General features: G+C 39.2%; 4 protein-coding genes and 1 long non-coding RNA gene across 8 annotated transcripts; 2 read left to right on the top strand and 3 right to left on the bottom strand.

The window, feature by feature from the left end:
• Positions 1 to 1,826: 1,826 nt before the first annotated feature.
• Positions 1,827 to 14,256, bottom strand: LOC121856196 (galactose-3-O-sulfotransferase 4-like; the record flags this gene model as incomplete). The annotated part of the gene is made up of 7 exons (XM_042351541.1): positions 1,827 to 3,950; positions 4,251 to 4,363; positions 4,641 to 4,883; positions 5,781 to 5,918; positions 11,146 to 11,295; positions 11,826 to 11,924; positions 14,065 to 14,256. Coding segments are annotated over 7 exons (1,134 nt in total), but the record flags the coding sequence as incomplete, so codon positions are not given.
• Positions 14,257 to 14,938: 682 nt separating this feature from the next.
• Positions 14,939 to 19,147, bottom strand: LOC121856169. The gene is made up of 3 exons (XR_006086911.1): positions 18,740 to 19,147; positions 16,853 to 17,041; positions 14,939 to 14,983 (listed from the first exon to the last, which is right to left on the bottom strand). It is a non-coding gene; the product is annotated as an uncharacterized LOC121856169 (long non-coding RNA).
• A 4,624-nt stretch (positions 19,148 to 23,771) lies between these two features.
• Positions 23,772 to 31,430, top strand: LOC121856168 (nuclear protein localization protein 4 homolog). The gene is made up of 10 exons (XM_042351499.1): positions 23,772 to 23,873; positions 24,622 to 24,856; positions 25,192 to 25,396; positions 25,993 to 26,131; positions 26,339 to 26,701; positions 26,931 to 27,173; positions 27,573 to 27,716; positions 28,444 to 28,589; positions 28,913 to 29,051; positions 29,250 to 31,430. Exons 1-10 carry the CDS (start codon positions 23,871 to 23,873, stop codon positions 29,517 to 29,519), a joined length of 1,887 nt encoding a protein of 628 aa, XP_042207433.1. The 5' UTR covers positions 23,772 to 23,870; the 3' UTR covers positions 29,520 to 31,430.
• A 4,237-nt stretch (positions 31,431 to 35,667) lies between these two features.
• Positions 35,668 to 44,261, bottom strand: LOC121856166 (myosin heavy chain, clone 203-like). 2 transcript variants are annotated; one of them, XM_042351493.1, is made up of 10 exons: positions 44,126 to 44,261; positions 43,091 to 43,234; positions 42,219 to 42,287; positions 41,607 to 41,699; positions 41,003 to 41,110; positions 40,291 to 40,479; positions 39,318 to 39,473; positions 38,751 to 38,900; positions 37,508 to 38,596; positions 35,668 to 37,012 (listed from the first exon to the last, which is right to left on the bottom strand). In XM_042351493.1, the coding sequence occupies exons 2-10, from the start codon at positions 43,232 to 43,234 to the stop codon at positions 36,275 to 36,277; spliced, it is 2,736 nt and encodes a 911-aa protein (XP_042207427.1). In that variant the 5' UTR covers positions 44,126 to 44,261; the 3' UTR covers positions 35,668 to 36,274. The 2 variants fall into 2 exon arrangements, with proteins under 2 accessions (XP_042207427.1, XP_042207428.1); XM_042351494.1 differs by having other exon boundaries at positions 44,135 to 44,261.
• A 1,764-nt stretch (positions 44,262 to 46,025) lies between these two features.
• Positions 46,026 to 51,652, top strand: LOC121856167 (U6 snRNA-associated Sm-like protein LSm3). 3 transcript variants are annotated; one of them, XM_042351498.1, is made up of 4 exons: positions 46,026 to 46,171; positions 49,056 to 49,103; positions 50,420 to 50,624; positions 50,978 to 51,652. In XM_042351498.1, the coding sequence occupies exons 3-4, from the start codon at positions 50,430 to 50,432 to the stop codon at positions 51,095 to 51,097; spliced, it is 315 nt and encodes a 104-aa protein (XP_042207432.1). In that variant the 5' UTR covers positions 46,026 to 46,171; positions 49,056 to 49,103; positions 50,420 to 50,429; the 3' UTR covers positions 51,098 to 51,652. The 3 variants fall into 3 exon arrangements, with proteins under 3 accessions (XP_042207432.1, XP_042207430.1, XP_042207431.1); XM_042351496.1 differs by lacking the exon at positions 49,056 to 49,103 and having other exon boundaries at positions 46,029 to 46,171; XM_042351497.1 differs by lacking the exon at positions 46,026 to 46,171 and having other exon boundaries at positions 48,532 to 49,103.
• Positions 51,653 to 52,876: the final 1,224 nt, after the last annotated feature.

Raw genomic sequence — 52,876 nt, 5'->3', positions numbered from 1 at the left:
ATTAAGTAATTGGATGGGGAAATACATTAACGAGAGACTGGGGGTTGGGATAGAGGCTACGAGTTTGGACAGAGACAAGGGTGTTAGAATAGCAGTGGTCCCAAAAACTGTTTATAACTATGTTTCTTCCATGTCTTCTACGATAATGTTTATCACAATAACAAAATATTCGTTAACTGGAGCACATATTAGTCAGTACATTAATATAGCCAGGTACTGTGTTAATTATACCTATCTATCTTACGTAAGCAGTATCAATCAGGACTACTCTCCATATATTTACATCGACATTCTTTCCCAGTAGAGGCAATAAATCTACATAATGAAGCTAAAATATTACCGAGTGGATTTAATTAAAGTCCGATTTGTTTACCATGTGGAGTACCTACAGTTCCTACACCTCCATGACACAGCCCTTGACCTGTACAGCCCCACCAACCGGGAGTTAATAAGTTAGATAAAACATAATAGCCACGTATAAATGGCCCAAATAACTTTATAATCATATTTTATCCATCTATTCTACGACTGTCGTTTGCCTGTAGATTTTAGTAAATAATATAAGACAAAACAGAGTTCCTACCTGAGTAAATCAGATGAAAAATAAGCTTGAAGCACTGATAACAAGACAACACTTCCGCCTCTTATTTGAGTTACTTTTCCCGCTGCACCTGCTGGAGGTAACCAACATATAACATATATTTAAAAACTGATTTAACACAAAATGCGAGAAATTATATAAAATACATGAAATTATGATGTAATTAAATTAGATTAAACTACTAAATACTAATTCATGCTGCACTGGAAGTTATAATATTGAAGAAAAACTTTTGCTAAACGCGATACACTTTATATCTTTCTTATGAACCGCATTTCGTCTAAATTTTACTGAAATTTTGTCACATATTTAGCAACAGTTAAAAATTATCCATTCTTCTGAGGCTTAATTGTCATGGTGTTATATATTCTTCAACGAGCCGATCAGTGGTGAAGAGGATAAAAGTAGAAGGAAGAATGGTTTCACCGCCATGAATGAGTTGCTATAGTTACCCTTCTTTCTTTTCGGGAAAATTTTCTTTGAATTTGTAGATTTTTAGGGTAAACTTATTCATAAATGATATTTTCTGATGTTATATATTTTGACAAGAATTATCCTCATCATACTTACACAATGATTATTATCTTATCACAGAGTACACACAAGGCCCAAACAAAGTAGTTAACATGTAGCTTTTACTGTTTCTTGAAAAATTACTAATTCTCCGCAAAAAAATCTACCGTCTAGGGAATATGGTTATCATTTTATATTTGAGACAAGTATGTGCTAGCTTCAGAGGTGTATAGGTGGAGGAAGGGTTGGGCCATTCCCCTCCCTCCTTTCCAAAAACTTATATGTCACTGACTAACTTAGCTGGTGGGTTGTTAAATAATACCCCTCCCCAAGATGTTCAAACAACTCACTCATTCTTAGGCTATCCTTAGTTGTACTGTACTGTATTAACTCACAGTTCATGATTGTCTGTATGTTTACACTATACATGATGAGCCAATGCAAACTTGTATGATGATTTTACTATAATAAATATTTATCTACTTGTTCACCATAACCACTGTAAGCCCGTCTGACCAGAAATCAGACTTGAGATCTTTTGTCTACAAAGTGAAAGTACTTGTCTTTACACTAAATACATCAATATTTATTCAGGATAATTGTCACACCAGTCCACATTAACTGAAGCTGCACGGTATAGACACAGAAATAAACAAGCTATACAGCACATAATGTGATGAACAGTACAACAGAGGACAAAGTAAATATATTGCACAGAACAAACACACATTTTATTTATGACATGTAAACCATACCCGGCCAGACACAATATCACAGACAATAAAATTTATCACAACATTGATCACACAGCCAATCAACAGTGAGATACACTCCCCATATACAGTAAGTATATACTGTACCGGTAGTTTAAAAAATTGATTTCCATCTTTCCTATTTGTGAAAATAAACAAAATCTACATCAACACTACACTACAGTATAACAATAATCAACAATTCTAAACATATGAAATAAATTCTATATCTACTACAGTACTAAACTAATAGATTCTACATACATAAGCTTTTCTTTCTTATAAAATACATCATGACCTGTTCTTGAGTCATGTAGGTGTTGGCTTCTCACCCATTTCTCCGAGTTAGTCAGGTTTGGTGTTCATATAGCTGGATGATGCAACTCAAAATGCTTAGGTAGTGCTCAAACCTAACCTAACCAAACCACGAGGATGAGGTTCATTGTTAAAGGGCCTTACACTTAAGGGAACTCCTAACACATCCCCTAAAAGACCATGGATTCTTAACCCCTTCACAATGGGGACGCCACTTTTAATGTTTCATTAGGTTAACGTCAGATGATTTTATTCAGCTCAGCGGGGAGCCTGTCTGGGTATAACATAACACATTTCATTACAACAGATACACAGGAACAAATTTGACACTGGTTCTCATCATCTTGGTGTTGTACAGTACGAGAGAAAGTTAGAAGTATCCTCATTGTGGGTCGTAACATCTGCCGTTGTTTATAGTATGGGCTAACCCGCCTATGTAACCCCCCTCCGCCTCGTTTAAGAAAACCAAATGATACACAGTTCGCTAAAAGATGTCACAAACCTACACAAGTAGTTGTTGTAGCAGCTGTAGATGTTACAAAATATAACCTTAGGAAAGGATAACATGTACATACAGTGTCTTTGAAAATCCATCTTTGCATTGTAGTTTAGGTGAGGTAGTTAATGCATTCTCACAACAGCAGTAAGGGAAAATTACCTTACAAATCACTGAGAATTGGTATACAGTAGTGCAGTCTTCTCTTTTCTCTGACCAATCCTAGCTTTTATAAGATCTTAGTGAGCTCTCAACTACAGGAAGTGAGATCAATATTACAGCAAACAAAAGCTAAAATGTTAGTTAAGATGAAGAAAATCTAAGACAAGACTGATGACAACAAAATAACAAAAATATGAACAGAAATTATACCAATCCTGATGGTTAGTTAGAAAAAACTATGACATACAGATAGTAAAGGTGAATATCAACACACACACACACACACACACACACACACACACACACAAACCATAGGATTTCGTCAATATATTCCCACTACTGTACTGTCTACTATTCCCATATCTCTTTTCTTTTAGTTGATCACCTTCAGACTCAAGCATTTGTCAGGAGATAAAGTTAGTAAACTCTGCCCCTCTTGGTATAGTGATGTCCCCGTCAGCCATAGTAATTGGTGCAGAGCTCTTCCAGGGATGAAAGATTTCCCGGTAACAAGATGACTCTCATACCCAGAAGAATTCCACATCCCCGAGATTTTCCGAGTCTTGGGAAGATATTCTTGGAGTTTTATGGAAACGCGTAATATTTCATCTTTGGAATTTGCTCCCAGACACGGAACAAAAATTGGAGTTTCTGAAATTTTCTCGGGATTTTCCAGAACGACACATTACTTCACCCTCGGAATTTGCTACTAGACCTGGAAAAAAATATTTGGGGAGTTTCTGGAAATCTTAAATTTAAATTCCGGGTATTGGAGAATTCCTGCTCACGTGGATTCTGGCTAACGAGATATTACTTTACTTAACTACACTTGGACATTTACAATACAATACTAGAGAGATTGGTCTCACCCTTGCCTACCAGTCATTTCCACTTCATATTTCGTTTTTTCTTTTACTTTTCCCCTAATGCAGCTGTCTCCACTGTAGCTATTGTACTGGGCCCTGACACGCCACTCTCTTTCGCTGCGTTTTCTTTATACACCAACATTTTCTTCAATGCATTTATTCGATTGGTAAGGCTGGCTGGGTTCTCGAAGAGTTGTGGTCCAAGGGGAAGTGCATCAAGGCCAAGACTGTCCGGTAAACCAAATCTGCCGGTAATGTTGATATGCTGTGAACACGTTAAAAAAATTTTCCCACCTATGTATCTATTAGTCTATTTAGAATTTCATCTGTGTAATGTACTTGTGATTCAATCTATTTCTCGACCTATCCATCTCTATCTGATTCTTTATAATGTATATCTCGCAGCTCAATATCAACAAATGGATGGAAGAAAGTGTATCATACCAAGAAATACACAACTATAACAAAGAGGATCCAACACTTATTACAGTTGGATCACTAAAACAAGCCAAATATTTAAACAGGTGCAGGAAGACTATACTCACCTACGGGACACCTCACTTCTCTGCAGACCACGAAGGAAATTTATAAAGGAAAGTTCTGACCTTGAAAATTGCTGACATTTGCTGCTGCCTGCACTTGGTTTGTATCCATCCACCTGTGAACCAAATACCTTACTGTATTAGTTCCCTTTTTACCACAACTCCTGGGGGTCTGACTTCATATTAATGGATATCAATAATCCTGACCTCATCTCCCCAGTTCTGACTTCATCTTCCCAGCTCTGACTTCATCTCCCTGGCTCTTTATCTAGCTTCATGATAGTTGAACTAATAGCCCAGTGCTATAAGCACATCATCACCATACAATACCATGGCTAGATGATGTCATTGGTATAAACATATGGTTGCATAAGAATAATCACCATAACTCACCATGCTGGACCAGGGTTTATTAGCTCCCGTCATCAGATTAGACGACACCTTCGTAAACTCACACGTGTCCATCAGCTGCTTAGTTAGTGCCCTTAGCCTGGTTATCTCACGGGCCATGCGCTTCCTCCCAAAGTCCTCCACTAACTCGTCCAGTCTCTTGACAAAGGTCCTATAGAGCAGGTAATCCGGGGCGAGCTTATCACGGAGTACCTTCTGTGACTCTTCACTCATGGCCTTCTTGAACTGTTGACGACAAGTAAATTTTTAAGACCTCATGTAATAGTGTAATGGTGTTCAGACTTAATGGTAAAAAGGTGTACAATATTGGTACATTCCATTTGCACACTTGGAAATAACACCAGGTACATCACCAGAGATTTAATGCACCTTGATTTGGATTTTTTTTCATCCATGATGGGATCTGTAAAACTAAGTTGAAAATTTTGGTGTGAGTGAACACAGTACAGTACTGCACAGTAATACATAAGATTAGACCCCTTTAAAGTACAGTATGATAAGACAGATACTGTATATGGTAATCACCTAACTGAATATGATATATTTTGTGAGTTGCATTCAATATTCAATAGAGTGTACACTCGCTACAGAAAGTATCTGCAAGGTTGAGTCTGATATGTCAAAATGAACACTGCGACTCCCCAGGTCTCGGTGGGATTGTCAAAATCCTTCATCCGTTGTGTTATATTGTCTAGCTTAATATTTTGCAGATCTTGTACTGTACTTTTTGTAGCAAGCGCATTTTTGCCTTTAAAAGTACTTGTCTTCCCCAGTTGTTTTGGCATTCATGTATAAATCACAAATCTATGTAAAACAGGGAACAAGAAGGTGAAAATGTCCAACTACATAAGTATAAGTAAATTGTTATCTTCAACTTATAAAAATAATTTGTAATACTATATAAGTGTACGCTATATGAGAGGTTGAGGAGCAAGGTACCAAATAAAAGTTTTTTCTCTCTACTAGGACAAAGAACAGCTCATTGTCTGTCTGTCTCTCTCTCTCTTTACTAAGACAAATGAATAGCTCTCTCTCTCTATCTCTTCTAAGCTAAAAGAATAGCTCTATCTCTGTCTCTCTTTGTAGGATACAGAACAAGAACAAGAGCTGCAGGAGCCTAACCTTGGAGGATCTAGCATTGAGTTTGAGAACAATGACATCCCTCAGGTCCCAGCAGAGAAGGTGACTGAGAAGGACCTGGGACTCCTCCATCCTTTCCGCCACCATCACCAGGTCAAACTTCTCCTCCGCCTCCCTCACCTGTAATACACCTTATACCTGTTACCCATGACACAATTATTATCCATTAGTCCTCTTATGCTCGATATATATATAAAAGTTATCCTCCATACCTAATAAATATTACTCATGACTCGTATAAATGCTACCAAGATCGTGTAAACATAAAGAAATAAACAATATTAATAGAAGTTACTGGTAATGTTCATGATGCTTTATAGATCTGATCACATGCAAGGACTGGACTAAGCACATTACTCAATATATTTTCTTATGGGTAAATGATGTAATGTACTCTAAGACGTAGTGGCACATCGGCCGTCACTACACACTGCACTCTTCCAGTCATTATCAGGTCAATCCTCTTTCCCTAGTGGCCACCTGTAGCAATTATTAAATTAAGGTGATGTTAGCACCTTTCACCAGCAGCTAGCACCTTTTTTTTACTTTTATCCTCTTCGCCACTGATCCGCTTGTTAGCCGCTTGGGCGATCGGTCACGACTCTTTTCCTTTATATTCTTCACCAAAAGATCGGCTCGCTAGCCGCCCGGGCGATCAGTCACGTCTCTGTCACGCACTGTTGGCAAATACTGGGCATGCACCGGCTCCTGAATGTACCTGAACCCGCTCCAGTGTTGGTCAAGTCTTCTCTTGAAAGAGCTCACACTCGGTGCCGTCACAACACTCTCTGGTAGATTGTTCCAAGAGTTTACAACCCTCACTCCGAAAAAGTTTGCCCTCACGGTTTTCTGGACTTGCGGCTTCTTCAATCTTGAGCTGTGACCCCTTGTGGGGCGAGCGTCCGCCAGCTCCAAGTAAGGACACTCAACTGAGTAGTGCCCCTGAGATGCTTATAAACCTCAACTAGGTCCCCCCTTGCCCGTCTGTAGTATAAGCTAGGCAAGTTCAGGCGCTCCAATCTCTCAGGGTAGCTGAGATGCCGAAGTGCAGGCACCAGTTTGGTGGCCCTCCTTTGAACATTTTCAACCAACTGACAGTCCCTAGCATATCTCAGGGACCAGATGGGGTGACAGTACTCCAGATGGGGAAGCACTTCACTCCTGAAGATCGTCACGAGGGACGGACCGTCTAGATATCTGAACGACCTTCTTATAAGACCCAATAATTTATTTGCCTGATTTACCTTCTTCTCACAATGGCCCGAGAACTTCAGCTCATTGTCAACATACACACCTAGGTCCTTCTCACACACAGTCTCAACTAGTACATTTTCTTCATCCCGTTGGGACATATGGTACGCCTCCTTACCGTTGGTACGCCCCAGGTGCATCCTCTTACACTTCGTGACATTGAATCTCAGCAGCCATTCCTTCGACCATTCCTGGAGCCCACAGAGGTCCTTCTGCAGCTCTTCACAGTCCGCTTGGTTCTTAATTTCCCGAAATAACTTGCCATCATCGGCAAACATTTGTATGGAGGAGTGTACAACGTCAGGCATATCATTTATGAAACAAACAAACAACAGCGGGCCCAATACACTACCCTGCGGTACCCCACTTGTTACAGGTACAGATGACGATTTCGTGCCATTAATCACCACACATTGCTTGCGGTCATGTAGAAAGTCTTCTATCCACGCTAGGACATTTCCCCGAATTCCGTACCCTTCCAGTTTGATTTTCAGCCTTTCGTGGGGTACACTGTCGAAAGCCTTGGCAAAATCTAGGTAAATATTGTCGATATTACCACCACGTTCTAGAATATGGGTCCAAATATCCAATACCTTGAGCAATTGTGTCAAGCAAGAGCGCCCCGGCATAAAACCGTGTTGGCAATCTTTTACAAGGTTGTTTCGTAGTAGATGTTCCATCGCTGCATCTCTGATAATACTCTCAAGTACTTTACATATTATGCTGGTCAGGCTCACCGGTCTATAGTTGTTCGTGGAGTGCCTATCGCCCTTCTTGAAGATAGGACTCACATAAGCCACTTTCCATTCACTGGGGACCATTTGTTCATCCAGGCATTTACAAAACAGAATCTTCAGGGGCTCTGCAAGCTCGTTGCACAGCTCCCTTAGCACTCTAGGATGCACCATGTCAGGTCCAGGACTCTTATGGACCTTTAGCCTGGACAGTTTATTTCTAATACCCTCTTCTGTGAACACAATGTGGGTCAGTGCTGTGTCGAACCGTCTGTCCTCAAAACAGGAAGGTGCTCCTACTCGCGTTTTCAATTTCGACTTTGCATAGCGGTAAAACGCCTTTGGGTTTGACTTGACCTCGCGTGCAACCAGCCTTTGGAACTCCTTTTCAGCCCTCCTACACTCTATCTTTGCTTGGTTTCTGGCTCTTGCATACATCCTCCTGTCTTGCTCATCGTTTGACCCAACCCACGTCTTGAATTTCTGGGTTTTCTTCTTAATTTTGTCGACCACCGCATGGTTCATGTGTAGGGATCCCCTCGTATTCCTAGAAGCACTGGGTTTGGTCTTGGGTATATATTTATCGATCAAATGGGTCATTTTACTAGTTATGATATTCAGCGTAGTGTCTGCGTTCTTGTACCTTAATAAGTCAGGCCAGTTGATACCTCTCATCTCTTCCCTCATCCCATTGTAATTTCCCTTGTAATATTTGCACCTTGGCCTGGCCTTATCTTGAACTAGGTAACAGTTAAATCTGAATGACAACACTGTATGGTGACTGGTGCCAACTGGGGCAAGGTGTTCCAGTTTGGCCACCATACCCTCCTCGTTTGTTATGATGAGGTCAAGTGGCTTGGGTGTTTGCTCCCCTCTGTAATGTGTCGGGTCTCTCACATGTTGGAACAGAAAAGTATCTCTCAGAGTTTCTACAAAAAGAGTAGCAGGATTATTCAAGTCATTCGGGGTTGACTCGTTTCTCCAGTCGATGTCGCCATAGTTAAAGTCCCCCATGATAAGGAGGTGGCTGGGGTTGAGCATCGCCGCATTGTTTATTAAGGTTCTTAAGTTCCTTTGATTTAGTGGGCCACAGTTCGGGGATCTGTAGATACACCCGACGATAAGTAAGTCCCCTCCCTTTAATTTAATTTTACACCACTTGGACTCTTCAAAGACATCCTCTCCCTGTACCCTCGCCTGGCTGGCTCTCAGGTCTTGCCTAGCGTAGATAACCACACCCCTCCTGCAGGATTCTTGAGTTAGGTTCGTAAATGAGTCATATCCAGCAATACTGAACTCACATTCCTCTGGGTCGATTCTCCTGTTCTTGTACAACAGTTCTACAACTCCTACAATATCTGGTTGGTGTACTCTTAGTAGTGTTTCAAACTCCTCCCTCTTATCCAGGAACGTGTCGGTATTAGTGTACATGACATTCAAGCCAGAATTTGTTCTCGGTAACGTCTCTGCTCTTAGTAATAAACCCGCTCCACCCACATTCTCAGAAGCTGCAGCATTTGCTAAGTACACTGTATTTTGCAGGGTGTGGTTAAAAATTTCGTTGTTTACACGGCGCTCGTTTCCTCCTGTCCGGTAGGCTGAGCTGGTGCCGCCTCCCGGGTGGGGGGTTGAGTGGGTGGAGGGTGCACTGCTGCCCCCTGGCCCTGTGTCGGCACACTTGTTTCCACTACCCTCCCCCTGAGTATAACCCATGTGCACCTGTCCCCGTTCCTTCTCGACTCCTCCCTCCTCTGCTTCAAGTCCAGCAGGAGCTTCTTGTGCTGTTCCCTCTGCATTACCGTGCGGTCTGGGTGAATAAATACATCTCGAAATGCCTCGCTCCTTGCTAAGTTTTTTGCCTGCCGGATAACTTGCCATTTTTCCTCCTCACTCCCTAATGTGATCCTGAGGGGGCGAGGCTTAGCCCCCTGCTTTTGTCCCAGTCTCCTCACATCCTGAGGGGTTGCTGGAATCTTCAGAACCTCTGTGCAAATATTTTGAAACAGCACCTTGTCGTGTGTTTCCTTACTCACCGTTCCCTCTGCCTGGCTCTCTGGGACTCCAAAAACTATTACATTGTTCCTGCGCTGGAGCCGTTCCTGGTGTTCCTCCTCTCCCCTAACAGTAGGTCCGTTAATTTTCATTTCTTCGACACACTTTTTCAGAGTCCCAATCTGCTGTAGAACCTGTACTGATTCTGCATTACTCTCCGCCCCCCCCACCCGTGGCCCTCCTAATACGTCCGCATAGCTCCTCTTAGCAACCACCCCCATTCTATTAGCTACTTCCTCAGTCTTAGCAAGGATCTCTTTCTCAACTTGCTCCAGTTTGTCAACCAGCAGGGCTCCTGCTTCATCTATTTTCGTCCCTAGAGAACTCGTTCCCTTATGGATTGCAATCGCTTCATTCACCTTGACTATGCAGCCAGGGCAATACCAGCAACAGCCATCAAGCTTTACGGCAGTTAGTAACTTCCTAGACGTTGCATTAGTTAGGCCTGCATCCTCCATATCCGACGTCTCCCTGCAGTAATCACATACCAAACTCATGGTTGTTGTTGTTGTGGGGGGGGGGGTGTAGACTGTGTATAGATCTACACCTATTTCAAAGAAAATAAAGAGAGAAAAAAGTACTTAGCTACTCTCTGTTGCCTATGGAGTTGTCGTCTGCGACTGCGTACCCTGTATCTCCCTGTGAATGGTGTATTGTAGGCACAGTTTCAGTCCTTGAGCAAGCACACAATCAACATAAAATAAAATTTAAAGTCTCTGTGGCACCTATGACACGACTTGGTTTCAGCTGGCACGGTGCCTTTCCAGCTTGCTTGCTAGTTAGCGCTCACTTTAAGTTATTTACAACTTCAGCGGTCACTGATGACACTATGAACTATCACTGTGTATACACTTTCACCTCACTAAGACGATCTTGACGAACTTATGTAATCACTGTCCAATTTCTGCCGCTCTACATCGAAGGCCCGGATGCCGAACACGCTTTGTTACAGAGACGCAACACGACCCGCCCGCCCTAAACGAATTAGCACCTGGATCAATGGGATATACTAACAACTTCCCATTCAGAGCCTGACATAGAAATAATAGCTCACAACTTCCCATTCGTAGCCTGATATACAACTAACTCACAACTTCCAATACAGAGCCTGACATAGAAACAATAACTCACAACTTCCAATACAGAGCCTGACATAGAAACAATAGCTCACAACTTCCCATTCGTAGCCTGATATACTAACAACTCACAACTTCCCATTCATAGCCTGATATACTCACAGGGGAACAAAATACAATACAAATAGCTCACAATCACACTGTCTCTAACATCCCATCTCTCACAGAACATACCAGCTGACTGACATGAGTGAGATTATATATTTGCTTCTGGTCTGGAATGCCAAAGTCCCACACCATCTGGTTATAACCAATGTATCCCAGGTGTCTGGGAGCATCAATGGATACATTCAGGGCGAACTCCTCTACCGTCATGTGGTATGCCTGAGGAAACACAGTACAGTCAAGGAACATCATAAGATTGTTTTTAATATTTAGGTAAAAATCCTAAAAGGGATTTAAAGGGTTTAGGAATCAAGGTATCTGTCTTTATCCCACAAATCATTAAATAAACAAGTCAAACAACATTGTATCTCAGTAAACAAATAAATACATACATGTTTACAGATTAAATTAGGGTTTATTTGTAATTTTTTATATTTTATCAGATTTATGAAAATGTTCCCTTCTGGCATAACTTGAATCAGTTCATATGGTTCACAGTGTAAGCCATACTATTGGATTCTATCGGTCTATTAAACTCATGATTCTTATTAAAATTATGAATAGAATACAGTACCAACTTGAAGAGTAGAGGTCAAGGGGTACTGAGGAAAAGCAGGAGGGAATGAGTGTTAGTGAGAAATGACAATTCCATAATAGAAGGAAAGAAAAAATAAAACTAATAGAGTAAGAAAAGATAGAAATTAGCATGATGATGGTGGATAGACGGAGTAAGAAGAGACAACACTAACCTTGTCCATCTTGACGTAAGTATAGAGGGACTCGAACAGCTCTATAGGATCCCTGACTATACTGACGAAGGCCGTGTCGAGGGGCATCACCTTCTTCACCTGCGAAGTAAGACACACTCAGGATATGTGTTAAGCTACGTTGTAATGACCACAGTCGGACATGTTAGTTAACGTAAAATCAGACGATTCATATTAAACTCAATAGCTCACAAAACATGTAGCTATGCCTTCTTTATTGAGTCTCCCCTCTGAGGCGTCCGTTTTCTCATCACTTCAAGACACCTGAGTCGTCCGTTTTCAAATTTTCTCTGACTTCCTGAAACCAACCTCTCTATAAAGTAAATCTGAAGGTGAGAGAGAACACCATTGTTTTAAGTCAACTTAGATATGTCTGATTACAGTTAAAGCACTAGTTGAGACTGAATGCAAGAAGGACCTAGGTGTGTATGTTGACAATGAGCTGAAGTTCTCAGGCCATTGCGAGAAGAAGGTAAACCAGGCAAATAAACTATTGGGTCTTATAAGAAGGTCGTTCAGATATCTAGACGGTCTGTCCCTTGTAACGAACTTCAAGAGTGAAGTGCTTCCCCATCTGGAGTACTGTCACCCCGTCTGGTCCCCGAGATATGCTAGGGACTGTCAGTTGGTTGAAAATGTTCAAAGGAGGGCCACCAGACTGGTGCCTGCATCGGCACCTCAGCTACCCTGAGAGATTGGAGCGCCTGAACTTGCCTAGCTTATATTACAGTCGGGCAAGGGGTGACCTAGTTGAGGTATAAGCATCCCAGAGGGCACTACTCAGTCGAAGTGTCCTTACTTGAGCTGGCGGACGCCGCCCACAAGGGGTCACAGCTCAAGATTGAAGAAGCCGCAAGTCCAGAAAACTGTGAGGGCAAACATTTTCGGAGTGAGGGTTGTAAATTCTTGGAACAATCTACCAGAGAGTGTTGTGACAGCACCGGTGCGAGCTCTTAAGACAAGACTCGACCAACACTGGAGCGGGTTCAGGTACATTCAGGAGCCGGTGCATGCCCAGTATTTGCCAACAGAGCGTGCAGAGACGTGACCGATCGCCCGGGCGGCTAGCGAGCCGATCTTTTGGTGAAGAGGATAAATGAAAAGGAAAAGTAATCAGAGACGTGACCGATCGCCCAAGAGGATAACGAGCCGATCAGTGGCGTAGAGGATAAAAAGTGTAAGTAATTGCGGATCTATTTTATCAATAGTACAGTAAGACCTGAGGGTCCAATCTTGTCTGAGTGAACTTAATAGTTGTTTAATGATGTAATAAGTAATTGAAGTTGTTTAATGATGTAATAAGTAATTGAAGTTGTTTAATGATATAATAAGTAACTGAAGCCCTATTTTATGAATGATAAAGTGGGACCTGAGTGGTCCAGTCAGGGGTGAGTGTACTTGATTAACATCTTGCTCACTCCTTGTGTTAATAAATGTTGAACTGGTAGACTACGAGTATCACCACTCTATCCTTTCACACATTGGTTCTCAGAAAATAACTAACTCACGTGCCTAGAAGCTCGCTACCTAACAGTTAACTAAGATATGTTATAGTCTAATAAAAGTCTGGGTGGTGGCAGGCTACCGTTGTAAGTATAATAAGTGTGGTAATAACAAAGACATGGTTACCCAGGTTAATCAATGGTTTAGAATATAACTAGAACAGAATATATTGAAGAGGATATAATATATATGAAAGAAAATGAAAAGGAAGAACATGGCTTAGAAAATATAAGCAGAGAAATATAAGTTACTTATATAAGAATATAAGCAAGAATATATAAGAATAAGTATATATATCAAGTATTGAAGAATAAAAGGACTACGTCTGAAATAATAACAAGTAAAGGAAAACGTCCCATTACAAATGATGGCAGCTTAGGTGGGATATAAAATGAAAAGAAACTCTCCCATTACAACGTCACACTAAACGACAACCTGAGATAAACTTATAAGCCCTGGGCAGTAAACGTATCTTGAGTATTATATAATAAGACCAACACGCAGACCAGAGCCCACAGTACAAATGACTGAGTTTGATCGGGGTGTCCAAGAAACATTAAAAAACAAAAGAGAATAGATAAAGCACTGAGTCGTATGGTCTATATTTATATCCACATTATAAACTTGAGAGAATCATTGAGTCAAAACGTAAGTGAATAAGTTGCTGAATTATCATAAATCCAGTTTGACTTTGATATGTATTATCATGGATACTCACCTGTTGATGATCCCACTTCATATGAACAGCCATGATATTAACACCGAGTTTGTTCCAGGGAGAAGCCTTGAGCATGTCAGCATTGAAGGGCCGCAACCCTCCTCCGAAATAGTTGCCAACGAGGGGCAGAGCGAAGTGCAGGTTGTGTTTCAGTCCATACCGAAAGAAGATGTTCTGTAGAAGGATGTAGCAACAGATGTAGTTAGGTTAGCTTAGGTTGGGTTAGGTTAGGGTTGGATTAGGTTGGGTTAGGTTATCTTTGTCAGGATCAAGGTGTTGTTTACTAGAGAAGGAATTAATGCCTTTTTTGTTTCAATGTGTAAGAATTAGGGGACAATATTATATTTATTTTTCGTTATTTGGTGTGTGTGTGTGTGTACCAAAGTCTCTCTCTCTCTCTCTCTCTCCTCCCCCCCTCACCCCCCCCCCTCTCTCTCCCTCCCTCCCCTCCCCCTCTCACACCCTCTCCCTCCCTCCCTCTCTCCACCCCCCTCTCTCACTCCCTCCCTCTCTCTCTCACTCCCTCTCTCTCCACCCCTCCTCCCCACCCCTCTCTCCCCACCCACCCTCTCCTCACCCCTCCCTCCTCTCCACCCACCCCCTCTCACTCACTCTCTCTCATTCCCTCCCTCTCCTACCCCTCTCTCTCTCTCACCCCTCCCCCCCACTCACACTCCCCTCTTTCTCTCTCACCTCCTCTCATCACTCCTCTCTCTCCTCCCTCCCTCCCACCCCCCTCTCTCTCTACCCCCTCTCACCTCACCTCTTCACTCCCTCTTATCTCCCTCACCTACCCCCACCCCATCACGCCTGTTTCACCCAGTATGATGAAGCACACTTTGTGGCTCTTCAGGAAGGCAACGTTGTGTTGGACTACAGTTCGGTCACTTCACTTCTTATCCAACATGGTGTTGGTAACCTGTAGACAGTAATAGATAGATAATAGATATAGATAGATAATAGAGATAGGTAGACAAATAATAGATAGATAGATAATAGAGATGTGGCTGTGACTTTGAGGAAGAGCCACAATAAGAGGCTGTGACTTTGAGGCACAATAAGGGAGTAGTGATTGTCAGAGTAAGCGCCACAATAAGGAGTAGTGACTGTCAGAGGAAAAGAGCCACAAGGGGGTAGTGACTGTCAGAGAAAAGACACAATAAGGGGAGGCTGTGACTTTAGGCACATGGGGAGGCTGTGACTTTGAGGCACAAAAGGGGGGTAGTGACTGTCGAGGAAAAGAGCCACAATAAGGGGAGGCTGTGACTTTGAGGCACAATAAGGAGGCTGTGACTGTCAGAGGAACATAAGAACATAAGAACATAAGATGGGATACTGCAGGAGGCCGACTGGCCCATGCAGGGCAGATCCTTTCACACCCACCCCAGCACTTCCATGCGCCTATCCAACTCGTCTTGAAGTCCCTAGCGTCCCCGATCCTACTATAGCACTGCAGCCTCCATTCCACATATCCACAACTCTATTACCAAACCAGTGCTTGCCTATATCCTTTCTGAATCGGAATTTATCTAATTTAAAGCCATTTGTTCTAGTTATTTCGTTATTACTGAGCTTCAGAACATCTTCCATTTTACCCTTGTTAATCCCACTTACCCACTTGTACACCTCTATCATATCTCCCTAACTCACGCCTCTCTAATGAATGCAAGCCTAAGCTTTTCAGTCTTTCTTCATATGGAAGGTTTCTAATATTATGGATCATTTTTGTCATTCTTCTTTGTACTCTCTCCAAAAGAATCTATGTCCATTCTATAATAAGGACACCAGAATTGAACCGCATAATCCATGTGTCCTCACTAATGCTAGGTAAAGTTTCAAGATAACGTCAGCAGTTCTGTTACTCACAGACCCAGATATGAACCCAAGAATCCTGTTTGCCTGCGAACGCTAATACATTGTTTTCTAGGTTTCAAGTCGTTGCTAACAAATACACCTAGATCTTTTTCACAATCTGAGTTTTCTATTTCCGTGTTACCTAGTTTATACTTAACGTTTGTATTCGTCTTCTTCTCTTTAGTACCTGCATTTATCAGTATTAAAATTCATTTGCCAGTCTACTGACCACTCATGTAAGGTATCTAGATCTCTTTGAAGGTGTTCAAAGTCACTGTCTGAATTTATCACTCTCCCATTTGTATCATCTGCAAATTTACTAATCCTACTAGTTATGCCTAAATCAAGATCATTAATGAATATAACAAACAGAGAGGGCCTAATACAGATCCCTGGGGAACTCCGCTTTGACCGCACCCCAGTCTGACTTTAATCCATTTATGCTGACTCTTTGTTTCCTACCAGTTAACCATGACCTAATCCATTTTAATACTGATCCACCTATTCCATGTGCTTCTACCTTCCTTATCAATCTCTCATGAGGGACTCTATCGAATGCTTTACTGAAATCTAAATAAATTATATCATCTGACATCATTATCTACCGCTTCATATACTTCTGAGAAAAAGCTAAGCAAATTTGTGAGACAAGAACGTCCCTGGGTGAACCCGTGCTGAAAAGACTGAATTAAGTTGAATGTTTCAAGGTGGCTTCTGATTTTTGTAGCAATAATTGACTCTAGCAACTTGCCTATGATTGACGTGAGACTAATGGGACGGTAATTTGATGCCACAATAATGAGGAGGCTGTGACTTTGAGGCACAATAAGGGGGGTAGTGACTGTCAGAGGAAGAGCCACAAAAAGGGGGTAGTGACTGTCAGAGTAAGCGTCACAATAAGGGGGTAGTGACTGTCAGAGGAAGAGCCACATACCTCCTGCTGGTATCAAGATGAAACTTCAGGTGGAGGGTAACGACCAGCATCACAGGCAGGAGCACAACTAATAATATTCGGTGACGGAAGAGCCGGGCGCCTAGCACAGTAACCATATTCAGTAATCTCAGCATCTAGTCAACACTTCTTCAAGGATTCTGGCGTTAATTCTTGGGTGTGTGTGTGTGTCTGGGGATGAGAGAAAACTTGGGGTAAATTAGTCTAACCCATAAAATAATTAAAAACGGTGGATCCCCGACCGAATTTGGTTATCACAGTACAGTACCTTTGTCGCTGGGTAGCCGACCCCACGAATTCTCCAGTGTATGCCTCGTGGTCTAGGTCAACCAGCGCCGCCCACGGAGTGGGGGTCAACTACTAAGCCACGCCTACCCCCCGCTATTTAAGACCTGACCTCGTGATCTCTCTTTCTACCTACACCAACCAGCCAGCAACACCTCCTCCTCCTCCGCCTGCCTGGTGGTCCTCGCTCCCGCCGGCGAGCATGGCGACCCACAGGCTGGTCCTCCTCTGAGCACCCTCACCAACCAGCTCTCTCTACATCACGCTTGTAACCATGCTGCCTTCCCAGCACCAAGCTGCATTGTACATCCAATACAACATGTATATAGAGAGCACATTGTGAGTTTCCTTTCTCCAACCCATCCTGAGTGTGAACCAAACATCCCATACCCCACACCTTCAAACTAAACACCCGAGAACAAGACAGCAAAATCTTATCATATCCTTACGCACCAAAATATAAATAATTATAATATATGATACACGAACAGTTGAACATTTGCTGTTATATCACCAAAACTTTCTATCGGGGGATGAAAAACTGTATAAACTACTGCATCACTATCAAATATGCATAAACTTTGGCCAGCACTCGAGCTCCGTGGCGTGAAGATTATGTTGTCCGCCCTTAACATAAACAAAACAAAAAGATTCTTACCTAAAACATGGCCGAACAATATCAAACTCAAAAGAAAATATATTTACATGCAAACAATTTTATGGAAAAACTTGAAACTAACAATGTTTGGGTGGAGTATAACAGGCAGGAACCCAACTTGTAAATAAAGTGGCTTCTTAAAACGCACTTTAGGAAATTACACGCTGAACAAAATTACCACAGAGGCGAATTTCCAGGAACAGAATAGTACATCAGAGGAAGTGTTTGTGTGAAAATGACTTTCATCCTATGTCTGTCGGAGTGAGAGTTGTGAACTCTTGGAACAATCTGCCAGTGTGTTGTGACGGCACCGAGTGTGAGCTCTTTCAGGACCAGACTTGACCAACACTGGAGCAGGTTCAGGTACATTCAGGAGCCGGCATGCCCAGTACTTGCCAACAGTGCGTGACAGAGACGTGACCGATCGTCCAAGTAGCTAACGAGTCGATCAATGGTGAAGAGGATAAAAGGAAAAAAGCACTGATTACTTAATAATGATTTTTAAGAGGCCTTGCTGTAGGTAGCAGGTAACTAATATACAGTATAATGCTCCAGCAAGATACTGTACACTTCAATACAACAACATACAATACAATATTCGGCCACGTATCATTATCTCCCTTAAGACATTTTGAAAAATAATCTTTCTTAAAGTTACAAATATAAATAATGTACATCTCTAGAGGTCACAAAGTCAAATATAGTTAATGTCTCGTGAAGTCACTAAGATAAATAGTTTGTCTCGTGAAGTCACTAAGGTAAATAGTTAGGCTCTTGAAGTCACTAAGATTCATAGAGTTAATGTCTCACAAAATGTCACTAAATCACTCTTTTAACAGCAAAGTAACATGGGTAATATGCGTCGGAATTACTAAATATCTCCGGCGGTACATAGCATACCCTAAGGGAAAAGATTTCACTCTTACTTTCACTATGGTTAACGTAGGATACAGCACACCCTCTTCTGTAGTTACCAGGGTTTGTTTTAGCCACTTGTAGATTGTAATGGTGGTGTCTTGTGTAGTTAAGAGATGGTATAGACACACACACACACACACAAGTTCCTATATCCTTGGCGCAGGAACTGTGTATATAATTCTGTTGCCAAAACAATGGCTCGTATCCTTCGACTTCTTCAGATATTCTCAGATAATACGTGTATATTAATCTTACAGCAAATGATAATTAACTCGTAATCTGTGCTAATTGGTAGTTTATTAGGTTTTGTAGTGCGGGTACTAATTTCTAGAGAATGATCACAAGAACCTTACTGACAGACACTCGTACACGTACTAATACACCTTACGCCCGACAACTACGAGTGTGGATGTGAAAGTGACCTGACTAGTTAATCACATGTGCACAACGTCCAACGTATCGTACTGCTATCAAGGCATTTTCCCATCAAAACGATTGAAACTTATAATACCGACTTTACTACAAAACAAAAAAATAAATTCCAGATTTGTTCCCATTTTCAACGTCTTGGTAGAAAGAACAGGTAGTCACGTTATTTCCACTCCATCATCTCCATGTAAACAGAAAAACATCACTCGGGGAAAAGAACATGGAAATGCTTAGCAAAAATAAATTAACTAAAAAGTAAGAAGAAATTTACACAGGAATTGGAAAGAATAAAGTTCATTTAGAGTACAAACAAAAAAAGAAACAAGTGTTGGGGCTCACAGCCACAGGTGAGGTTGTAGCCGGCTAAGTTTCTTCACTGCTGGGCATGATGACCAAGGAGAGAACCGAAAGATCACTTCCATCACGACCCAGGTTTTGTAACTCTGAGATCGTCTCACCGGTACTGAGAAACTGAAGCAACTAGCGCCCATTACGTGAATCGTGAGGCTTGAACGGGGAGGTGGATCTTGTGATGGTTTGGTGAGCTCGGTAACTGACACACCCAGTAGACGAACAAATTAAGTTCCCCCAACAAAATAGTTGCGGAAGCAGTCCCGCTATGATGATAAGTTCGTGGCTAAAATGACACTGTTCTTGGCGAAATGATTAAGAGGGCATTGCTTGGGTGGGGGATTCTTGGGGTCCCCTTAAGTCAACGGTGTAGAGTTAACCCCTATACACAGCTTCTCCAGCACCACCTCCGTTGCCTCGCACTGCGTTAATAAGCTACTATTACTACACAATCTAGCAGCGACAACAACAAGTACTACTGACCACTACTACACAGCCTAGTACTCATAGTCTACTATTACAGTTCCCTGCCTAGTACTGTAAACACTACATAAAGTGCTCGTATACATCTGCTACTGACACAGGTACTACTACTGGACAATGCATCTGCACTGGGAACACAGCCTTTAAGCGAAAAGATCAGTCTGGAGAATGTCACTTGTGCCTTCACGCTAACACGGCAACACACCTCATTGGCTGATATACAGTACCGTAAATAGCCTCGTCAATGGCCACCTATCCTTAAACGACTACTGAAACTCATAGCATAATCGTATAGTACTACCACACCTACTGTATACCACTGTTAGCTGCGGGCCTATGTACAGTACACACAACATCAGTCTTTGTGCTACCATAGTTCAGTACAGTACAGCCTCTACGATTCTAGCTACTGTACGTATTAACGCTAGCTGACGCGCTCTTACACCAAGTTTAATTATTACTGTACCACGTGTTCCAGTGGGGCATCGGTAAATTCGTCTTCTCAATGCAATCACTCTACTCTGCAGATAAAACTAATATATGGCGCACAAGTGAAATCTCAGCACTCGTTAGTTAGGGGCGAATATATATATATATATATATATATATATATATATATATATATATATATATATATATATATATATATATGTTGATAACCACAGGGAAAGAAAACACGAAGTTCCTAAGTGCTTTTCGTAATTCACACATCTTCATAAGTATACAGACTGTACTACCCTGAAGATGAATTATATATATATATATATATATATATATATATATATATATATATATATATATATATATATATATATATATATATATATTCGCCTCTAACTAACGAGTAGTGCGCTATATACCTGTCAGCAAGTCAAGCACGTAGGGAGAGTACAGGTGTCGGAGAGTGTTTCAACTGTACAGTATATGTACGAGTTTGTGGTTATTTGTGCGTTACAGCAGCATCAAGAAGCTTCCACGGTTAGAGGAGCTTCTCTTCCTCTCTCTTATCCTCCTCAGTTTGGTTACACTAGGTTGGATTACAAATCATAAACAACATTGATACATAAATGCACGCTCAAACAAGAAAATTATAACGTAAAGCCAATAGTCACCCACAGCTGTGCTCGGTAGATAGTGGTAAAGTTTAGTGTTTCAACTTAACTGTAATACCAATTTGTGGTCGCGTTTCGTCATTACAGGGTGAAGTATAATATCTTTCTTTTTTTCTTGGTAAATTATTTACGCGTGCATTGGGGCAGAGCCGTCCCTAGGGGGGTGCGGGGCCCAGGGCAATTCATCCACTGCGGGGCCCCTTTACATTTGCTATGTTATAACATTTTTCATATATTCCCCATTTGACAATCTTCGCAGGCAAAAATCTTCTGAAAAGTGTCGGTTTTCACCATGTTTTTTAATAATTTTCACTAGATACCTTAATAGGTCCTTTCTCTACCAAAATATCAATTGTCGTAGTGTCCAGTACATGTGGCCAGTTGGCTGGATCACATACATCTTCATCAACATGCCCGTTAGCGTAGGTACAACTGGCCATTTTAAAAGCCTTAGTACTTTTTTCAGTACTCTCCTCTTCCTCAGCTTGAACATGACCCACCCATCACAGTCGCTCAGGTCCAGTGTTTGGTGTTTCTAGGGAACCTTTCATTGACATTTCTATTTCTTCCCTCTACCTTTCCTCTGCACCCGAGATGTATTTTCTGTATCTGTCTCTATCCCTGCTGGCCATGGTATAATAGAGGGCTGTGTACAACAGTCAAATAATGTAGATCAACAATTTCACAAAACACAAATCACCGACAACTGGAGATTCAGAGTTGGGACAACACTGACAGGTGACCGCTGTCAACGTCCTCACTCCTCTTCGACAGAGCACAGTAAAGAATGACATATTGTTCTCAGTCTGGGTGGTAAGATGGTGTGGCTTAATAAGAACATAAGAACATAAGGAGTCTGCAATAGGCCGGTTGGCCTGTGCATGGCAGCTCCTGTCGAGAGTTACTACCACTCTATCATCCATGAATCTATCCAGCCTCCCTTTGAAACTTTCCAGCGTTCCAGCACTTACTACAAAGTTGCTAAGCTTGTTCCACTCGTCCACCACCCTATTTGTAAACCAGTTCCTTCCTATCTCCCTCCTAAACCTAAACTTACCCAACTTGTCAGCAGATGCATTGCCTAACTGTGCTGTTCACTAATCCTTCAGGTGGTCTCCTGAATCTGGGTGGTAAGGTGAGGTCCGCTTAATGTGGTCACAAATTCTGGTGTGGGGCGAGATAAGGGCCGCGGGCAGGGGCGGTCGCACGGGTTACCACACCCTCGGGACGGCTCTGCATTGGGGTGACACGACAACTACCACCTAATACATTGGGGAGGCAGCATCTGTGCCACCTTCGCTTGCAGGTGTGAGGTGAGGTAATGAATCCAGGAAAAAATCACGAGAAAAAAAGTAAAAAAAAAGTCACGGAAAAAACCTAACCTAACCCAATCTAACTTAACCTAACCTAGCCTAACCTACGTGCAATGCCATCATATATATAATGTGTTGTCAATGTGTACAAGTCATGTGACTTTTTTTCCGTTCACTGATTATGACATGACATTCATGACGTGACACAATTTAGAGAAGTGATCTGTGAGTTGATACATATAATAAATACTGCAATGGCCACTCTGATGGAGGCTTCAGGAAGGGAGGGGGAGATGTGCACTGTTAAATGGAGGTAAACGGAGGAAGAGGTGCAAGATTGAGGTACGGTGCTAGCGCCTGCCTCTCATTATTGGGCAGACCTCACCAAGCATCGTAACTTTTTTCCTGTACCAACACTGAGCAATGATGCTCATCAGTAATGCGCATGCGCAAAATCGACGGGGAATCTCCCGGTCTGGGAGCTCTCTGCTCACTCATTTGACCTGACCTAACCTATCCTAACCTAACGTATCATAATTTAACCTTACCTAACACAATTGGGGGAGCTCTCAGACCACATACACTGTACTATACATGTAAATAATAATAATAATAATAATAATAATAATAATAATAATGAGAAGGCTCCGACTGGGGTTATTGCCACACCGGACACACGTGGGGAGAACGCTTTCCAGAGAATGGCAGAGATCCTACTAATTACAGGTTTCCTCCGGATACTACAGCCTCCTTCTGTACCAACACTAGAAAAATAAAGTTTATAAAGCAACATAGAACAGACCCACCCCCTGAACAGCTAGTAAGTTGACAAATGGCGAAATAAAAAAATGATTCACGGATATATTATGTCAGGTGTGATGCAATATTTCTTTTGTAACTATCTCTGCTGCCATATGTTGCAGTGAACTACCAGTATTATTAAGCAAAGAATAAGGACTTTTAGTCTTTGGTATTATCAAGCCATTGTATCTTAAGTAATAATGTATTTTAAAAAATTGTTTACCAAAAATATAAAAATTGGGTAAATGGGAAAACAAGAAACATTTTATTAGAAAATGTTCAGGCAAAAAATAAAACAATATATATATATATATATGTTCTTGGTTATAATAAAATCTATACAATGTTTAATAAAATAATATTAAAGGGGTTAATTACCGCGCCAAACAGCTGATGATGTGATGACATGCACAAGCTGCAAGTATAGATATCATGTACCGGTATTTAATGTCTATTCTGATCCCATATAAAACAATATATGCTGAAAACGGTTGATGGGTATCGAATCCGTATTGTGAGAACCGATTCTCGATAGTGTTTTGTCTCGGGTGATGGCTCGTGTTTGTTATGTTTTGTGGCGTCTATGAATCCCAGACCCCAGCGAGCAAAACAGAAGAAGTAGCTCGAATGCAACCAACAAAATCTCCACCATGGTACGTGTTTTAGAGTTACTTTGAGGTGTAGATGGAGGTTAGGTTATCTATGGACCTAACTTTATAAGGGAAATGACGGTACGGGTGACATAGGAGGTTAATTGGGTGAATATCTTTGATGGCTGTACTAGGAGCCTGTGTTCTTGACACGTCTCGATATTTCTTTATTTAATTCACAAAAAAATCTCCTTTTCGCCATTTAACGTAAAATAAATCCAAGTTAATGTTACAACAAATGATGATGTTTGAGGATAAGATATGGATTATGGACTCGAGATAAAACGGAAAAAAGTCATACAGGGAAAACACAATATATCCCTGTACTTTAAATTAAAAATATCTTAAGTGTAATATACTATTTTGTATTAATTAAATGAAGTTTACTTATGTAGCCTAGAACTCAAAGAGGCCATAGGATAGATAGAATGAGACTGAATATATTTTTTTTATGTGTACTTCATTACTTTCCCTTGTTTCATCATGTTGACCCCAAACCTAACGAGTCATAATCCTTGTTTCCCCTGGTTGATGTAACTTGTACCTTTAGTGACTATGTCTGTCTAGTTGAGTTCTATGGCCATTCAGACAGATTATTTGATATTTTGTTTTTTTAGGTGAGGAACAAAGGGAAATTGTGTATGTTTTGTAGCAGGATGGATTGTCTCTAAAGGGTGGTTGAAGGTCTTGTGTAGATAAATATGTGTTTTGCTTAACCCAGACTAAGTAATTTTTTGTTTACTCTCTCCAGATTATACGCGTACAATCAGCCGACGGCACCAAACGAGTGGAGGCAAAACCGACAGATTCCACCAAGACTTTCTATGAAAAAGTCCACGACGCATTTCAGCTAACGAGCATCACATTTAGTCTGTATCTTACCCGGGATAGAAAAACAGAACTCGTCTCCTCGCCGCGGAAGACCCTCAAGGGATGCAAACTGAATCATGGAGATATGGTTTACCTTTACAAGTTGGATGCTGGTGGTGAGCCTTTAAAAATGTTAAGTATTGTAGATCACCTGAAGATTAGCCCCCCTAGCTTACATCACCTGGTGGGGGTTAGGTTACCATTAGGGTTTTTAAATCGTGTGAGATATACTAGTGGACTAATCCTCTGGTAATCCATTATTATAGATGAAAGTACAGTAATTAAGGACATTTCAAGGACGTCAAGTTCTTATTTGCCGTCCAAAAACAATTGGCAGGTGTTTGAAGACAACTACATTGACAAAGAAATATTAAATTAGTCCGAAATATCAAACTGTAATTATTTAATTAGTGAGAGGTGAGTATTTTTGATGCACTTGACTTGCCAACAGGTGGGTGTAAAAGTACACCACCACCACCGCCCTTCACTGCATCAACCAGTAATCCTAGTAACAGCCAGAATGGTGGGAAGGTGATCGTTCCTGTATCAACACAACAAGTGGCATCTAGTATCAAGAGCATGGTGGAGGAGAACGAGGTGGATCAGCTTCTGGCCAAGGAAGTCGGCTTGATTGACAGGAAAATAAATCCACAACTGTAAGTTTTGCCAATACTGTTTTGTACTACATTAACTTAACCTTCAGGACCAGATGAGTATTATTTTGGATATTAAACTTTTGAGAAAATTAACAAATACATTCTTTCCTTTCTTTCTTCCCCTTCCTTCAATTATTTCCTGTTCTCTCTCCCTCAACTCTTCCAATACCCTCTTGTTGTCCTGTATACTATACATTACCCTTACATAACAGTGTAATACAGTACTGGTAAAAGGAGTTGGATTCACTGTAGATGCCAAGTACACTGGTAATGGATGAAAATAATTTTTCCCTTAAACACTGTGGTGAAACATGGATAGTCTCTTACATGTACTAGAGAAATATTTGACAAACCGTGGTGTCTACAGTCAGGGTAGTGTCGTAGGTTAGCTATGTAAATGTCTACGATACTGATATAAATTAATGCAAAAATTTATCGAAACTATGAAATTATTACTGTTATTTAAAAGATTTTGTTAAATAAAAAAAAGATTTTATTATTATTATTATTATTTTTTTTTCCAATTTACCTGGTCTGTGGGGGGGGGGGGTATATAGGTAAATTATAACTGTACTGATCTTAACTCTCCCTTGCAGATGTCGCCATGGCAATAACAGTAAATGTGTACACTGTATACCACTGGATCCCTGGGATGAAGGTCACTTGAAGGAACAGAACATCAAACACATATCCTTTAATTCCTACCTACGGAAACTGACTTCCGGGGTCGACAAGGTAAACGTTGATGATGTGTTATGAATCTATATAGAACACTGAATTTATTACTGTATTAAAATTAAGGTCAGATAAAGGAGTGGACAAGTGCTCACTGAAAGCCATAACCAGCATCACGTTAATAATTCTTGTGACTCCTTTGAAACTTACACAGTACTAGAGTGAGTGATGTTATTATGTTTTGTTTTCATTAATTTTTATTTGCAGGGGAAGTTTGTTGTTTTGGATGATATTAATTGTAAAATCAAGATGGGTTGTAAAGATCACCCACCATGGCCAAAAGGAATCTGCTCCAAGTGCCAGCCATCCGCCATCACACTAAATCGACAATCGTACCGCCACGTGGACAATGTTATGTTTGAAAACCCTAATTTAGTAGAGCGCTTCCTCAATTACTGGCGCGTGACGGGACACCAGCGTATAGGCTTCTTGTACGGGCGCTATGAACCTCATCTAGATGTTCCACTGGGGATCAAGGCCACTGTGACAGCTGTGTATGAACCTCCTCAGGAAGGGTCAAGAGATCATGTGAAGCTCTTGCCAGACCCAAAGAAGGAAAGTGTTGATGATGTAAGTATGGAATCTGTCACTTATTTTTCTTTATATGCATTTTTTATCAAGTGGAAACTTAAAGCACATTCCAAGGGCCTGGAGTCTTCCCTCAAGCAGGGGTTCAGGGGACACAAATATAACGGTTAAAGTCAAAGGAGTTTGTGGCATGTTTGCCATTTTTTAACCTGGTAAAATTCAACAATGTAGATGCTCTTTGGTGATTCACACAAACATTACTTTTTTCCAGATTGCTAAAGGCTTGGGATTAACATGCGTTGGTTGGATTTTCACCGACCTAGTACCCCTTGATTCAAACAATGGTACGGTGCGTTACCTCCGACACGCAGATACCTACTTCCTCTCCGCACACGAAGTTATCACAGCTGCTCATCTACAAACTCTTCACCCTAACCCCTGCAGACTGTCACGTGAGGGCAGATATGGTTCAAAATTTGTCACAGTCATAGTGACGGGTGATAAAAATAACCAGGCAAGTTGTGAACCTCGATAAACTTTTGTAGTTGTTGATGTGTGACTCCTAAATTGGGTAACGGTCAGCTGGGTCATAGTTCAAGTCAAAGAGCTACTGAGGACTTTTTTGGGGGGACCAGTCAGCACTTATTGTAGCATGTAGCCTTAGAAGGGCAAGGGATTATACTTGTTAGAATATGAAGTAGGTTGTGTATCCATAAGAGCCTCAAAGACTAATGCAGAAGGGTGACTACATCAAAACATGATTAATAATATTATTATGTATAAGCTATGGTGCATTTGGCCAGTTTTAATTGAAAGTACAAAAATTTACCTTTGACTGTAGTGGTAGAAGGGGTTGAACATTTTCTTTGATATAATTATTGCAGGAACTTCATTTTGCCAATTATTTCTGCAGGTACACATGGAAGGCTACCAAGTGAGCAATCAGTGCCAGTCTGTAGTGAGGGACAAGTGCCTCATACCTACCAAAGACGCCCCAGAGTTGGCCTACATCCGTGAGTCGTCAGCAGAGCAATATGTCCCAGATGTTTACTTCAAGGTAGGTCTTCTAATGGTATAAAAAAGTGAATAATGAATAACTAATTCTGAATATTTAGTACTATAAAAAGTGACCCTGAACCTGCATTAATGGAGGAGTCTGTGTTGAAGAATGTGTAAGACTGTAGAGGTTGTGATATGGGGAGGGCCTAGCTTCTAGATGAGCACCCGGCTATTGAGTGGTAGATGATGTCATTGAGAGTTGGTATGATGAAACTTTGTATCAATATTAACATGAATTAGTTTTTCTTACATCATGGCAAGCTATTATCAAAGATTTCTATATAACTTAACAAATTTAAAAGTGAGACAGCCGAGTGGACACAACATTTGATTCCTGTCCCAACGAATGAATGATTATGAATATTATCTTAAAGCCTCAACAGCCATATGGTGCTGGATATAATTAATGGTAAAAAGTAAAAAGCCTGGATAGACCGAGCTCTTCGGCAAGTTACCCCACACGGAAGCCTAAAGGGCGAGGTATAGAAGGTATCCCGACACTCAGGTTGGAAAAGCGCGGCATAAAGAAGGGAAACAGGGAGCCGTTTACCACACTAGTAAAGTCAGTTGCATCCAGCCATGTCTCCTGTTGTACCGTACGGCTGTGTCACTTTAAGGTCTTTATATTCCTTTATCTACTCCACATAAAGTGAGAGAAGAGAATGAAAATACTGTACAAGCAATAGATGACGTAATAAACCAAAATATATATTTTCTAATTGCAGGAAAAAGATCAGTACAACAATGATGTGGTACGTCTAGGAAGACCTTTACCTGTGGAATATCTACTCCTGGATTGTCCGGTTTCCACCCCCAATGAACCTATTTATACATTTGCTGTTAATGAAACAAATTTTCCAGTGGCTAACAGGTAATACCTTTACAATTTTTTATTTCCGTTTTGATCCATATGCATTTTGCTGATGTGCATATTGAAAACAATCTCACAATAATAAATCTCTTTTGCAAGTTAATTGACGCAATAAGGTATTGGTATTAATGGAGGTTTTCATTTAAGTCGGTTGTGTTGCTAGATGGCGTGGAGAGCCAACATATTTTCTGGATCAGCTTTCTTATAATCATTCAAACCAAAACTCTTTCTTCTGTGGCTCTGTGTTTATAGTCTCACCACAAGAGTGTGTACTATACTGATGGAGTACATACCACACACTTAACACCATATAACCCTCACAGAATGGTGGAGGGTCACCTGCAGGACTTCAATGCACTGGCTACATATCTCAAAAAATTTGGTGATGAACAGTTCTTGGAAGCTGTATCAGATTTGCATGTCTTAGTGTACATTGCAACTATGGACATGTTACCTCTCAGGGTATGTATTGAATTATATTTGTGTTAATACATCAGTAATGTCTACAATGTAGTTTACTCATGTGAAGCACTGAGTTGTTGACAGTTTTGTTTTTCGAACATATATTTTACATTTAACATGGAATTACTTACTCATATGGTTAATATTTTAAGGAAAAAACTCACCATTTCAGTAATAACTTGCACTCATTTTCCTCAGGAATATATTGAACCCTTACTTGAAGCTGTGAAAAAACGTGATAGGGCAGCAGCATTGGAGTGGAAACAGTCTGGCCACTGGGCTACTGTGGAACAGTTGGTGATGGCATCAGGTGGGGAAGGTGCAGTGGCGGGAGGGGAGAGCGATGTAACAGGCAGAGGCCCAAGTGTCCAACCCTCTACATCATCTACCTCATGGACATGTCAGCACTGCACATTCATTAATCAGACAGCAAGTGAAAACTGTGATATGTGCCATCTCCCACAGTGAACTGGCAACAACTTTGATACAATACGAAGGTGTCAGTCCTGATGCTGATATTCAGTGTCTTGTGTGTCCTAGACAAATTCCTAGTAGATTTGTTAATGGTGAAACAAGCTCACATTGTTCACAGAACCAACAGGAACATCTCAAACATATATTTACAGTATTTGCTTGTATTATATCAAGCACTGTAGTGCATCCTCAGAAGAGGGTATTCAGGTTTTTAATATGACTTGGTTGTAAATTGTTTAAATCCTTAATATAGAAACTGTTGAGCTAAGCTTAATGTTCTCACAATGACTGTCTGATGTAAGTATTCCATTGAGAATATTTTAAGCCCATTTTCTTGAAGTTAGCTAAATTTTTAAGCTACAGGAAAACACAATGTGCTCTTATTAAGTCTTAGACTCTCCATGCAAAATTCTCCAGTTACCGTGCAAGCTAAACAGGGAACCTTAACAGCTAAATTAGTCCCTCTTGATCCTATATGCTTTCTCAATACTGTGTTGTGGCACACTTTGTAATATTTCTCTATCGATTAAGAAATTTGTATTCAAAATTATAGTTTAATTTATATCAGGGTAGTTTTATGCAAAATTTCTATAACTAAAGCATAAAAGATCTGTTACTGTAGTTCCACCTAGAGATGTTGTGTGCCTTGTGTGTAAGTCTTGGCATTTTTAGTCAAGTTAAATTGGTAAATATTTGATATGATTTAACAGTTTCTTTTTTTAATGGGTTTCTTTTTATAAGCAAGCTTCCCTTTCTTACTTAAAACAAGAGTTCCCTCTTCACTCTGTCACAGTCAAGTTTTCAATGTGTGAAGGTATGGAGGTCTTTAGTAATATTGTTCGGGATATTTATTAATTCTGCATGTGCCGTCCTGTTAGAATGCAGGAGGTGACGTGGAAAATGCAGAAAAGCTGCATTAGTGACGCGGATCATTTACGAGTTTATTGATCCTTGAATTGAAGCACAAAAACAGTATATCGGGTTGAGACTCTGACTAATGCCTTCATCCAAGTTGAAGTAGCCATTGTAGTTCTGATCATAGTATGTTTTCCTTGGATCACTTCACCCATCCTGGTTTCAGTCAGTCATAGAGCTTTGATCTCCAAGATTGACACCTGGTGAATTTGTGGGTTTCCTCATAACTTCTTCAGGTATAACTCTAATGGTGAGCACAGAAACTGAGTGTGATCTCTTGTGGTTAGCCACGGGGCTCAACCTCAGTTTGTTGGGTGCTCGATATCTGTACCACATTGCATGTCTGCTTGGCAACTTTAAAATCTTCTAAATTGGTAATTAAAATTTTCTTATTTGGAGATTTTGACATACATATCTCATGATCATTGCATTTGCACTCAATGACCTTTATACAATTATTCTGGGCACCGTGTGACTTAGAAAAAATGCTAAGGATGTTTCATTACTGCATAAATATCAGAGGTCAGAGGTTCCCGTAAAGTTACAGTACAGTATATGTAAATTCACTCGAGTTAACTAAATTTTATATATGGTAATAATCTGTTACTTGATACAAAATTGGTAGGGCTTTGTTACAAGTGTGCATTGAAAATATTCTGTCCATACAGTGAGTTAAAGAGGAAATGTAGGAAATTACAACTGAATTTAATCTGTATGGTGTTTTAAAGTAGCCATATTATTAAATTTTTTCTTAGTAAAAGTTAACTTTTGCAATATGTTCAAATCCATGAATAATATTTCTTTTCAGGTATATATTTATTATTGGTTTGATAGCACACAGAATATTAGTGAGAGACCTTGGTGGTGTTTAACATGAAACAACACTCCCAATGTGAGCCTTACTGACGACCACTTTTTGCACCTGCTGTTGCTAGCTTGTACAGAACCCATTGTGGTCAAGTAGCTTATTAATAAAATAATTGAAATTAAGAGTGCTTTCATATCTTCCAACTGTGACAGTTGTTACTTAAGGCCAACCTTTCATTACGTTACAATCTCCAGTTTTCCCACTAGTACTGTAGTGCCATTTACGTACCAGTTATCGTAACCCAAATTGTGATTCATATTCTTTCCATTGTCATCCAAAGTGTATGTGTGTGAACATTTAGACCCTGCATTATAAACAGTATTTTATATGGTAATATAACCATACCCTATCCCCCGATGTCTAGGTCACCTTCCCACCCACATGAAGGAGTGTGCATGTGTGCCCACTCTGTTCTCTCCAGTTTCTGAACCACAAAAATCTTGCTGTGTCTCAACTTGCAATTGTGAACTTTTCCCTATTGCCCTTAATTGTGGCCTCTGTAAGCATAAGATGAGTGGGGAGGGGGAGTGTGCTGGAAAGATGAAGTGATGAGTTTGAGCAAAAAAGTTTATGTGCTAGACAGGTTGGCTGCAGGTGTGTGTGTTTGTACTGGCCTGGCCTGCTATTTTGGTGTGAACAAGTCCACTGTCTAGTACACATAGAAAAATGGAAATGTTATCATGGAAGTGTTGAGACAAGTTCTCTAATAAATGCCAAAGTTATTAAAGCCTTCCAGGGCTTTCCTGTCCAAGAAGGAAAGGCTCTGTTTGTGGCTTCAAGGTAATGAAGGTCAAGTTATCCCTTATCTTCAGCATCAAAGCCTCAGGTGGCTGTTGGGTCAACCTGTGCTGCTGTATTATGTCCTGCACTCAAGAAGAAGAACAAACATGCTTGACTGTGTTATGAGAGGTGAAGAGGAGAGTCTGGGTTTCAACTGTAGCAGGCAGATTGTTACTTGTCAGTTAGAGGGATTGGTGTATTTTGGGGTAATGTTTTGGGAACGTGACCAATTTCTGACCATGGATGCAACTGATTTACAATTTAGAAACTAACAGCCCAGTGGATTAGGCAGAAATTGTTACAGGCTGGACCTCCCTGGTCTGACACCACCTGTGGTCCAGCAGCAGTTTTTCTTGTTGTCATTATTTTATGCTTCCTGTATGTACAGTATTTCCTAATGCCAACACCTTAAAATTGTGTAAAAACACAAATACATTGTTACAATGACTTACTGTATATACAGTACTTGAGTATATTTCAAGTTTTTATGATTGAATTTTTATGTAAAAAGTAGGGGGTCGAACGATACTGTATACGAGTATTGTATAGTATATTTGAGGGGTAAAAATTTGTGCATTTCAGTGGGTCATTTATTGTGAACGATAGGTACCTTGTACATGCTCACAGTAGGCTAACTTGACCAATAAGCTCCTTTATCCTGGGCTTGCCTACCTTACCCCTGGATTCGTTATGTTGCTACACGAAGAGGAGCTCATACACTATATACCGCTTTAAAACCACAATAAATATTTGATAAATTTCTTTTTGTTTGCCTCTGTTAACATCAACTTGGCAGACTCATCACTGTAGCCCTCTCACTGTGAGCTATGTTGTGGTTATTTTTCAACTCGTAATTTCAGGTACAGTAGATATGCATAACTTTCTTCATATTTTTTTTAACGCCATTACACTCACACAATCCTACATACAGAATGTGCAAAAAAAAAAAAAAAAAAAAGTACTAATTATCACAAGGACAAACCATAAAGAGAATAAACATTTCTACACATGTGTGAGTTAACATGCAACGTGGGGGAGCCCCGATGCTAGGCAGAGTCTGTGTTGCTATGGTAAGCTTTGAGGCTGTGTTCATGAACTTGTTAATTTTTGGTACAGTAATATATTGACCCCCCCCCACCCATGGTACTGAAAATTCTCTGGTTCAGTTCTGGTGTGATCCCAAGAGTGCTGGATTGGAGAGGTTCAACCTGTATACTGTCTTAAGATTTTGAAAAAAAAATATATATATATACAGTACATTATTGTACAGTACTGTATATACAGTACATCTAAACAATGATAAGACATTGTCAGATTTTATTTATTTTTTTTTTGGGGTCAAACTTAATAAGTTCGAATGTTTTGGTAGCTTCAGTCTTTTATCTGAATGTAAATAAACAATATCCCAACTTACAGGAAGTCAGTCATAAGCAAATGTAACAGGTGAAATTTCGTTACGGGTCATCAGTATGATGACCACTTTTTACCCAAGACCTTTAGCGGTATGTTGAAAGTCTATACTGTACTATATAGAAGGTCAATAGTTTGGGCTAGTGTGGAGGCAGGGTGGCCCGAGAGTCATATGCAGTACAACGAAAAGGACGATTACACTAGGTAAAATTTCCGCCATTCTCACTTCTCACTCCTACATAAAAAAAAAAAAAACACCACGGTCTTAATCACACTAAAATTTATCGCCATGTTCTCGTTCTGCCGTTTGTGGAGCAGCAGAAGAGGCGACAGGACTTTTTTTTTTCTCAACTGTACAAGAGAGTTGGCACTGTATGCAGTAAAGATGGGGGTAAAATACATACTGTACATGCTCAACCCTACCTACACCCTGTACCTAATTGATCCTTGACAAGTCTATGGTGCCTTTGTATGGGTGTTGTCTTAAAATATACTGTTAAGTGTTATGAAAGGAAATTTCTTGCCAACCTTAACTGCTATCATCATCTTTGGATAATTTACCCAAATCACACTACTGTATCACCATGAATTTAAAGCTGTGAGCCAAGAATGGAAAGTTGATGATTGGTAGACACTCTAAGAGCTGGTGGAGCCTCAAATCAACTTACTATCATCATCTTGGAATAATTTTCACCTCATCACCCTCCTCCCTATGATGCCACACCACCTACGAAAGGGCTCGCCACCCACTTGGCACCACAAAAGCCTGCCACTGCACCACAACCACCTCTTGCATCACAACAACCAGGCTCGACCACCCAATTTGCACCACAAAAACCTACCGCTGCACCACCACAACCACCAGAGCTCAGTAGTTGCCAGTTACTTTCCACCTCAACTTCAGACTCGTCACACGCGATAATTATAAAATCTTATATGGTTTCTACGACTGAAATTTCATGTGAAAAAAAATCTTTATCTTTCATGTTCTTTGTTTTTGGTTGGGGGGGTTATGTTTACAGTACTCGCTTCCCTAGACAGCCAACTAATGGGTATCTACCAGAGAAATATTAAAGAATGGGATTTGAGGTACTGAAGACACTGTTTCCCTCCCTTCAGTATAAGATTTTTTTTCAACTTTTTTTGTATTGCTTCATCTTACACCTACAGTACTGTATACCATTCAAGTGTGCTTATATGAGGGGGTGTAAGTGGTAACGTGTGTACAGGTATCTCGCAAAGGTTAGAGTCCTGTTTGGTCTGGACACACATTAGAAGAGAGTTATCCAGCATGACCGTCACTACCAAACATCGCAGGTTTCTCGCCCGAATGGCTAGTACAGTACGCCGAAAACTGGTGAAAATGACAAAAAGAAGAAAAAAGCTACTAGCTGACTCTTAATTATATATGAGCCTCTTTCTGTACAGCACTGCCATTGTGGGTATGTTGAAGGCTAAACTGGGTTATTAAAATACATGCTGTAATTAACAAATAAATTCTTATCAAAGCATTCTAAGTGATATAAAATATATCTATAACTTTTAATTTCCTCAGACGAATTTACTCCAACACTTTCTTTTGGTAAATTATATCCTCCCCAAGTGGAAACAATGATAAGATACTTTACTATTAGACGGTGGCTGTGGGGCTGAAAGACACTCAAGAACCTCTTACGGAAACACTCATATTTAATGATACTTAATATTTACTGAAGGTATTTTCTTACATACATACACTGAGTTCTGCTATAACGCGTGTTTTGATAACGCGAATTTCCCCAAACGCAATTTATGAATAGAGGAACAATATTTGTATAACGCGAACGCTTGTTTGCTGTAACGCGATTTTTGCTTACTATTTCTCCAATTTTGTGGTATTAACTGTGAATATGGTAAAGAAGAATATCTCCAAGAAGCGTTCTTGTGATCGAATTCCCGGTGATGATCGTAAAAGAAAGGATATAATACTTGAAGAGAAGCTCGATGTTATCAACCTCAAAATCACCCTTCTCCCCCATCAAGTTAGGTATATTCATATTTTTTCAAGGTAAAGTGTTACATTTACTGTATGATTTCATTATTAGATATGAATGTAACATTTATTTAGACTGTGCTATCCTTTGTGTTAGGCTAACTACTAATTTTTTTTCGATTTCGAGTAGTAATCTGCACCTAACCCTATTTTCTCCATAAGCCCTGTTATTTCTATTACGCAATTTTCTATAACACGATATTTTACAAGAACACAACTATCACGTTATAGCAGAACTGATTGTATAAGATCAGCCCTAGTAAATGTTTCCGAAAATATCAGAGTATATTTATTTCATTTTTAAATATAATTCGCCCCTCCTTCCTGTAGGGGGTTCAGGGGCTTGGTAGCAGCCTTCTTACTTTACTTATAAATCCAATAAATTACTGGCCTCAACTTTTATCATTAGGATACAGTAATGTTGCTTAAAAGGGCCTTTCCATTTTGATCCCAGAATAATGTTCTAAAATAGTGTACAGTACTTCAGTAACTACTCATAATAACTTTTAAACAATAGCAAATGTTGTACAAAAAATAAATAAATATATATACTATGAAACTACTGTACTGTAGCTACTTACAAAATATTTTAGACAAATATACTCACCAAACCATGGAAGTTTCATGTTCAGGGTTTGCTTGCCTTCACATTGATAGGAAGATATTTGATATTCTGAACACATGAGGTTTCTAGTTACTTACTTGCCAGGTAATAAAGTCCTTCCTGTAAAATGTTATCACTCCTCATGGACCCTTCACATTAGAGCCTCCTGGGACAGGACAGAGTGGGTCGAGGTCAACAGTTGAAAACATGTTATGATAAGTGGAAGTGATGGTGGTAAGCTGCCTCTGAAGAGTCGAGTTTCTTAACTGAAGCTGATCAATTTGCTCCTCCAGCTTGCGTACATGATTTCGAAGAGATTTCTCATTGTGATCCTTTTCAGAACGTAATGCAGAGAGCTGAGCCTGGTAGCGTGTGGCTAGAGTCTGTGCCTCCACATACTGCTTGTGAGAGGCACTGTCTCTCTCGGTTAACTGGGTCTGAATTCGATCTGATTCTTGGTTTTGTTGTAATCTGTAACGCTCTACTTGGGAGGATAAACTAGCACATTCGCGGATTCTTTCCTCCAGCTGAGCCGACGTATGTTCTAATATGGTATCCTTGGTGGACAACTGTTCTCGAAGGTGACTCACTTCCCTCGTCACCTCCTCCAGCTGGTGGTGTATGGATAAAATATTTTCCTTGTGGTTTGCAATTTCCTTCTCTCTAGTGGTGCTCTGTTCACGTTCTGCTTTGAGCTTACTTTCTTTCTTGCTCAGTTTCTCTCCCATTATCTTAACTTGATCTTGCAATGTTTGCTTTTCTCCTAGTGCTTGCTGGAGTAACTCCCTCGTGTCCAGCAATCGTTGTTCCGTCTCCTGCAATGTCTTCGGAAGGCTTTGCAGGACATCCAGGTGACCCGTTATCTGCGATGCACCCATCTGAAAAAATATGTAATATATACACTTATCAGCAAAATAAATATATAGAACAACTTACAAGAAATACACAGAGGAAACCCAAGTCTACCTTAAAAACTAATCCAATCTGAAAGGTGTCATTCTGATCAAAGGCTTTAATTATACACACAAGCCCAGCTACTGTACTCTACCAGATGTGAAAGTAAAGTGGGCAGACTTTTCGTCACCAGTCTATTGAATACCAAGTCATAATAATGAAATTTAGATAATAATGCCTTTATTTTGGAGGTGATAAAGCCATGGTTAGGTTAAATTAAGTTTATATTGAACTAGTGACATATTGTACTAGAACTGAAAGTAATACACTGTACTGTACTATTTTATAAAAGTTCTTGGAAATTAAAGCATTCACAAAGTACCAAATACAGTGGAATGGCTGGCAAACACAATAACCAGTTCCACCACTGTACCCAAGCAAGTATAGAGCTAACAGGAGAAAAGTAAACCTACACTTACACGTGACTCAAGTTGTGAACACTGATGAATGAGCTTTATATTTTTTTGTTCGAGATCTTTGTACTGATACTGCAGTGATTCAGCTTTTTTGTTCTTCGATCTGATTTTCCTTTGTAGGTCATCATTATCCTTCTTCAGATCATCGTTACCTTTCTCTAGGTCAATGTAATCCTTCTTCAGGTCATCGTAATTCTTCTTCAGGTCGTCATAATCCTTCTTCAGTCTGTCAGCATCATCTTCTTGTTGTCTCCACACCTGCTGGAAACTCTCCCTCCACTCCTGTAAACATTGACTTATTGTGTCTTTTATAACAGAAACTGTATTAACTGAGTCCTCTCCCCCAACACTCAAACTTTCAACTCTTTTCACCAAGTTTTCTAATGTTTCACTGTACTTCTCAAATCCTGCTATTATAAAAGGTGTTCCAGAAATAGCCTGATCACCTTTATCATGATTTTTTCCTCTACTATTGGCATGGTTTGCTTTTTCGCTTTTGTTACCATTTTCATCATCTTTTAAATTGTCGGTTTCTTTTGTTTTATCATTACTCCTACCAGGTACCTCATCACCAGCTCTTGCAGCCCCAGTCCTTCCTTTTTCTCGTTCTGTTTCCTCACTTTTGCTACTGACACTATCGGAGTCTTCGTCTTGTTCTGGGCTCTCGGTTCCAATAGATCTAGACCGTTCACCATTTTTACCTTTGTTTGACCTCTGCCGTCCATAAGGTTCCCCATTCTGATGACTTACTGCCTCATCGTGTGTTTCATTACTGGTTCTTGCTGATGTGACTTCACTCTGGGCTTTAGTTAACCTTGCCACTAGTTCTTGAACTTGCTCGGCATGACGCTGCTCAGAGCTCAGTAGCTTCGCCTGTAGTTCTTCGAGCTGGTCCTTATAACCCTGAATAGCTCGATCGTACATTTCACGGGTCTCATTCAAGCGTCTCATCCACTCCTCCTCCAACATGGCAGTGTCGATGTTTCCGGCACTAGCATTCTGGTTTCTCCGGGATTCTTGGAGCGAGATGTTTTCCTTCAGAGTCTGCATGTGCCTCTCACAGTCCACAATGTAATCATCCTTTTTCATGATCTAGAAAGAACGTGTAAATGAGTCAGGGGTCGAAATTGGATATGGCTAAAGAGCACATGCTAAAAAAAACCCTCACTACCTGTATATGCACGACATAATGTAAACTTTTAACATAATCAAGACACCTTATATTACCAACAATAAGTATTCCTACCTCTCTTCTCAGTGCTTCTAGTTCACCCTCGAGTCTTGCTACAACTCTCGGACCACACGTTATATCCTCACGATCCGAGCCGTTGAAATAATCTTCATGATCGCCGGACATTCCCGTGAGACTCTTCAGCTTTTGGTTTTCCGACTCGACCTGTTACAAAATGAAGAGATTTTTCATTAACACACGCCACTCTTGGCTTAATTTACCTGTTGTATTTTAACTAGCCAATAATATACCTAGAACAAATAATTTTTCCCCACAGTATTCAGAGTAGTCAGTAACATTATAGTTTAAATTTAACTTTTCCTGTAGAATTTTATATTGCCAAAAACAAAACTGAGAACAATTTATTATTTCCTTAAATTATTTTGTGTAACCAATAAAAGTAAAAAAATATTTAGCTTTAGTTATGAACTTTATCCTTTACAGGCTTAAAAAAAATTATCACTGAAAACAACATAAAAAAATGAACTCGAGTGCAGTTGAGTGAGGCCCAAACCCGAGTGTTTTAATTTTTTTTTACCGAGATTTATTAAACATTACCAATGGTTGGTCGAGTTACTGTACCTTCAAGACGTAATGAAGCAGATCTTCATATTTCTTCTTAAGAGATAAAATAACGAATTCTTCCCTACTTCCAGTTCCCTGTTCACCTCCCATGCTCTCTCTACTTCCTCTTTGTGCTTCTTGTTGCCTTTTGGAACGCTGTCGTAATTGATGAATCTGAAAGACATATACAGTATAGTTACACAAAGCTGAAATCCCTTATCCTGTCTGCTACAATCTGTTGGATGACAACCATTGTGTGAGAAGAGTTAATTTAGCCCAGAGTGTTGATGTGGCTAGTGGTCAGCTCAGCACACACACCACATCAGGTTAATACCCCAACACCCAACCAGCCATGGGACTGAATTTGTGTTTCTTGGGCTGGGATTCAAAGTACAATTAAATGGATGCCAAGAACTGCTGGTTTAACAAGCGATTGCAATTTAGTCAACCTGTCACTACAAACTAGTTAAAAGTTCTGAGAGAGAGAGAGAGAGAGAGAGAGTACTAGTCATTACGGAGGTGACTAACACAGCTAAAAATATTTATATTATCTGTAACTACTGTAATTTCTTGCAATTCTCTCTTAAAATTTCAAAAGAACAAAAACCTAAACCAATGCATTACTACACGTTTGGTCAGCCATTATCACACTAGCTGTGGCCGGGACGATGGTGTGTCGATGGATTGATCTATCAAAATCAATTACCTAAATACAATTATAAAACAAGTACAATCTCCCTTCCTAATGGATTCCTACCAACTGAGTGACTAATGTAAATCTCCCTTACACAACTTCATTTCAATACATCCTGACAGATTCAACCATAATTAGCCCTTGTTCATTCATTTTACAATTTTGAGCTCTCTCTCTCTCTCCTATTCATCCATCATTCATCAGTATCTCTATCCATCTACTTATCTCATTCACTGTTCTTCAACTTGGTTTTATTATGTGACATTACAGAAAAATAAATAAAAATAAAAACCGCACCTTTCTCATGAGTTTTTTATTTTCCTCTATCAACGCTGCATTATTCTGCGTCAGTTCACGTAAATTCCTGAGTTTGTGTCTGAGGGCTTCTTCCTCCCTGGCAAGTTCTCGTGGACTCCTGGTATCATCGCCCTCTGCTTGTTGACTGTGATCTGTGTGAGGTTGTTTCTCCTCCCTTCTTCTGCTTCGCTGTATGGAGGTAAATATTCCACATTAAGTTTTCTATCTTACATCCGACTGGTAGAAAATATTTCAAAACTTAATAATAATAAAAGAATTTGAATTAACCTAATCTACCCTGATCAAGCAGAGGTAGTGGGAATCAAGAGGGACGTGATTTCCCCGTACTCACTATAGTTTCCTCACTTGGCAGATCCCATTAACAAAATACCCTGTAATACCTAACCAACTTTTAATATACCTGTACTCTCTTTTGGTCTTATATACATTGCCATATATTTAATATATTACAGAGAATTACATTTTTAAGCTAAAGTAGGACTCTTGTAATTCATCTGATATTTTTGAAAATCTAAAGTTTAAGATCTATTAAAATTTGGGGCTAATTTGTCTTACTGATTGTCATTTGTGATTAAGTGATAGCAAATAAAGGGATGAATCTATATTAGTTTGTGCTTCAAGTGACTGTGCAGCCTGATGGGGAAAGACATAAAAGATGGGGAACACACAAATATATGAGAATGAAACACACCTTTGACCTATCATCTTGTTCTGGTAAATTCTTCTTACTCCATTTCTTTACGGTGTTACGCATATCTTTTGACAGGTGGTCACCCTGACGTACTTTTGAGAAAGCTTCCTGTAAGAGAACAAGTACTGTACAATTTTGTCATACAATGTTGTGGAAGTGTGGTAATAAAAAAATAATTGTTTGTCAGTGAATGAGTGACAAAGACAGAGGTGAGGTCATAGATGAAAATAAATACATATCAGATGAAAAGACATTACAATTAATATGGTTAATATACGACCGGTGACTGTCAGTGGTTCGGTAATTATGGAGAGCGTTTTTAGGCACAGTTTTGTACGCTGATTACTTTCACTTCTATTAATTTTCTTGGGCAAAAGGTTAGGTTAGGTTTTCTTAGGTATCTCCACACAATATCAGCGGACAGTTATTATCAGAATAATTACCATTAACATACAAGAAATTTTAAGTGTATCATAAGAAAAATGAAGCCTCTCAGTGCAGCTGGTGACCTTGATTACTTTATACACAGCGGCTCTCAACCTCATCTACAACTGTAAGGACTAACATAATGATCCAAACAAAGTTCTTAAATGTATTACTGTACCTTGAGAACTCTGGCATCATTGTACAGATGTCGTAATGAGTACTGGCCCTCATCATCATCTGTCACCCAGCCTTGGTGACTTCTGTCCATTCTCTACAAATTAGACAGGAATAAGAACTAGAGAAAGACACAGTTAAGCCAGATGAATGTTACTGGGACGTGTAGAAGGGATGCATAAAACATATCTGGTAAGGCAGTGGAAATGAATGACAGTACAGTGAATGAGAACCTAAATGTCTTTGTGGTTTATGACTTAATCCACTCTGCACCATACTGGGAAAAAAAGATTGTAAAAATGAGAAAAAAAAATGGAGGGAGGTAAACAAAGGCAAGATGGTCATGCAGTAGTGTTAAATATGGATGAATAACAATATTAGTGAGAGAATAAAACTCACGGGAGATATATAGAGTATTTGAAAGGAGTGATTGATGGTCATTAAAACACAATAGTAATAGATTATTTTTATGCCTTTAAATACTGTGATATTTTTCAATATATAAAAGAATAAAATATTAATTAATGGTGTATAATCTGATAAATGTCTATATATACAGGTATAAATCACTCCCCCAGAACACACACACACAAGTATCAATAATAGAAATACTTACAGATGATTGTCTAGAGTACGTTAACAAATCTGGATTGGAATGAGACCTTCTGTGTAGTGAAATTTCTTCCTAGTAGAAAAAAGAAAATGGAATAGAAGTTAAAATTAAATAAACTTATGATTCTTGTTCTGTCACAATAAAATCAATAAAATAATTCTTATAGCGTAGTTATCGTACCATAATATGATATACAATACATGTAAGGTGAAAACTAAAATAGTAAAGTATATTAATGGAAGCAAAGATGAGACATTAATTTAAGTACCAGTAATTATTTGGATTTTGACTGTTGCTAGTTTGGAAGATAATTTGGGTATATTTTTTCTCAATATTTGATGCGTAATACAATGGGGATGAGCTATTTTATGGAAATGATAAAAAATTTATTGTTTTTTTAAACTTCCGAGTTGAGAATCACTTAGACCGTTTTCCATTGAAGAGCAACAAATCATAACCTTACCATTATAACCTAACCTAACCTTAGTCACAGAGTGGCTGGTGTGGAGAATGATCAAGAGTTCACAGGGGTTGGCACAATAACATCTACAGTCGATAGCTTTCCCTGCTGATAAAAACTTCTCAACTCGAAAATTGAAAAAAATAAATAAAAAATTTTGCGTTTCGAAAAAAAGAGACTATCTTCATTGCATTAAACATCACATATTGAGCAAAATGAAACCAAAATTGTCCGTCAAACTAACACCAGTCAAGATTAAAAAAATATCCAAAATACCTAGTGGCAATATAAAGTACGTACAGTACAGCATATCATACACTAACACCAAAAATAATACAATACACATAATACAAAAAAAGCTCAAAAATTCAAATTAAAAGTTAAAAGACGTAGAGGAGAGCGCCATCATCCATACCCCATGAGGCCGCGTTGTGCGACACGGAGGAGGAACCCAAGGTCGAGGATGGAGGTGTGACGGGCAGGAGCAGCGCGATGATTCTGGCTGTCTGAGGGTCTTTAAGAACTTCTGGTAGCGACGTACTCTCCTATCTCGTAACATCTGCGGAAATAAAGTTATGTGAAAAATATGTAAATAGTAAGTTCCCCACAAAATTATATACAGTAGCAGTAATTCAGAGAAATGGTATAATTATCGTTTTGGTCATGCACCTATTTCCCAAAGGTCAAAATGGTTCAAAAGACAAAAATAAAACCCACCGGAAAAACATAATTTCAACGTTTTCTACCCTAACTCAATCTACCCTAACCTAACCAAACTTAATCTACCCTAACCTTACCCAACCAAACTCAACCTAACCTAAACTCGCTGTATGACCGAAACGTTAATAATACCCAGATTTTTTTTAAAATAGTCACAATAAATGGTTTTTATAGCATAGTAAATTTATTAGTCTTCTGTCTGGCTATTTTACCGTGATAATAAACGAATCTTGCAAGTGTTTTAAGATAAGTAAAAACAAAACATAAGTAAACAAAGTATAATTAACATTTACCGTATATATAATGAAGGTATACAATGATAAACGGTTAGGTGATTAGACCATTAACAGCCCAACCGTCATCATCGTCAACAGTCAATAATCACTTTAATTTATCCTCTTCGTCCACGGACAGTTCACCAGTCAGGGCATCGGTAATGGGTATATAAAGGCTTTTCAGTGACTTGTTTCCCTTGAGACTGTGACATCTAATGGGGCAGTCAACCACCACCTCCAGAAATGCCCTTTGAGGTGCTTATAACCTATTAAATCAACCTTTGCCAGCACCTTCCTGTTGAAGAGCCATTAAGAGTCAAGCCATTTATGTATGTTTAGTACCTTAATATAAGTCGAAGTTGTTATTAAATGGCATTATTAACCTTCTCTCACTCACCTGGCTGACGGTCTATCGTTAACTGGATAATTAAGACAAATAGAAGTCCTCCACTTACTACACAAACCTTTTAACTTCTTCTACCTCGTCCAACTGCATAAGATCTCAACCAGGAGGGCCATTGTAATCAGGCTGGGGTGGTGGAGTTACACAAGACTCGACCCGTAACCATCAGTGTCATAGGTCACCCTCGACGCCTACTGTAGGTCAACTGTTACAGAAGACTCGACCCGTAACCATTAGTGTCGCGGGTACCCTCGACGCCTGAGTCAGCTGTTACACAAGACCCAGCAACCATCAGTGTCGCAGAGTGCCCTCGACGCCTGGGTCAACTGTTACACCTAAGACTCGACCCGTAACAAAAGCATCATTGTATGGTCACCCTCGACGCCTGGGTCGCTGTTACACAGACTCGACCCGGCAACCCATCAGTGTCATGGGTCACCCTCGGCGCCTGGAATCGCTGTTGGTCTGTTTACATGATGCGGTGTTGCCAACTCGGGTTTTTCAACTGTCGCTGGCTGAGGTACTTACAAAAAGTGGCTAAGTAATGCTTCGTCTTCCATGGAAAGTCGCTAGCTATTATTCCCCCCCTTCAGTAATTTGATGCAAATAATATTTTCATAATGCCGACTATAATGGACTGAGTATAAATAAAATGCATTATGTAAAAATAAAAATATTATTTTGTTTAAAGTTTAATGTGCACACTTACCTATTATTCAATAGTAATTGCATCAGGTCCTCTCATGCATTACGATGAATTTTCTAATCTACATTAACATACTTTATTGTAAGAATTGCCTTTAATGTCGACAGTTTCATTTTGTTGCGCAATTTTGATTTCACAAAGTTCATATTACTAAATGTGCGCTCTACATCTGCGTTTGAATGCGGAAGAGATAAGGCAGCGAGTGCAATTTCAGCCAGATCATGGTAAGGGTTTTCACCGGTCGCATCTCTGTAATTTGCCACTTCTGACCACAATTTTAGGGTGTTAGATGTTTCTGTCCAGATTGTGTGATGCAGTTTTTTCCACTGGAAATCAATCTTGGTAAGGGTGCTGGAATCTTCTGTAAATAAGTGTGCCAAACCAAGTATATCTGATTTAATAGGCTTCAAGCATTCATCGGCATTCAGAAAAGAAATAGACTGCAGCACACGAATGTTGTCAGGTAAGAGTTGACGAAGTTGTTTTATGAGTTCAACCCGTTCAAATGTATTGTCCCTGTAACCCCGTTGCTATATATTATGGCTCGAAATTAGGAAAACTGAGTTTTCATGGACAGTCTCAAAGTATCCAGAAAGTCGCTAGATCTCAGTGGATATCTCTAGACAAGTCACAAATCGCTCTAAAATGTCGCTAGAAAAAAACAAAAAGCTCTAGATCTAGCTACAAAGTCGCTAAGTTGGCAACTCTGATAAGATGAGCAATGTTGATAAAAATACTGTAACAAAAACCCACAGTAATTATTATTTTTATTTTAACTGTTAATATATACCCAGCCTAAACTAACTTAATAATCTTTAAGTCATCTTTTAATTTTTAATGAGTTAATTTATATCTTATTGTTACCTGAAATGTTCTGAAAAATATTTAGCTTCACAATTCTTGATCGCAATGAATATTTAACATTAACTATATTGCCCTTTTGACAGTTGAGTGTAGTACTTGAAATATTTGTTTATTTGTCTTGTTCATATTTGAGTTCTACTTCACATGTATTTATATTAAGATTATACATCTATAATGGTATAAACCTTCATGTTTTGGGTTACTTTCAGATTGGTTTATACAGTTGGGTCATAAACATTTAAGTTATAGTGTACTTATTATAATCTAAACTAAAAATAACAAATAAACAGTAAATAAAATAAGATAATGATATAATAGTGATGGAAGACATTAACATTAAAAAAATATATAGATAAACATTTATACTGATGGTCCTTGACAGTATACCCCGGCTGGACGGTGATTGGCTGATATGTTCCTCCAGACTCGCAGATCTTAAACGTGATTGGTGGGGAGAAGACAGAGTTTGTTTGCTGCACGCGGTAGTTATCCTCGTTCGTCTTCACTAAAACTACTTAATATAGAAAGGTAAGGACATTAAGATACAAATAATGGCGTTTGTGTAGTCGTGAAGAAGCTGGGTATAGTTAAATATAAGAGAAGAAAGGAAGATGAGGAGGATAATGGAGATGAGATGATTTTTTCTTTTATCCAGTTTTATTTTAAATCTATATAAATTTAGTTTGTATTTTTAGTTAATATTGTATCATATTGTATGTGAATTCTTAGTATAGTCAATCAAAATAAGTTAGAACCAGTAGGTCATGTGTTAAGGTGGCTATAGTACCGTCATAATCCACGAGGGGCGCCACTATCTCCCTCCCCCCGGCCACTGAACAGAAGGTTAATATTTCACTTTATCCCTGGTTAACTATCGTGGTGTGTAATTACAGTAACCAGCTGTGATTAAATGAACCAACCCAACGTATTTAACTAACTAATCGGTGGAGGCTAGACTTGGTTTGTTCATTTCGTGGTCAATAAGTCGTGTGATGTAACAGTTGCTCATAAGTCGTAGTGTTTGACCTTGCGTATGTTTGGTATGGTAAAAGTCGTAAATATATGGTAAAATTATCGTTTTGTTAATGTACCAATTTGGGAATTCGTTCAAAACTCATCAAAAGTCACCGGGGAAAACCATAATTTCAGCCTAACCTAACCCAGACTAACCTAACCTTACCTTAAAATCCTAAAATTCTCTACATAACCAAAATGATAATACAGTAATACCAAAAATATTACCGTATTATGAAAAATATTATTCCTTACCCAACTGTTCTCCGTCCTGAACATAATGTACAGCCACGTGCTCCAGTGGGGTCATGTACCCACCTAACCTAACTGTATGTGGCGTTGTAGTGTCCATGCATAGGTTAAGTGGTCTTTTAACGGCTGTTGTGTGCAGTCATTGATTAAATAAACTTACTATTTTCCATTGTTTGTATACCTGTACTGTCATTGTACTGTACAGGGTGAACATGTATGACATTATTACTTTACTTAATAAATGTGTTCCTTGTTTCTGTAAAACCCATTAATATAATAAACTAAGCCGAGAGATACTGTAGTGGAGTACGCTACAATACAACTTATATTTGTCTATACTGTTTTATTAAAGATAAAGGTGGGTGCAGTACTGTGAGTTGTTGTGTTTATAAGTCTGTCAGTCAGCATATATATGTATACTGATTATTATTCACATGATATCTTCCTAGGGTGCCATTTCTGCTTCTCTAAACACATAGTCATGAAGTAAAGTATTACAGCAGATTTGATGAGATCAGTAACTCTCCAATTACTACTTCAGGTTGGAAGCAGAAATGGCATCTTCCCAAGTCAAGTCACCTCCGGGCAAACAGGGTCGAGCGAGCAACGTTGCCAGTGACCTGACTCTCCCGACCCAGCGCGTCAAAATGATCATGAAGAGTTGTCCCGATGTGGAGACGGTCTCTCAGGAAACGCTCCACCTCATCACCAGAGCCACGGAGTTATTTATCCAGTATTTATCGGAAGAATCTCTGACAAATTCCAGCAAGAGAGACAGCGTCGACTATGAAGCCTTGGCTGATTCTGTTCACTCTATTGATCACCTGGAGTTCTTAAAAGAGGCCATTCCCAAGAAGGTGATGTGGGCCGAAGCTCAGAGGTTGATTGAGGAAAACAGCAATAGGTTTGAAGGATTTTTTTAAGAAACATATATTGGACTCTCCAGTACGTCGGTCTAGTAATTTAGCCAATGAACGTTGTTTTTTTCGATGGCAAATGACTCGATGAAACTGAGAAACAGACTGTGTATGTGATTTACTACAGCACAAAACTAATGTTTTTAGACTGAGTTATTGACCAAAGTATTTTTACTGTACTCTATTTAATTTATGTTTAATATCAGTTAGTTATTTCAAAGGTATTTTTATTATGTGTCCCGAAGAAAATTTTGTGCTAATTGAATCTCGGTCTGCTCTAAATTGCACTTTACGAGTTATACTTAGTTGAAGACAATATGGAGAAGGTTAGACGATACATTACTGTACATTAATTGCTTTGTAAATGTGATGAATGGGCTCAAAACCTCAGTTAATACTCTACCCTGAAATACAATATTTAGGGCTCACTAAAGTGGCCAAAGAACTCATCTTTTTGTGAAGCATTTAAGATGGTGTTTATTGTTCTCTGGGTTGGTGAAGACACAAGATTTTATTTTATTTTTATTTTATTTATTTATTTATTTATTTTTTATCTCTCCATGGGATTAATCCACCAGACACAGGTCAATGACCCACATCAGGGCCTGGGGACGAAAATATAATAACAATAAATAAATAAATAAAATGAAAAAAAGATCAATAGTGAGAAACAATATACATATGTATGTTGTGTTGTCATAGTAAGAGAAACAATTGAGACCCTGCAATTGTGTGTAAATGAGGCAGAAAGTCAGATCAGCAACCTGGGACTTGGTCACAATTTTTGTGATGCCGTATGGCAACAGGTTCTACCGTTAGACAACACATTATGCTTCCAATATCTTCCCAGGCGGTAGTACCTCCCAACTACCTACCTACCTGAAAAGGAATTCACGTATACCTGTGTGTGTGTGTGTGAAGGTGTAATAGATTCAGAGATGAGGAACAATTTCAGGACAACAAGATTCCTCCCAAGGAATTTGCAGGGCAATGATGCTCCTGTGATGATTTTAAATTGGACTCTTTTTTTTTCACTTTGACATTTAAGGACAATGAACCCCCTCTCCTGTGATGATTTACGAACACAATATGACTCTTCTCTCTTAGTAATTTTTAAGACAATGAGGATCCTCTCTCTAGGTGGTGAGTTACTGATCAGTTCCTCAAGCCTGTTATTTCTTCACTGATGGACTATGATATTATGATTTATCCTGTTTATTGTACACCAGCTCGTTGGCCCGGCAGTACTGTACAGGGTGCCTGACTGTAGGAGAAAAGTGAGTTTTGTTATCTTTTTGAACATGACAATTTTTTTAACTTTTGGATAGTTTAGTTTTTAATAACTGAAGAAAACATTCAAAATGTTATGTAACCTATCCTAAATTAGCCTAACTAACCCAAATTAACCTAACCAAATCTAATTAACCCTATCCAAACTAACTAACCAACTAACCTTACCCCCTAAAATGCATCTAGTTTTATTACTTTATTTGTTAATGGTTTTATATAAAGTGCAACTGTATTTCCTAGCCAAAATTGTGACTTTTTTTCTAGTCACCTAATTTATGAGACGCAGGTTTTATTCTGCGGTGGGGTAGGTTGGTGGTGTTATACAGCACAGTACAGTACTATGGTGTGGTGTAATAAATGGCATAAAGAATGTTAGGTTTTACTATATATTGTGTGTACCGGTACTTGTGTACTTGGCAAGTATTTATAGAAAGTAATGATTAACTAAGTTTAGAATGTAATTTTATGTGTGTAATGAATTTACTCTGTTAAGAAAAACATTTTATAAGTGTATGTTGAAGTTTAGGGTAATTTAATGTTATCAGTTCAGTGTAGAACATATTTAAGTAACAAAAAGTATATACAGCTCCTCCCCGACTTACGACGGGATTAGTCCAGGTCGTAAGTCGAAAATGCTTAAATAATACATAGAAAATCTAAAATGGGTGTCTCTTTTTCTTCTCAGCACCACAAAACTCACTTTTAAGCTTGCCAGCCATTTTAAAGTGAATTACAAACGAAAAAATTTTCTGTGTACTGACGTTGGGACTCGAAAATACGTAATTTGACAAAATTTTGGTACAACTGAGGGAGGTCGTAAGTGCGGGTGGTCGTAAGTCGAGTAGGTCTTAAGTCGAGGAGGAGCTGTACTTTATGTATTCAGCAGCAGCAGTTATCATGATATACCTTGTGATAAGTTAAAAAAATAAAGTATACGATAAAGTAATGGTACTTTACATTCCAAAAGCCAAAAACAAACCTACACAGGATATCCATTGTTCCATTAACTGAAACTGTGTAATGTGACAAAGTTCTGTCTTTCTTTCTCATTCTTTTTTCCTTATGACAATTTTTATTTTCCATGTAAGGATTATATAATGTGCATTAGACTTAAAACATTCATCAGTATATTTTGTTATTACTGAACCCCAGAAGGAAGTAAACCCAGTTAAAGACCGTGTACTGTAATTACTATAGGTTGATGACAGCCAATGAAGAATACCTTAATAAGTTAGCTAATGACCGAGTGATAGACATTTATAAGGTATTAGAGCCCATATGATTACCGTTGGATTATTTACAGGTGAAAAAAAATGGCAGATGATGTGGAACCAACAATTGGGACAATGGCGGTGGAGGAGCCTCTCGACCTCATCCGCTTGTCCCTCGATGAGAGAATTTACGTCAAGATGCGGAATGAACGGGAACTTAGAGGCCGCCTCCACGCTTACGACCAGCACTTGAACATGATCTTAGGGGACGTAGAGGAGACTGTGACTTCTGTAGAGGTATGTATGGCTCGGTGGTTCTTAACCTAACATAACTTCTTATTATTTATGACTATTATAATTACTAACCTCATTATGCACTTAAAAGACCTTAATTGTTGAAGCACAGTAATAAAATCATTAAGATCATAATGTCAACAAGGTGATTTGAGGATGTACTGTGTGTTGGTTGTAACTCCCAAAGCTCTTAAGTACTAACACCAGAAATACAGAGGTTGGTAATATGGTTATTTTATAATTAAATTTGGTTTCTCCGATGAGCTGGGGTAACTACCCTTGTGTGCCCCTCAATAACCTTTACTAACATGTGACCATTTACAGCACTCCTAACACCATCGTCATCTCTGTTGCAGGTTGATGACGAGACTTTTGAAGAAGTCTACAAAACCACACGACGGAACATCCCAATGTTGTTTGTGAGAGGAGACGGAGTTATTCTTGTGGCCCCTCCCATGAGAGGTGGAGGGATGTGATGCGGCCACTTAGAAAAACGGAACTTCATTGTTTAATTAGATACAGTTGAGCAAATACTTTCTTGTATATTCTTCCAAGTACAGGTAGTTGGAATTAAATTAGTAATAAATTTAAATTATGTTAAAGGGATAGAGAATAACTTTTCTATTTTTTTTAGTGGGACAAAAGAGCCTTACATATACATTAACTTAATTTATCATGTTACTGGTATTAGATGAATTATTTTTTCAGTTTTGTTCACTGAAGAGATACAGAATTATTTTTGTTAAGTTACCTCCAATTGTTATCTCATTCTCACTTCTCTGACCATCAGCTCTCTCCTCTCACTTTCTATACTGTACTGTACTTTTCTTATGCCATCTGCTGTACTCTGACCATCTCCCTCTTTTTTTTTTCTATTAATTTTGTATCATGAACTACACTGTAGGTCGATTTATGCCATGAAGGTCAATTATAAAATCAATAAAATTACCTCAGCAGTTGGTATGTAATGATGATGATAAGTGTGAAAACTAGAGTTATTTTACATTCTTTAAAAGATTCTGAAAAAATAATGAGTTTGAATATTTTTATACCTAAAAAAAAATATGAACAATATGCATTACTCAGTTCACCAAATTTCACCGTGAGAATCTAAACTGGTGGTGAAATAAAATGTCAACATTACTGTTTATATAGATATATATATATATATATACTGTATGTATATTTATAAAAGTAAAAAGTGCCACCCAAATCACTCAATTATGTAATGGACTCTAAAATGCCTCAATAAAGCTGGGATACAGTATTTATTACAACAAGGGCATGTGACATGACATATTCAGCCTTCTCATTTAGATATAAGGCAGGAAGCTAAAGTGGAATACTGTACTATATTGCATTTTTTCCCAGCTGAGAAAAGATGCCCCCCCCCCCCCTCAAAATTTACAGCTGATTGGCCGTTGCAAACCTGTCCAATTTTGTCCCGAAGTAATGATGTATTTCTAAATGAGTTTATTCATAATCGTTGGGATGACCGTTTATGACGAGAAACATATGTAGCTAGATTATATAAAGATACATACATTCAGTATTTCAAACATAGGCAAGTAGGAAGTTTATTAGAAGTACAGTATTATACATGAATTAACTGTTAAACTCTGGTAGCAAACAACTTCATATTTTTCCCGCCTCTGCTAACGGTCGTGTAATATTTCAATGTGATTCTGATCTTTAAAAATGTTGTTTTTGCATAATGTAGTATTACTGATATGTAATTTGTCTTAGTATGCCTTATTGTGGGTAAAAATATGTATATATTAAATGCATCCTACAAAAGTGTGAATTTGCTACCAGAGTTTAACAGTTAATTCATGTATAATACTGTACTTCTAATAAACTTCCTATTTGCTTATGTTTGAAATACTGAATGTATGTATCTTTATATAATCTAGCTAAATATCTTTCTCGTCATAAACGGTCATCCCAATGATTATGAATAAACTCATTTAGAAATGCATCATTACTTCAGGACAAAATTGGACAGGTTTGCAACGGCCAATCAGCTGTAACTCTTGGGGAGGGGGCCAGGCATTTTTTTCTCAGCTGAGAAAAAAAGCACTATAGTTGTCAGTGGAGTTTGGCAATACAGTAATTCAGAGGTACAGTACAGTCGCCAGCACAGCTCTCAAAATGTACCTTCCACTGTACAGTACAGCACCAGGTACAAGTGCAGGTGACTGTACTGTACATATATAATAATTTAAGTTTTATGAGACCAGGGATTTGCTGACTTC

Source organism: Homarus americanus, unplaced genomic scaffold, assembly GCF_018991925.1.
Source record: "Homarus americanus isolate GMGI-L3 unplaced genomic scaffold, GMGI_Hamer_2.0 scaffold48016, whole genome shotgun sequence".
NCBI lineage: Eukaryota > Metazoa > Arthropoda > Malacostraca > Decapoda > Nephropidae > Homarus > Homarus americanus.
This window is presented reverse-complemented; position numbering and strand designations above follow the sequence as displayed.

Bases quoted from the DNA above. Each gene is read 5' to 3' on its own strand.
- LOC121856168 (XM_042351499.1), top strand. The intron at 27,174-27,572 runs GCAAGTTGTGAA...TTATTTCTGCAG, and splicing joins CGGGTGATAAAAATAACCAG to GTACACATGGAAGGCTACCA. The intron at 29,052-29,249 runs GTATGTATTGAA...CATTTTCCTCAG, and splicing joins TGGACATGTTACCTCTCAGG to GAATATATTGAACCCTTACT.
- LOC121856167 (XM_042351498.1), top strand. From the start codon at position 50,430: ATGGCAGATGATGTGGAACCAACAATTGGGACAATGGCGGTGGAGGAG. The intron at 50,625-50,977 runs GTATGTATGGCT...TCTCTGTTGCAG, and splicing joins AGACTGTGACTTCTGTAGAG to GTTGATGACGAGACTTTTGA.
- LOC121856166 (XM_042351493.1), bottom strand. From the start codon at position 43,234: ATGTTACGAGATAGGAGAGTACGTCGCTACCAGAAGTTCTTAAAGACC. The intron at 39,474-40,290 runs GTGCGGTTTTTA...TATGTCTTTCAG, and splicing joins ATAAAAAACTCATGAGAAAG to ATTCATCAATTACGACAGCG. The intron at 37,013-37,507 runs GTAAGTGTAGGT...ATATTTTTTCAG, and splicing joins GTTCACAACTTGAGTCACGT to ATGGGTGCATCGCAGATAAC.